The 72,089-nt window shown below is 37.2% G+C and overlaps 1 pseudogene; it reads left to right on the top strand.

The window, feature by feature from the left end:
* The first annotated feature begins 47,564 nt into the window (after window positions 1-47,564).
* Window positions 47,565-47,823, top strand: LOC101328618 (large ribosomal subunit protein eL43-like; annotated as a pseudogene).
* Window positions 47,824-72,089: the final 24,266 nt, after the last annotated feature.

Here is a 72,089-nt window from a genome sequence, read left to right as displayed (position 1 = left end):
TTTCCTTACTTTCTCTTTCTGATCTTCTATTGTTAGTGTATAGGAAAGAAAGAGTTTTCTGTGCATTAATTTTGTATCCTGCAACCTTACCAAATTCATTAGTTCTAATAGTTTTCTGGTGGCATCTTTAGGATCTTCTATGTATAATATCATGTCACCTGCAAACAGTGACAGTTTTACTTCTCTTCCAATGTGTATTCCTTTAATTTCTTTTTCTTCTCTGATTGTTATGGCTAGGAATTCCAATACTATGTTGAATAATAGTGGTGAGAGTGGACATCCTTGTCTTATTCCTAATCTTAGAGGATATGATTTCAGTTTTTCTCCATTGAGAATGTTGTTTGCTGTGGGTTTGTCATATATGGCCCTTATTATGTTGAGGTAGGTTCCCTCTATGCTCACTTTCTGGAGAGTTTTTATCATAAACTGGTGTTGAATCTTCTCAAAAGCTTTTGCTGCATCTATTGAGATGATCATATGGTTTTTATTTTTTAATTTGTTAATATGGTGTATCACATTGATTGATTTGTGCATATTGAAGAATCTTTGCATCTCTGGGATAAACCTCACTTGATCATGGTGTATGATCCTTTGTGCAGTTGGATTCTGTTTGCTAGTATTTTCTTGAGGACTCCTGTGTCTATGTTCATGAGTGATATTGGTCTGATTTTCTTTTTTTGTGATGTCTTTGTCTGGTTTTTGTATCAGGGTGATGGTGGCCTTGTAGAATGAATTTGAGAGTGTTTCCCCCTCCACAATTTTTTGGAAGAGTTTGAGAAGGATAGGTGTTAACTCTTCTCTAAATGTTTGATAGAATTCACCTATGAAGCCATCTGGTCCTGGACTTTTGTGTTGTGGAAGATTTTTAATTACAGTTTCAATTTCATTACCTATTATTGGTCTGTTTATAATTTCTAATTCTTCCTGGTTCAGTCTTGGAAGGTTGTACTTTTCTAAGAATTTGTCCGTTTCTTTCAGGTTGTCCATTTTATTGGCATACAGTTGCTTGTAGTAGTCTCTTATGATCTTTTGTATTTCTGTGGTGTCAGTTGTAATCTCTCCTTTTTCATTTCTAATTTTATTGATTTGAGTCCTCTCCCTCTTTTTCTTGATGAGTCTGGGTAAAGGTTTATCAATTTTGTTTATCTCAAAGAACCAGCTTTTAGTTTTATTGATCTTTGCTACTGTTTTCTTTTTTTCTATTTCATTTATTTCTGCTCTGATCTTTATGATTTCTTTCCTTCTACTACTTTTGCATTTTCTTTGTTCTTCATTTTCTAGTTGCTTTAGTTGTAAGGTTAGATTGTTTATTTGAGATTTTTCTTGTTTCTTGAGGTAGGCTTGAATTGCTATGAACTTCCCTCTTAGAAATGTTTTTGCTGCGTCCCATATGTTTTGGACCATAATGTGTTCACCGTCATTTTTTTCTAGGTATTTCTTGATTTCCTCTTTGATTTCTTCAGTGATCTCTTGGTTATTTAGCAGCACACAGTTTAGCCTCCATATACTTCTGTTTTTCACTGTTTTTTTTTTTTTCCTGTAATTGATTTCTAATCTCATAGTGTTGTGGTCATAAAAGATGCTTGATATGATTTCAATTTTCTTAAATTTTTCAAGGTTTGATCTGTGACCCAAAATGTGATCTATTCTGGAGAATGTTCCATGTGCACATGAGAAGAAAGTGTATTCTTCCACTTTTGGGTTGAATGTCCTAAAAATATCAATTAAGTCTATCTGGTCTATTGTGTCATTTAAAGCTTGTGTTTCTTTATTTTCTGTCTGGAAGATATTTCTATTGGTGTAAGTGGGGTGTTAAAGTCCCCCCACTATTATTGTGTTACTGTCAATTTCTCCTTTTATGGCTGTTAGCATTTGCCTTATGTATTGAGGTGCTCCTATCTTGGGTGCATAAATATTTATAATTGTTATGTTTCTCTTGGATTGATCCCTTGATCATTATGTGGTGTCCTTCCTTATCTCTTGTAAGAGTCTTTATTTTAAAGTCTTTTTTTATCTGATATGAGCATTGCTACTCCAGCTTTCTTTTGATTTCCATTTGCATGGAATATCTTTTTCCATCCCCTCACTTTCAATCTGTATGTGTTCCTAGGTCTGAAGTGGGTTTCTTGTAGGCAACATATATAAGGGTCTTGTTTATGTATCCATTCAGCCAGTCTGTGTCTTTTGGTTGGAGCATTTAAAACATTTGCATTCAAGGTTATTATCAATATGTATGTTCCTATTTCCATTTTCTTAATTGATCTGGGTTTGATTTTGTGGGTCTTTTTCTTCTCTTGCATTTCCCACTTAGAGAAGTTCCTTTAGCATTTGTTGTAAAGCTGGTTTGGTGGTGCTGAATTCTCATAGCTTTTGCTTGTCTGTAAAGCTTTTGATTTCTCCATAGAATCTGAATGAGATCCTTGTTGGGTAATCTTGGTTGTAGGTTTTTCCCTTTCATCACTCTAAATGTGTCCTGCCATTCCCTTTTGACTTGCAGAGTTTCTGCTGAAATATCAGCTGTTAACCATATGGAGATTTCCCTTGTATGTTATTTATTGCTTTTCCCTGGCTGTTTTAATAGTTTTTCTTTGTATTTAATTTTTGATAGTTTGATTAATATGTGTCTTGTCATGTTTCTCTTTGGGTTCATCCTGTATGGGACTCTCTGTGCTTCCTGGACTTCATTGACTATTTCCTTTCCCATGTTAGGGAAGTTTTTGACTATAATCTCTTCAAATATTTTCTCAGTCCCTTTCTTTTTCTCAACTTCTTCTTGGACACCTATAATTCGAATGTTGGTGCCTTTAATGTTGTCCCAGAGGTCTCTGAGACTGTTCTCAATTCTTTTTATTCTTTTTTCTTTATTCTGCTCCCCGGCAGTTATTTCCACCATCCTGTCTTCTAGGTCACTTATCCGTTCTTCTGCCTCAGTTATTCTGCTATTGATTCCTTCTAGAGTATTTTTAATTTCAATTATTGTGTTGTTCATCACTCTTTGTTTGCTGTTTAGTTCTTCTAGATCCTCATTAAATGTTTCCTGTATTTTCTCCATTCTGGTCCGAGATTTTGGATCATCTTTCCTATCATTACTCTGAATTCTTTTTCAAGTAGGTTGTCTATTTCATCTTCACTTATTTGGTCTTGTAGGTTTTTACCTTGCTCCTTCATCTGTAACATATTATTTTTGTCATTTCTTTTTTTTTTTTTTTTTGGATGGGTGGGGCTGTATTCCTGTCTTACTGGTTGCATCCAGCACTGGAGTTTGCAGGTAGCTGGATAGAGCTCGGTCTTGGTGCTGAGATGAGGACCTCCAGGAGACCTCACGCTGATTAATATTCCCTGGGGTCTGAGGTTCTCTGTTAGTCCAGCAGTTTGGACTCAAAGCTCCCACCACAGGAGCTCAGGCCCAACCTCCAGTCTGGGAACCAAGATCCCTCAAGCCATTTGGCATGGCAAAAACAAATAAAAAAGAAAGAAAAGAAAAAAGGAGCAATACAATAACAAAGAATAAAAAACAAAATAAAATTAGAAAGATACAAAATATATTGGAAAAATAAAATTGAAACAACTGCAACAAGGTAAAATAAAGCCACAACAGAAAAAAGAAAAAAAAGGGGAGGGAGGGAACAAGCCAAAAGGAGCAGAACAATAACAAGGTATAAAAAATAAAATAGAATTAGAAAAATAAAAGATTTATTAGAAAAAATAAAAATATAAATGAATCAACAACAATGAATCAACAAGGTAAAACAGAACCCCAATCTAAAAGAGGAAAAAAAATAAAAAAGCCTTGGCTATGGGGGGGTGGAGTTTAGGCGGGGTTTAGGGTGGAGTGGGACCTACATGGGTGTGGGGTGATATTTGAGTGTGGCGCGGGGCCTAGGCTCAGGACACATGCAGCCAGAAAAGGCCTTGTGGGGGTGGGGCCTAGGTGGGGCGACGTTCAAGCATGGGGTGGGGTCTCTGCTCAGGACGTGTGCGTAAGGGGAGAGGCAGCACGTGGAAAGGAGGGCCTCTGGAGCGTGGAGTTCTTGGAGGTAAGGCCCTGGGTGAGGGTGTGTGGGTGGATTTTAGGCCCGGTGCAATTGGAGGGGGTTTCGGAGGGGGTCTCTGAGTGTAGAGGTAGGGCCCTCTACACTGGGTGGGGGTGTAGGCGCAGGGCTTGGGCTCTGCACAGCAGGAGGGAGGCTCCAAGAGAAGAGGATTAGGTCTGGAAGTCCAATAGACTCCCCGGTGCCTACATTGACAGGGAAACTGCTGGCTGCTTTCCCTTCCGTTCCTCCACTCCCCTCCCCCACCATCTCCCCCATGGTCTCCCCCATCCCCGCTGGACCCCTAACGTGGGTGGGTCCCGCTGGGTGTAGGAACTCCTCCCCTCCCTGAGCCACACCTCAGGGGTGCCGGTCCCAGAGGTCCAGCCTTTACTTTTGCCTCCCCTACCCTCCCTCCCACTCCCTCAGGACCCGCAGGGCTGGAGGGTGCCTCGGTGGGCAGAGGATCAGGTCCGGGATCTCAACAGGCTGCTGGAGGCCGAAGTGGGCAGGGGAAGCCTGGCCATGCTCCCTTTTGATCCTCTGCCCTCCCAGTGGTTCCCCAATTTCCCCCTTCAGGTGTGGGATCCCTTACCCTCCCCCCAGCTGCCTATCAGGGACGCTGGTCCCATCCCGCCTCCATTTCTCCTCCCCCCTCACTCCCCCCCCACACCCCACGTCCTACCCAGTCACTGGGGGTTCTTCCCGTCCCCTTAGGTGTCCATGGTCCCCCACCGGTGCCTGGTAGGTGCCCTAGTTGTGCAAGGAGGCAAATTCCATATCCTCCTAGACTACCATCTTGACTCCACCTCCCAAAATTTGGAAGACTTAATCATCAGAATAATGTTAAATTTCATTTCGGCAATTTATATACCAAGCATCAGTTAAATGTGAAGAATTGTTAATGAGTAAATTTACTTGGCCCTGATACAACAGAGCACTGTTATTAGTTTTAGAGAATATCAATTTTCATACAGATTTTTAGTGAACTGAAATACACACATCGGTTTTTAATTTATTTCTCCCTGCTTCCCCTCCCTTCTTTGCTAGGGATATGACATTATGGATAAAATTGGCTAGAATCTAATGATAGACATGTACAAATATTTTAGATTTTTCTTATTCTCTGGTTTTTCCAGGATAGCGTCTTAAAATACCACTGCTTTTTCTCCCTTCCCCATGCCTCTGAAAATAACACAGATTTCTTGATATCTAACATTTATGAAATTTGGAATCATCAAAAGTACATCTTAAATTTTTGCTGGGAGGTGTCAGTTTTGTATTAGAAGTCATGAACTAACTAAAGATAAGACTGAGCCCAGAATGTTATACAATCTTATGATGCCTCTCACTCTGCCTCTTTGTTATGTATAGAGTGACCTGAGAGAGTCCTGGTTATGTCTGCTTTCACAGCATAATGATGCCCCTTTTCATTCTTAAATGTGTCCCAGTTCAGAAGGTATATTATATGGTCACTCTATGTATATGAAATGTAATAGGGATGGGTATGGAAGCAACTCAGAGGACCCTGGAAAAAGTATTTAATATTAGACCATAGGAACTCTTTCAAAAGTATACCTCTTAGAGTTATGCTTCAACAGGTCGTACTTTGATTTCCCATGCACAGTGAAAGCTGTGTAGTCAGTATTTACTACCAGGATGTTATCAGCAAAAAAAAAAACTATAGTTCTTTATTATCTTATGACTCTAGAGAGTCACCCTGGTAACTTGGCTCCTGAAACAGCTACACAGGAATTTGAAATTTTTCTTTTGTACAGTCAAGTCACATTTACATTTATATATTTAAATTAAATTGAAGAATGTTGTTAGTCTACAATCACTTTAAGATAACCAATATAGGCAATATTTCAATAACTACAAACAGGTAGATTGGCATAGTCACATATATATTAGAATCAGTGGATGAAGATGGATTCTTTCAAAAGTGGAGAGAGAACTGAGATTCTGATTTAATAGGTATAGAAGGGAGCTTTAGAATTTGTACTGAGCAGATCAAAATTTTTTTTAATTTTCCACAGATAATGATAAATTTTTATCAGGTTAAGAAACACCACCCTGACTACAATTCACTCTGTACTATTATTTATTTAGAACCTTTTGTACCAGAGATATTCTGCAGGACACGAGGTAGATTGGTGAACACAAATACTATTGTTATTATTTTGAAGATCCTGGTATAGCAATAAATGAGTAAGCACACTGCTAGTTATATACTGGGAAACTGATAAATGTTATCAAGGAAAAGAGCAGGAAGCTAGCTATAAAGGATAACAGGAAAATAAGTGCTTTTGACTGGTAGTAGATGGCTCAAATCTGATGGGGTTGTCATTATTATAATGCCACCTCACCAGCCACATGCATAGGCCTGTGACTTAGTGTTAGCAATTAGATTTCTATCCTTTAACAACAATTTTTTTTCAAAAAGGGGCACATGACCTAAGGAAGAAAAATTACTACTCTGTCTGGGAAAGTTACTACTTATTGGAAGAGAGGTGACTGACTTTACTTTGGAATCACTAGCTGAAAGGATGTGTAGGCCTAGATCTACCAGTGGGCATATTTTCCACTACATAGGAAAAGTTTTCCCAAGAAAGTTGTCAGCACATACGAGACGGAGAGACAGAGGTCTGATGACACAGTTGTTAGCATGCTTTTTCTCTCTGAATACAGCTGGACTTGAACTCAGCTTCACTCCTTGGATTTCCCAATTATGTGATTCATGAATCCTCATTTGGTTTACACTAGTTGGACAGCTGAGTTTCTCTCACTTGCAACTGAAGAATAGTGATATTTTTGTGAGATATAGCAAAACAGATAACAGATTTGTGCTTAATCTCAGAAAGTAGCCCTACATTTTTTTTCATTTTAAATAATTACATGTTCATATTTCCATATTTTTAGGGTTTTGGGGAGAGATGCCTTTTTTTCCATTTGGGGACCACTTCAAAACCTGAATTCCACCTAAGAAAAGCAGCATGAATTGAATTTTTTTTAAAAAAAGCAAAAAATCTGTAGGTTTCTTTGTCTGAGGAACTTGTAATGATCTCTGAAATTGCACCATAGTACCGAGATAATTACTAAACCAGAAATGAAAAGGTCTCATAATTCTCAAGGAGTCAGAGTATTTCTTTGTGTGAAGGACACCTAAACTTCTTCCATGGCAAATAAAGGGCACCTATATTAGGGAACGTGGATCCCTAAATGTCCAGATGGTGAGAATAGGTTTAACTTTCAGTAAAGGACGAGTCATAGAGGGCTTCCCTGGTGGCGCAGTGGTTGAGAGTCCGCCTGCCGATGCAGGGGACACGGGTTCGTGCCCCGGTCCGGGAGGATCCCACATGCCGTGGAGTGGCTGGGCCCGTGAGCCATGGCCGCTGAGCCTGTGCATCCGGAGCCTGTGCTCCGCAATGGGAATGGGAGAGGCCACAACAGTGAGAGGCCTGCGTACCGCAAAAAAAAAAAAAAAAAAAAAAAAGGAAGAGTCATAGAATAGAAAGTTTCCAGATAGATGAGCAGGAGCCTCTGGAGTAAAAGGTATTACTGACTTAGGTGCTGATCACTTTAAAAGGAGCTCCTTCTCCATAAGTAAATAAGGGAGCTTCAAATAAACAGAACAAAAAAACATCAAGAGGTCAGTGCACACATTATTACTGGAGCTTGGGTGGTGGCATACCAATGGGGAGATGTGGGAAATGGTCTATGCAGACAGGGAGGAGTATTTCATCACTGACCAATCATGCTGAGCATTGTTGGGCATCATGATAATCAAAGTATGCTTATTTTCAGTATGTTTTATTGCTATTTTAAAAAATTCTCTTTAGACGATGCAGCCCATTTTGCCTGCACTGGAAACAGACTGCTCCAACTGTCCCACACCATTGTACACTGTCACCTTTGCTAATGTTCAGAGAACTGTGATTATTGATCAGGTGGAAAGAGATTTCCAGTCTTCACTAGTACAGACAGCCCTAGAAAAATGGCTGCCCTGGATGACAAGGAAAGGAGATAATTGCCAACAGATGATGGCAAAACAGTTGGCCATCAGAGAGAAAGCATAACTACAAAATATCATCATAGACTTGTGTGCAATTCCTCTCTGTTCATTACCAGAATAGCACAGGGGAAAACAGTCCTTAACACCAAGGAATAGTAATAGACTGAGGAGTGCTTCCTGAGATACAAAGACTATGGGGGCATTGTGGTACTGTTGCTACTCCAATCTGCATATGTAAATCCCTCAAATCTGCTTTCTTCATCTTGCATTCTTAAATAAGGCGTCTACACATGAGGTTCCAGGTGGAGTCTAGCTGCCTAGCACTAGAGCTTGTCTTTCAATTACAATATTTATTTGATGTTTAAAATCTTATGCTGAAGCTTTTTGCATGGTCTCTAATGGAATAGTACATTGGATTCCATAAAGCTCTTTTGCAGACTATCTCTGCAAGCTAAAGGTATGACAACAAAACTCAGGAAAGCAATTTTGCAGGTACAAGACTATAGGGCCCAGGTATACAGCTATTTGATCCTTTGACATAAACTAAAGGGAAGAGACAGTAAGTCTCTGGGAGTGGATTATTTATATGTTCTTCAAACAATAGTTCATAATCATTACTTCTCTCACATAGAATGAGTTCAAGAATGCATTTATGTGTCAGCTGTTTATATTTTATCTTAGCGAAATGTTAATTTTGTAACATTTGTTTTCTTTTTAAGTTATACCATTTCTTTCTAATGCCTTTGTGTAATTAATTTAAATATTATGGAAGTTAACCCAGTACAAAATATCTTCAATCTTTTGCCTTTTAAATTTATTATGATAGCTGAAAATTTCCCTTTCAATTGGATCTTGCTACTTTTTAAAATCTTTTTCATCAGGGTCCTAATTAGATAGATGTATATTTTCTTTCAATACTTCTATGTTTTTTGGTTTACATTTAAGTATTTATACACAGCTTGTGAGAATCTAAATTTGTCTGTCTTTTTTATGTTGCCAAAAATCTTTAAGTGAATAATTATTCTTTTCCAATGAGTTAAATTTCTGCTCAGTTTACAGGAAAGATATATCTTTCATTCACTATTATATTCCCAGCAGTTAGCAGAGTCCCTGACACACAGTAGGAGCTTAACCTATTTTTGCTGATTAGATAAAGAAACTGAAGATGCCTGATTCCAGCTTCTTGTCAAATTCTGAGAACACTCAGATATTATTTCAAAACAGTTTTAAGATAATTCCTATATAACTAAATAATTTGTTATTTTATTTCAAAACTCACATTTTCCCTTCCTAGTCAGAATCACTTTCCACATGTCAGCTTTGTTAGTGAAGAAAGCAGACAGCAAATACTTTTTTTCCACCTCTCACATATCCAGTTTTCTAATTTGGGCCAGCAGTTTGTTGTTGATAATCATTTATAAAGATTATATGTTTGCATATTTTCAACATGTATATGTGATTTTATAACCACTCATAAGTTTCTTAGATTTAATTTTATATCAAAATGATGTTAATGCTCATTTATAAGATACATTTATAAGTATATGATTTTAACGGCTACTTTTATTTAACTTTGTTTTTCATAAACATACTATGAAGAAATTTTCCTTGTTTATTGTTATATCATTTCAAATTGTTCTCTTCTATGTGGTTGTTTTTTTTTTTTTTTTTTTTTTTTTTTTGCGGTATGCGGGCCTCTCACTGTTGTGGCCTCTCCCGTCGTGGAGCACAGGCTCCGGACGCGCAGGTTCAGCGGCCATGGCTCACGGGTCCAGCCACTCCGCGGCATGTGGGATCTTCCCGGACCGGGGCATGAACCCGTGTCCCCTGCATCGGCAGGCGGACTCTCAACCACTGCGCCACCAGGGAAGCCCTTCTATGTGTTTTATTTTCTTCTTCGGATATATTAATTATCTGTATAATATCAATGTTGTCTAGACTCAGGAGCTATCAACTTTCTGTCTTTATTTCCAATTTTTTTTCAGCATCCTATAAGATTTTCTTGAGATTACTCTTTACAACCCTGATCTGATGTTTAACAGAATTAATTATGGTTTTGGTGAATATAATTTTATCATATTATTGTTTCCTAACACTCTTTGAAAAATTATTTTTCATCTAATTTTGTATTGGTCTATGCAAGAAATTGGTCGATCTTTTCATTTTCCACTCTCTTCCCCATATCTCAGTTAACTCACTTAACATTTCCCAAAATAAACACATAATAGTGCCTTTCACTTTCCTAAAGAAATATTTTTTTTACCAATTACTTAAAAGCTATGGCCTTCTCAGATTATCTTTTGTTTTCCAACCCTTAGTAGAGACATGAGTATAGCCTCTTTTATAAGACATACCTCAGTGAAAGAGCTGTCATAAATGACCAGTGATAGTCACTCTTAGCATAAGGAGGCAATAAGTATGTAAATCAGAAAATTAATATTTAGTAAAAAGGGCTCAAGCCTGATCTTACTTCTCAAGAGAAGAACTAAATTTACATGTGTATGTTAATTTCATAATTCTTTAGCATTTGTTCGATTTCTTTAGTAAAAAATTACAGCTTAACATTTGTCCATTGTGCCATAAATTTGTGAGCTTTCCATTAAGACACAAGTAAAGAATATTTCTATACAGTTAAGGGTTTCTGTAAAGGAGGATCAGGGATTGAGATTATAACTCAATATTTCTCTTATTTATAAGAGTGAACACATCCACTTTAAACACACATATAACTTTTTATTTTGGAATTGTTCAAGAGAAACATGAACCTTCTTTGTTGAGCCCTGTATGTCATCAACTATGTCCAAAATATTAGCATTTAAAATTCCATTAACATAACACACTTGGATTTAATTTAGTAACCATCCTGGTTCTATAGACAGAATATTGCTGCACTTAATCACATGAAAACACCTGAAGACAGAAGTTCTATCTAAACATTCTTTGTGCTTCTATTGCATGAAGCATGGAATATTTCATTAAAAATTTGAATGCAATTTTAATGAGTATATTTGAAATATACAATTGACTATTTCCATAATATTTTATAAGATGTAAGCAAAACATTTCATTAATTTATACCTCAATAATTTTGTCAGTACACATGTATGGGTAGGCCTTCTTAGAGCTCAGATATCATGATGACTAATAGCGTTGTAATCAGATATCATGATTACTAATAGCATTGGGCACTCCTTAGAAAATGCACTCTGTAAATATATAAACATCATTTTGACTAATAGGAAATTAGTTGTCATGGTAGCTCTTTAGGAAATATAGTCTTTGTCTTCAAAGCATGTTACTCACTGGGGTGTTTTTGAAATGTAGGTCACGTGAAATTGGTTATGTTAGACCTCATTATATCTACTTGCTTTTATATAAGATTTATTTGAGGTATGGAATTCACTCAGGTATGGTGACTAATTTTGTGAGTTGAATCTCTTAAAGCCTCCCTATGTGCCTTTTACTGTTAAAACCTACACTGTAAAATGTACACATCAGACTAAGAATTCTTATAATAAAAGTAGTAAATGCCCATTCTAAATAGCTTTTGAAATGACAAAAGCAATAAACTAACCACTAGATATTTGTCGGATAAGCTATGCTTTTCTCAACCTTTGGATCCAATTCAAATGTGTATGTACATAATATTTTTATTTCTATACACCAGTCAGAGATTCAACAGAGCAATAGCCATGGTTTTCTCTGATTAAAAAGTAAATCACCTCTTCTACATTGACAGCATAGCTGGTAGTGACTACACATTAAAAGTATATCAAAGACCTTTAGTTTTTCAAAGTGGCAGTTATTTCACAACGAATAATGTAGCCTTCTTACTTTGTATTTCTCTTCTATAGTTAAGGGTAGGAAGCAATTGACATATTTTTATTCAAAAATCATCAAAGACACAAAATTGTTGCTATTTAGCATAACATATTTGCTCATTTGAAAAAAAAAGTTATTCAGTACCTGTGTATATGTGACAGGTACTAAGAATACAGGAAAATCATGTGGTTGAATCATGGATAGATGTTATCTAGTAATGCTTCCCTGATGTAACTTGTAACTGACATAATTGAGGGATTAGAGGTATTGCTTATCGGAATTAGGGATAGAGGAAGTAGGGAGAGACATACAGCTTGTAGGGAGAAGTCATTGCAGAAAGAAGGAAGAACATGTGGAAAGGCTGAGTGGTAATGGAAGTGAGAAAAAAATAGCATATATAATGGAATGTTCATGGTGCAGTTTAGCAAGTACTAGAATATTTTCTTTGGGAAAGGAGGTCAGAGGCCAAACACTAACACAGATAATAATCTTTTTATTTCCCTTGCCAAAGTATTAATTTGAAATGTCTTTATTGGTTCTGTGAATCTTTTACTTTATCTCTGGAGTTTTTGAATTATATGTTTTGATTGTAGAATGATTCCTTTGTTTCTGCTTATTTGACTCAAGTCTGACCAAAGTCTAAGTGGTGATGGTGTTCTTAGGTCTGAGACTACAGATCTAAGACAACACTGCCTTTATCATTCCATGTATGTTCTTGCCTAAAATGAGGTATTTACCTATTTGGATCACTGCGGAAAATAACAGATTGAAAACAATATTGCCAGAAAGCAATGCCAAGGCAATTAGGAAGAGAAGTATTCAACTCTTCTTTCCAAACAGAGAGTTAGGAGGGGCATACAGAAAGAGATGAAAGAAATGGGTAATTAGTGGCTACCTATAAGAACGTGGAATATTAATAGTTCCATAATGATTACCAAAAACTAAAAATGCTGACTGTAACTTGCATTAAGCCAAACATCTTTCATTTAATAGATATTTAATAATTAGACCCTGAAATAGATGTATCCAGATCAGCTTAATATTTATGATATTTGGAAGAGGGATCAGCTTTGCTCAGCAAAGTTATTGTTTACAGAGTGTTTGTGTTAATTTTAAATATGTAAAAAAATCACCTATTCTCTTTCTTCCCTTCATACCTTGTGATGTTACTGTGCCAATAATTCAATGTTATGCATATTTTGCTTACTTTATTAACTTGTTTGAAAGTGAAACGTGATAAGAATAAGCCTATATCTGTCACTGAAGGTATTGACTATATGAGTTATTAAATTTTCCTAAATTTGAACAATTTAGAATCCTTAAAATTTGGCTATCATTTCATGTACTCCTGCTAATATCTTTGAATAACAATTATTTCTGAATATCAATGGACCTTATGAATATGATAAATAATATTTAAACTATTTTTCTGTGCTTTTAAAAATATCAAAATAATAGTGTGCATATGCTCACTAAATTTATATGAAAGTTTATATGAAATAATATTGTATTTATTTATCAAATAGATGAAAAACATTTCCATCATAAAATAAACATTTTTCTAACCATAAAATATTTCCAGATAACCAACAGGGATTGAGCACCGTGTTGGAACAAAAATAATCCAGAGCTACACTTTCAAAGTTGAGCACCTGCTGTAAAATAACCACCTGTGATTAACTGTAATTTAATTATAGATTCATTTATTTTGTGTACACCTATGGGAAGCATCTCATAGGTCTTTCCCAGTTGGTCGACAATCAACTTTTGGCATTTTGTTAAAGAAACTTGCATATTCTCTTAATAACGCCAGCTAACTCTATCTCATAGCAAATTTTGTAAAGAGCTTCTGGGACTTTATAGTGGCATTGATAGTCAAATAAATTATTAAACCTGGAAACAAAAGCTGCATTAATTAATCATCTGCCTTAGAAAGCTTATGCCCTCAGCTTTAGGATAAGTTGTTGTTTACCTGTAAAAAGTCATATGGTAACTTTATTTACTGGGACAATTCAAGTAGCCAAATATTTGTGACCCATTTTAATATTTTATAAAGAGGATTTTAATCATTTAATTCACAACTATTTATCTAGTTGTTCTCTTCTTCTGTGATAATTAGATTTTGATAAAATTAAAGGTGTTACATATTTTATCTTTGCATTGATGACTATCTGATTGCTCTCTTTATTTAAATATCATATGCACCTGCTATAAAACTGATTCAATAAAATATTACTGGCTCAAAGTTTTCCATCTTTATAATAGCCATGAGGTAGAACCAACTTTCCCCTGACCCAGATTACCTTCTGGAATGGCAGAGTGAGGAATTGTGTGAACTCCCTCTAAAACTAGAAAATATGGTAAAACAACTAAAATTACCATTTCAGAAATCCTGTATTTAGCTAAAGCCACAGAACAAATAAAAGTCATCTGTCAAAGAGAAACTATTGAACTTTAAGACAGCATTCTGTAACACTTTTTTGGGGCTAGTCAAATCTCTCCATCTCTAGATAATCTGAATAGATCTATAACAAGCAAAGAGATTCGATTAGTTAAAAAAGAGGGAGAGAGAGATGGAGAGAAATGCCCAGGCCCAGAGGACTTTACTGATAAATTCTTCCAAAAGTTCACAAAAGATTTAATACCAATCCTTCACAAACTCTTCCAAAAAATAGATAACACTTCCCAACTCATTCTATGAGGCCACTACTACTGTGATGCCAAAACCAAAGACACATAAGAAAAGAAAACTTCAGAGCAATTTCTCTTATGATTAGAAACGCAGCATATCCTCAGTGAAATACTGACAAACTGAATCCAGTAACATATAAGAAGGATTATACACCATGGTCAAGTGGAGTGTATCCCAGAAATGCAAGGTAGATTTAAGATTAAAAAATCAATCAGTGTAATACTATATGTTAATAGCATACATGATAAAAGCCACATCATCATCCCAAAATGTGGGAAAAGCATCTGAAAAATCCTACACCCTGGGCTTCCCTGGCGGCGCAGTGGTTGAGAGTCCGCCTGCTGATGCAGGGGACACGGGTTCATGCCCCGGTCTGGGAAGATCCCACATGCCGTGGAGCAGCTGGGCCCGTGAGCAATGGCTGCTGAGCCTGCACGTCCGGAGCCTATGCTCCGCAACGGGAGAGGCCACAACACTGAGAGGCCCGCGTATCGCAAAAAAAAAAAAAAAAAAAGTCCTACACCCTTTCATGAAAAAACTACTTAACTAGAAATAGAAGGGAATGCCCTTAGCCTGAGAAGGTGTATCCATAAAACACCCACAGCTAACATATTTAATAAAGACTGAATGTTTTCTCCTAAAATCAGAAATAAGAAAAGAATATCCATTCTTGTCACTTCTAATTAACATTGTACTGAAGATTCTAGCTACTGCTAGAATCTAAATTTTCTTATATTTACCAAGGCTTGATTTGTGACCCAAGATATGATCTCTCCTGGAGAATGTACCATGAGCACTTGAGAAGAAAGTGTATTCTCTTGTTTTTGGATGGAATGTCCTATAAATATCAGTTAAGTCCATCTTGTCCAATGTGCCATTTAAAGCTTGTGTTTCCTTATTTATTTTCATTTTGGATGATCTGTCCATTGGTGAAAGTGGGGTGTAAAGTCCCCTATTATGATTGTGTTACCGTCAATTTCCCCTTTTATGGGTATTAGCATTTGCCTTATATATTGAGGTGCTCCTATATCAGTTGCATAAATATTTACAATTGTTATATCTTCCTGTTGGATTGATCCCTTGATCATTATGTAGTGTCCTTCTTTGTCTCTTGTAATAGTCTTTATTTTAAAGTCAATTTTGTCTGATATGGGAATTGCTACTCCAGCTTTCTTTTGATTTCCATTTGCATGAAATATGTTTTTCCATCCCCTCACTTTCAGTCTGTATGTGTCCCTAGGTCTGAAGTGGGTCTCTTGTAGACAGCATATATACAGGTCTTGTTTTTATATCCATTCAGCCAGTCTATGTCTTTTGTTGGGAGCGTTTAATCTATTTACATTTAAGGTAATTATCGATATGTATGCTCCTATTACCATTTTCTTAATTGTTTGGGGTTTGTTATTGTAGGTCTTTTCCTTCTCTTGTGTTTCCTGCCTAGAGAAGTTCCTTTAGCATTTGTTGTAAAGGTGGTTTGGTGGTGCTGAATTCTCTTAGCTTTTGCTTATCTGTAAAGCTTTTATTTCTCTGTCAAATGTGAATGAGATCCTTACTGGGTAGCATAATCTTGGTGTAGGTTTTTGCCTTTCATCACTTTAAAAATGTCCTGCCACTCCCTTCTGGCTTGCAGAGTTTCTGCTGAAAGATCAGCTGTTAACCTTATGAGGATTCCCTTGTATATTAATTGTTGCTTTTCCCTTGCTGTTTTAATATTTTTTCTTTGAATTTAATTTTTGATAGTTTGATTAATATGTGTCTTGGCCTGTTTCTCCTTGGATTTATCCTGTATGGGACTCTCTGTGCTTCCCGGACTTGCTTAACTATTTCCTTTCCCATATTAGGGACGTTTTCAACTGTAATCTCTTCAATCAGTCCCTTTCTTTTTCTCTTCTTCTGGAACCCATATAATTCGAATGTTGATGAATTTAATGTTGTCCCAGAAGTCTCTGAGACTGTCCTCAATTCTTTTCATTCTTTTTTCTTTATTCTGCTCTGCAGTAGTTATTTCCACTATTTTATCTTCCAGCTCACTTATCCATTCTTCTGCCTCAGTTATTCTGCTATTGACTCCTAGAGAATTTTTAATTTCATTTATTTTGTTGTTCATCATTGTTTGTTTGCTCTTTAGTTCTTCTAGGTCCTTGTTAAACATTTCTTGTATTTTCTGCATTCTATTTCCAGGATTTGGATTATCTTTACTATCATTACTCTGAATTCTTTTTCAGGTAGACTATTTCCTCTTCATTTGTTTGGTCTGGTCGGTTTTTACCTTGGTCCTTCATCTGCTGTATGATTCTCTGTCTTTGCATTTTGCTTAACTTACCGTATTTGGGGTCTCCTTTTCGTGGGCTGTAGGTTTGTAGTTCCCATTGTTTTTGGTGTCTGCCCTCAGGGGCTAAGTTTGGTTCAGTGCCTTGTGTAGGCTTCCCAGTTGAGGGGACTAGTGCCTGTGTTCTGGTGGATGAGGCTGGATCTTGTGTTTCTGGTGGGCAGGACTGCATCCGATGGTGTGTTTTGGGGTGTCTGTGAACTTATGATTTTAGGCAGCCTCTCTTCTAATGGGTGGGTTTCTGTTCCTGTCTTGCTAGTTGTTTGCCATAGGGTGTCCAGCACTGTAGCTTTCTGGTGTTTGAGTGGCGCTGGGTCTTAGCATTGAGATGGAGATCTCTGGGAGAGCTTTCACCGTTTGATATTACATGGAGCTGGGATGTTTCTGGTGGACCAATGTCTTGAATTCGGCTCTCCCACCTTATCGGCACAGACCTGACACCTGGCCAGAGCACCAAGACCCTGTCAGCCACCCAGCTCAGAAGAAAAGGGAGAAAAAAAGAAAGAAAGAAAAAAATAAAATAAGAAAGCTATTAAAATAAAAACTAATAAAAATTTAAAGTTATTTAATAAAAGAAAAAACGAAAGGAGCAAGCAAACCAAAACACAAATCCACCAATGATAACAAGTGCTGAAAACTATATTAAAAAAGGAAAAAAAAAAAAAAAGGACAGACTGAAGCCTAGGAAAATGGTAAAAGCAAAGCTATACAGACAAAATCACACAAAGAAGCATACACATACACACTCACAAAAAGAGAAAAAGGAAAAAATATATATATCGTTGCTCCCAAAGTCCACCGCCTCAATTTTGGGATGATTCGTTTTCTATTCAGGTATTCCACAGATGCAGGGTACATCAAGTTGATTGTGCAGATTTAATCCACTGCTCCTGAGGCTGCTGGGAGAGATTTTCCTTTCTCTTCTTTGTTCACACAGCTCCTGGGGTTCAGCTTTGGCTGTGGCCCCGCCTCTGTGTGTAGGTCATCTGAGGGCGTCTGTTCTTTGCTCAGACAGGATGGGGTTAAAGTAGCAGCTGATTAGGGGGCTCTGGCTCACTCTGGCTGGGGGAGTAGGGAGGGGTACAGAATGTGGAGTGGGCCTGCGGTGCCAGAGGCCGGTATGATGTTGCACCAGCGTGAGGCACGCCGTGTGTTCTCCCAGGGAAGTTGTCCCTGGATCACGGGACCCTGGCAGTGGCGGGCTGCACAGGCTCCCGGGAGTGGAGGTGTGGATAGTGCCCTGTGCTTGCACAGAGGCTTCTTGGTGTCTGCAGCAGTATCCTTAGCATTTCATGCCCGTCTCTGGGGTCTGCACTGATAGCCGCGGCTCGTGCCCATCTCTGGATCTCGTTTAGTCAGTGCCCTGAATCCCCTCTCCTCGTACACCCCAAAACAATGGGCTCTTGCCTCTTGAATATAGTCAATTCACTGACAACCAATGAAGCAGCTTTAATATTTGCAATCCTACAAAAATTTAACTAAATCCCATCCAATAGTATATTAAAGAAAAGAGACGAAGATATATTTTGGAGATTAGTTAAAATTGGAAGTTGCTACTAGACCTTGCTAGAGATTGAATACTTGATCATGACACATTATATGTTTTTATGCTTTGAACTTCCTATAATGAGCTAGATACTATAGGGGCAACCAAGATATTGAGGTACATATGCAAGGTACATCATGTGGAAGTGGTAGATATTAGATAGGACTTGGAAGGTGTTGAAGGCACAGGTGTTGTGAATCAATTGCTTATATAGTGTATTTGCTCCAAGTGCATTGCTAACTCTCCCTCACCTAAGCAAGCAAGAAAAAATATTTGAACCTAGTCCCATAGATTACAATATCATATACCAGGAATGTATTGTTTCATCATTATATCTCCAATCAAGGTAACAAGAAGCTTCCTACAGGAGAAAACTTCAAATGGTATATCTAAACACCTAGTCTGATGAGAAGGAGAAATGATCTCAGGACGGTGATGCTTGCGTTCATTGTGGCCAGATGTTCAGGCATTTAGAAATAATCAAGTTGGAAGAGTGGCGAAAAGTAAATTTACCAAATAGCTCATAGGGATGAGCCTCTCGAAAAATGCTTTGAATTTAAGGAGCTTTAAATCTAAAACAAACAAAACCAAACAAAAAGCAACTAATCAAACAAACAAAAAACCTGTCATAGCATAGGATACTCTCACTACAGTATTCAGGTAAACAAGATTACCATTACATGCAACTTTTTATTGCAGCTGAAGTGCAACTGATGGCAAAGAGAATATGGAAGGATAATGGAAACTTTGTAAATACCAGCAATGATTCTGAGATAGCTATCCATAGTTTTAATATATATGCATTTTTGCCAATTTCATTTTCTCCCTCTCTGACTCCACTCTCACTTTATATAAAAGTTATGTTGGTGGTAGCTTTATAATATAGGCTTGAGATTGCAGATCATCAAAGAGGAATTGTAACTAAATGAAAAAAGAATGAACCTCACCCAGAAACAAAATTATTAGTTGATATCTTTGAAGGTCTCTCCATTTGGTAAGAGGGTGATGATAATCTTTTCATATTTAAGAGATGCATTTGCTCATATTAGTTAAAGCATGCTATTGTCTGGAAATGTATGGACAGATGTTGAGTAGTTGAACAGGTCGAATATGTTGTGTATGATGAACTGGCACTAAGCACCTGTCTAGTGGACTTTCTGCAAAGAACAGACTGGAAAGTTGGAAACTACTTCCTAACTTCCTTTTCATTGGGGTTCACTGATGAGAATTGTGTTTTGTCAATTAAATTGTCAGGTATTTCCAAGCTGGATTTCAGTTGGCTTCCCCAAATTTTGACCAATGAAAGCCAAAGTCAGAATGTTGAACGGCATGAGGAAGAAAGAACCAGAGTATTTTTCCCTCTCTCTGTGCCTCAGGCTATATCTTTAGCAGCAATGCAACTTTTCCATGGCTACTACTCCAAAATGGAATGCCCACTATGCTTGCTGTTTCTTGGATAGCTATAGTCTCTGGACTCTGATGATGTTTTCTCTTTATTTTCTCTTTTCTTAGGAGAAATAACAGTGGTTTCTTGCCCTTTAATCTTGGAAGTTGGGGAGGGGAATCACTATTCACCACTGGCTTCTCAAAATATAAATTTCCTTCATTAAATTCCCTCTCTTTTAAGTTCTGAGATTGGATTTTGTGTTCCTGGTAACTCTAACTGAAATATTATGGACATTTCAAACAAGGTCCTTGAGTTATAGACAGAAGTTGCTACACTAGACACAGTGCTCAATGTCTAGGCAAAGCTTCATTTGTATCAAGAGTCTGTTGAACTAACTTAACTCAGCATTTCAGAGGTCCACTCACTGTTTTGTTGATGTTGAGCTACAGTTGTGGCAGTGGCTTCTTGATTCTAATTTTCAAATATACAGATGGCAGCTAAGGCAATATGTTCTCAAACTCACTGTTTCCAGTGGTGACCTCTGATTTTGTAAACACTTTCACTTGCTGCTTAAAAAAAAAAAAAAAATTAAAGCCTAAAATGGACTGTCTCCCTGTACTGAACCCTAATTAATACAAACTGAGTGTTTAAAAATATACAGGGCTTCCCTGGTGGCGCAGTGGTTGAGAGTCCGCCTGCCGATGCAGGGGACACGGGTTCGTGCCCCGGTCCGGGAAGACCCCACATGCCGCGGAGCGGCTGGGCCCGTGAACCATGGCCACTGAGACTGCGTGTCCGGAGCCTGTGCTCCGCAACGGGAGAGGCCACAACAGTGAGAGGCCCGCGTACCGCAAAAAAATAATAATAATAATAAAATAAAATAATAAAAAAATAATAAAAATATACAATTAAGCTCAGGTTAAGATACATTTTATATTACATTTTAAAACAGTTTATATTTTTATCTGCTCCATTTTGAACTACAATTTTTAAGGAAACTATTGTTTAAATTTTAGAAAATTTATGAAAAATATTTTTCTTACAATATAAATTTTCTTCTCTTAAAAATAGTTTCTAGCTATTTATAGCCCTTCAAGAGTTTCATAAAGCTTGGATTGATTAAACAGATAAAAACTAAACCCTTACTTAAAAGGCAATTTCAAGCAGTTATGTTGTCATGAATTTAAAATTATATTGTTAAAACAGCTTTTCTCAAGGGTATCCAAAAACCTGAAATATCAAACAACATGAAGGGTTTAAAGTTTAAATAAAATCCAATTTCACTTAGAAAGTTTTTTTTCCTCCGTTCTATGGGATCCCAGAATTAACATGTTCATACATATTATTATATTTTTATTTGTATTTTAATCCAGCAAACATTTCTTTTAATCACAGTAGTGTTACCAGTAGTACTATGTGATCTGGAAAGCTGAGCTGTCTTGTTGATCTGAATCAGTAAAATTTCTTAATGCTAATTATTATTGTACCCAGCAGATTGTAAACACCACATAGTATATATTACTAACCAAAAAATAGTGAAGGACAAAGTTACAATGTGTAGAAAATAAAAATGAGACATGGTAATTTTGAAGGAGATTGATTTAGCTTCTAAGTTTCTTTATATGAACATATAAAGAAATATATAAGTATATATATGAGAGAGAAAGAGGCACTATCTACCTATCTAGAGAGAGAGGTCTATATATATGGATAGATATAGGTACAAATAATAGATATATGGAGAGAGATTCTTTAGTATTCTTGAATGTGTATTTTATGTAAATTTAATAATGCAAAGCATATATTCACTCCATTGTAATAAGTCACTTGCATCTTCACAAAAATTGGTAAAGTTTAATTACTACAGCAATTAAGAGGATCTTAGAAAATACTTATAATGAGCTGAAGTCATATGTTTTGTTGTCACCCTAGAGCTTTAAGGCACCTGCCATATGTTGTCTTTAATAATTGCTACAGTTGCCTTCTGTATGCAACACAAATACTTATTAAGTTATAGTGGTTTACACGATACATTCAATTGTAACTAATATATGTTTGAAAAATGCCTGTTTTTCTTTTCTCATTTTATTTAAAAATACGCTCCTCTTCCCTCCAAAAAACAAGGATCAAAGGAACATTCAAAGAAAATCATATGGGAAATAATGTAAGCAAAAAAAAGCAACCATACTGAAGTGAGGATCAGAAAACCTGGAAATTAAAAAGCTTGGATTGTTTCTTCCTTTAGTTCACGTAGACTAATAGAGATGAATTCTTCTTAAATACATCATAAGCATGAGTTGTAGTGGAAAAATGAAATGAAAAGAAGACTACATACACAAATATAAAGTATAAAATGAAATACAAGTTTAAACTTGTTCTTCTTTCAAGATAGTTTTGAAAGCAAAGTGACATTAATAAATTGCATGATGTCTCTGACGGTCAAGAGAAATACAATGAACATTTCTTGTAACAGAGTTTCAGAAGCTGTGGAGAAAAAGGATGACACATCCTAGTTCTTTTGCTCTCAGATTCTTCTGCCTAGGACATCCATCCTCTCTCCTTGCAAAGCACTTATCCTAGGACCTAGATACTAACAAAAGGAAGGGGTAAGTGGTGAATTCCTTTGGAACCATTCTTGATAGAGATGAGTTTAGGGGTAACCTTTAGCTTTCTCTAGGTATTAGTGATCCTTTTATATGTGAACTGACTTGCTCAAGATCCTATTTTCTAAGATTCTCTGAATTCTGTGGGAGCAGAAGCTCCCTTCTAGTCAGGTTGAATGGAACTTCTTTAAAAGAATAAAGAAAAATGGAATTACATTTAAATTAATTTGAGCCATGTCCTCTAACTAACTCTCTCCCCACTGCCGCCACAACAAAGCATGAGTAAACCAGAATTTTCTTCTGAAATTTTATGCAATTTTGTAGCTTTTCTTTAAAAACTGTGAAGATGAACTGCATCTTGAATTATCTCCTTTTGCTTTTCCTTAAGGCTCTTATGCATTGAAAATATCCCTCTACCTTTCAGAGGAGATTTTGATTGGCTAGTTACAATTTTTTGCATTTCCAAGGCGTATTACACATTAGCTCGGAGAGAACATACACACTGTAAGCTTGGATTACATTTCAATTTGGTTATAAATTAATTATTGGGTAAAATTTTTATAAAGATGGTCATCTAGAGCAAAGGCAGATGCTTAGAGCCTTACTACTAATGCCCTTATCCACCAGAATTGTTATGGGGCCCACGATCTATCTGTGACACTGCACTCATAAAATAAGGATGTGCTGTGTCTAACGACTTATTTTCTAGCTATGCCACTGCCCTATATATACTCACTACTTACATATTTCTGGGCATTGACTTTCTCATGTTTCTGAATTGTGATCAGCATCTGTATGATCATATTTTTATCTGGGGTGGAGCAGAGGAACAGAGTCTATGCCTAGAAAGTTATGTATCAGTCTGCAAAACCCCAAAATGCAGGACAGTCTCTTTCCCCCGAGAGCACCTCCCAACTGTGAGGTAAAACCCTTTTATCTAGGCATTTTTGATGCCTAGTTTTATCTGAAGAAGACAATCACAAAACTATTTCCCCAGAATTCAAGCCTTGGCTTTGGTGGGCAGTCTTATATTCCAGCAATGTGGTCTGTATCATAATTTATTTTTTAATAATCAGGCATCAATTATTTGATTTATATTGAAATAAATGACTTTTCTCTAACAGGTTTTGTATTGTCTGTTCCTTTTGAACACCATCTGGGACTTAATAGGTTTTGAAAAACAACTGGTTTTAACAGTATAAAATCATACTTTTTAGATAATATAATTACCAAATTGTATTTAAAAACATTACAAATATTTTGTACATCTGAAATTAACAGTGAATTCCCATATATTATAAACTTCTAAATAGTAATTTCCTAGACAATTATCTTTCAATTTTAACAGATTATTTGTCTTTGATGAGAAAATTAAAGCATTTTTCCCTATGCTCATTGTTATCCAGAAGGAATATCTATATATGACTAAATATTCTCATAAAATGCTATCATTCTCTAAGAAACTGTTTTATATACAAAACTGCTCTCATCTACTCAAATTTTTTTTAAATTATACTAACATTCATCAGAATGTATCTTTAGAAATATAATTTGATAAACCTTAATATACTTTTAAAACAGAAGCAAATCTTCACAATCTTTCTAGATAATATAATTTCATTTGATAGGCTTTATCTTAAGGAGAGTTGAGCCTTGAGGAAAGAATTTAGCTGTGACTATTTCAAGATCAATGATACATTCGTAGGAGAGAGCTATTGTTAATTTTCACTTTCAGCACTCCTCAGACGTGGCAATAGATGGTTGCCAATTATACCCATGAGGTGTATTAAACCCAAAACTAATTTAGGAAATGACCAATTAAAAAAACCTAAAGCTAACAACAATTATAGAAGTGTGACCCTGGAATAGAACTAACAGTTCAGATAAGGATTCATGCCTATACCTATTTCTAAAGTATTGAAGATGGATTGTTTAACCTGTAGAAAAGACTGGCTAAAATTCTAGAAAAAAAATTATAAATTTATATCCCAATTGGAATTCATGCACCGGTATTCATTCTAACTGTATTAAAATTTTTAATGTAAAAATAAAACCATAAAAGAACTAGATGTAAAATGAATATATATTAATTAATCTTGTATGGTAAATTTGTAAAAATAATATAAAAGATAAAACTCTTGAAAGTTAACAACTTTATTATTACATGGAAGTTAAATTCTAAAATCATATTTTGCCCAGTTTTGCTCAGAGTAAAATATGATTTTAGAATTTAACTTCCATACCCTGATCAAACCATAATTCAAAAAGAGTCATGTACCAATATGTTCATTGCAGCTCTATTTACAATAGCCAGGACATGGAAGCAACCTAAGTGTCCATCAACAGATGAATGGATAAAGAAGATGTGGCACATATATACAATGGAATATTACTCAGCCATAAAAAGAAACGAAACTGAGTTATTTGTAGTGAGGTGGATGGACTTAGAGTCTGTCATACAGAGTGAAGTTAAGTCAGAAAGAGAAAAACAAATACCGTATGCTAACACATATATACGGAATCTAAGAAAAACAAAATGGTCATGAAGAACCTAGGGGTAAGACAGGAATAAAGACACAGACCTACTAGAGAATGGACTTTAGGATATGGGGAGGGGGAAGGGTAAGCTGTGACAAAGTGAGAGAGTGGCATGGACACATATACAGTACCAAACGTAAAATAGCTAGCTAGTGGGAAGCAGCCTCATAGCACAGGGAGATCAGCTCGATGGTTTGTGACCACCTAGAGGGGTGGGATAGTGAGGGTGGGAGGGAGGGAGACACAAGAGGTAAGAGATATGGGAACATATGTATATGTATAACTGATTCACTTTGTTATAAAGCAGAAAGTAACACACCATTGTAAAGCAATTATACTCCAATAAAGATGTTAAAAATAAATTAATAAAATAAAATCATATTTTGCAAGACTAAAAACACTATAAATTAAAATCAAACTACAAAGCAAAAACTTTCACCATGGACTTCCCTGGTGGTGCAGTGATTAAGAATCCACCTGCCAATGCAAGGGACACGGGTTCGAGCCCTAGTCCAGGAAGATCCCACATGCTGCAGAGCAACTAAGCCCGTGCGCCACAACTACTGAGCCTGCACTCTAGAGCCCATAAACCACAAGTGCTGAGCCCACGCACCACAACTACTGAAACCCGTGGGCCTAGAGCTCATGCTCCACAGCAAGAGAAGCCACCACAATGAGAAGCCCACGTACTGCAATGAAGAGTAGCCCCCTCTCGCTGCAACTAGAGAAAGCCCACGCACAGCAATGAAGACCCAACACAGCCAAAAATAAATAAATAATAAAATAAAAAAATAAAGAACTTTCACCATGCCCTAGAGACAAAGTTTTCATATACATATTTAACATGTAAAGATAATGGTAATATAAATTAGAAAATAAAAATGTTATTGATCCAATAAAATAATATAATAATAATATAATATAATAATATAATATAATTTCAAGTTATGAAATAAACTTTTAATATAATCTTTTATAAATTTGCCAATAATAAAACAATTGCAAATTAAAAAGCAAGAGCAAAAAGGTTCTCACTTTTCAGAAAGTGAGACAATGGTGTTTCAAGAAATCAGAACAACCAAGGAACTCTATCTTATCCTTCTTACTAGTGCTAAATACAGAAAGTCTAGAAGCAGCACCTGTTTATTTCAGAGTTTATACCTTCTATTCATGCAGTGCATTAGTAAGGATACAACCTGAATGAAACTACCAGGAAAAACAATCCAGTCTATGCCTGTTAGCTCCATAGCAGGTGAGACATGCACTCTGGGTTGCAGTAGAAAGGCAGGCCAGGGCCCTCCTCCTGGGGCCAGAGGGCAGTTCTGAGGATTCCATTCCTTCCCATAACTGGGGCTTGTGTTACTGGTGCAGCCAGGTGCCCACCACCCAGCCGTGGCCTGGGGCCCAGGGGACAGGTAGCGCCCCACAGACGCCATCTTGCCCCCCAGCTCTTTTCTTCCCTGCGCTTTCACGACAGTCCCAACCTGGGCTCTGAGCCCCCATCCAGCCACCAGACAGCTCCCCCGGGGCCAGTCACATCGGTCATCCGTCGGCAGACCCTCAAGGACTACCAACGGTCGAAGACCCCTCCCCAGCCGGCAGCCATGCCCACTGACTTGTGACCTCATCCCTGCTCCCCGCCTTTGTCACCGTCCCCCACGTTCAGGGGCCCTCGCTGCCCCTCCCCACAACCCCCATTTCATTTCTCTGAAGCCTCCCGTTCTCCATGGTCTCAGGCTGGGTGGCACCGCCCGCTCTGCCTTGCCCTGGGAGGCCCGTCCATCTGACCTTCCCGAGGGCTTCTCATCCCCTCTGCAGCCCGAGGCTCCCAGCGAGCCAGGCGTTTCCTCTACCACGCGCAATACAGCCAAAGTGACAGATGACCGAAAACGTTTTTTTCTACAAACCGAGCATACACAGTATGTAGCGGAAAGCACTGAGGGACGTGCAAAAATGAGTGGGTAGATGGGAGCAGAGCCCTGGACTTACCTGGGACCACCTCCAGGGCACTGCTGGTGGATTGGGGTGGGGCAGGCGACACAGCACTGGGGGACCAGCCGCCTGCGCCAATACTAGAGGTCACACCGGAACTCAAATCACTGCCAACACCCTCTCCACCCCCGCGCCCCCCAGGTGGCTCTGTGCAAAGACACACAAAAGAAAAAAAAGAAAGCAATCACTTCTAGAGTAGTTCACTCACGGAGCAGGACCCTGTGGGGCTCCCGGGCACAAAAGCCTTCCTGTGTACCCCATTTCTTTGATTATAGGAAATAGGCTTCACTCAGCCTCCATGACCTTCCCTGAGTTCCAAGGGGCAGGTTCAAACAGTTGTTAATTGGGGAAGGCAGGGGATGTGAGGCAAGGGAGGAACAGTAAAGAGAAACAATAGTGCAGGCTTGGGGCAGGGTCCTGGTTTCCCATCAAGGGGTACACACAGCAATATCTTTGTGCTGTTTTGCAGCTACTGAAAGCCCCACAGCTGATAGAAGTTAATGGTTAACCACGGTGTGCTGCCCACAAGCCTCCCACAGGCACGGAGACCCCAGACCTGTTGAAACCAGAAGCCTGGTGGTACTGACTCCCCCTTACCTCACCACCAACCCGTCAGAAGAATGTCAGGAGCTGATCACACCCTCTTCGAACCTTTACCATAAAACTTCTCACTCCCCTCCCAGATGGTACACACAGTCTTGAGGGCATTAGCCTGCTATGGCCCCCTTTGCCTGGCAAAGCAATAAAGCTATTGTTTTATACTTGACCCAAAACTCTGTCTCCAAGATTTAATTCCGTGTCAGGGTACAGAGTCCAGATTCGGCTTCAGTCATTAAAAAGAGAGTGGTAAATTCATTCCAAAAAGTCATATGCTCTCCACAAGATTCCTCTTTTAATTTTCTCTGAAAATATAGAATATTAAAATTTAATAATTGGACAGAGTAGTGATTCCCTCAGTTCTTAGGATCTTTATCACAATACTACCATGTTAATATATCCTGTTTCCTCTTCCACAGGAAATGGCAGCAGAAGCAGGATATTGTAAACCCCCAGGCAAGTGAGATACATAGGGAATAGTTGGACTTCCACACATATTATGTCATGAGTGCAGTTTTGTGTATAGGCTGTATAATGGAGTAACTCAGTAGCTGCATCATTCAAACTAAACACTAAAGACTTTTTCTAATCCACACCCTCCTTCCTAAATCAAGTATCAGAGTCATCCTAAATCAAGTGTCAGGCTTCCCTTCATCTTTTTTATTTTCCTTAAAAAAGAATCAGTTTTCACACATATAAAAATTCCCAGAAATTCACCGGGTTTTTACTCTCAGTTGCTATTTTCCAGGTGTCTCAGGTTTTAAACAAAGTTAATCTCAACTAAAAAAAAAAAAAAAAGAAGAAAAGAAAGAAGGAAATACATACATGGAATGGCAAACAAAACGTTCAAAGAAATGAGTATCCTATACAAGTATTCACATACACACACATGTATTAGGTGCAAAAATTTCACACTTTTGAAAGAATGCAGAATTTTTAGCTTCTTTATTTTATAGTGTAATTTAAATTATTCTTTTAGCCTGATATCATAAGAGACATTCCAATTCCCAAAGCTTTGACATCTGTGCTCTTTGCAAACCTTTGCCCAATGTTTTTATTAACTCAATTTAATGGAATCTTTTTTATGGTGACCTTAAGAATTTAATAACTCCTCAATGCGAGGACAATACCACCTGCAGGCTCCACTAGGATTAAACCGTGGTAGTTCAATATGTCTGCTGGAACACATTAAAGACAAAAAGGGGCGGGGGGAAGCAGCCACACAAACCAGTCATTTCCCTCTGACTGACAAGTACCGCTACTGTTCATGTTGGTCAGTCCCAGACACATGTAGAAAATGTCTGTGGTTGTTAAGGGAATAGGCAGCTCACTTGCAGCTCCTTAATAATATTAATCTAACTTTGATCATGTCAGATAGGCTAGCGATCTTCAATTCCAAAGTGTCTCTCTTCCTGACAGATGCTCTGCATATCTTATAGATACGATCAATATGTTATTAGTCAACAACCTGACGCTAGTCCATGAATTAATCCCTTTCTGTCAACCTAGCAGTTTCTAGTCTTTTATAACCTCATCCTCTCGGTATGGATGGGACCCAGCTTAAACCAATTAAGGTAAAATTAACTTTTTTCCTTGTGGTAATCTCTATCTATGTTAATTTGAATCTCTGAGGACAGCTGCTCCAAGCAAATAATTTTATGCTTGACCTTTTTATGTGCAAGATTAAAGTGGTATAGATGTATGCATGGGACGTCAATGAGCTGTCTCTATTTTCACCCTCCCTTAACATCCTTGTAGTGCTAGAAAAAAATTCGACTGAATACAGAGGATTGCTAAATGACAGTGATATATTTATTTGGGTTGCAAAAAGGACTCTGTCACTTTAGCTTTGTGTTTAGTATATGCAGTACCTTTGTCTTTTTGAAAGGTAAATTAATAATAAGTGGTGACAGTACTATGGGCAGCACTGTAGTTTTGACAAGCAAAGGATGTTAACAGTTATAATACGCAAAACCAATCATTTATATTCCTGGTTCTTATGTGATACAGTGACACTATCTGCTAAGAAATAAAGCACTGATTGGAAAGATTAGCTTTTTCTGAGTCAAGACATTAAAGTTAGGCTTTCTCTATCACTTGACCAATGCAAAGATTATATTAGGATAGTATAGCAAGCTTTATTCTTAAGAACCTAGCAAGCTCAGCTTTGAGCATCAGTGACTATCCTGTTTTAAAGATTGCAGATCTACTAATCCCCAGGCCAACATTTGAAAGAAGTTTGTCTCCTGGGCAATATTGTTTCCATTTAATATCCTTTCCTTCCTCTTCTAGCACACCACACTCTCACCCCTTAGCTGGCTTTGGTCGCTACCTAACCTCTTTTAAGGCATTTAGGGAAATCTTGCTTTCCTCTCCAAATAAAACCTGTTCTGAGGAAAAGATAAATGACAAGTCATTTCCACTTCTGTGTGAATTTAAAAAAAAAATACATTTCTTCCTCCAGCTCTGTGAGAATAAAGTCTTTGACCCTGCTACCGAGAAGTGGAATATTGATAAGGAAGCAATTGAAATATTTTTACTTCAACAAACTGTGGATATTGGTTTTTGTTCACAAGTTATTATTGCATAGGAAGCAAAGAGTCTACAAATTGAAAAAAGGTCAGCTAAGACTAATGAAATAGTAATTCATTTTATATTTTCTATCATTTGCAGAATCCAGATGTATATATATAACCTATATGTTAGTAGAAAGTGTTCTAATAAAATAGCAAACATCTATATACTTTGGCTATCTACATTTTTATAAGTGACATTTGCTTTTATTCATTCTGCTTGGAATTCATTGGGATGCCCAAATATTAAACATTTTCTCATCAGTTCTGGACTTTTCTGTCATTTTCCCTGTAAATAGAGAGTTTCCCCATCCTCTAGCTCTTTCCTTCTAAAATTCCATATAGGTGTGTTGAGTAGTTTCACTCTTCTAAGCCCCTTAATTTATTTTTCACTTTTTTCTGTCTCCTTTTCCTCTAAACCCTCTGTATGTTCTTCTGCTATGTGGCAGAGGATCTCTACAAGAAAATGCACTCTGTGGTAGGGCTCAGAGACCCCAGGTTCAGCCTCTGTGGGGACCCTGTGGGGCTGAGCTACACTGAGGGAAGCAGGTCCAGGCCACCAGCTCCCCTCCTAGCTGCCCACAGAGGTGGACAATTTTTTATGACACTTTGTTTCTTTCTCATATTGTATCTTTAAAGTAACAGCTACATTGTTTCTTCAAACAAAATAAACATATTTATTTTATGTCCTGTGTCTAATAAACTGCAATATGTTAAGTATATGTGTATTTGCTGCCTACTATTTCTGCTGGCTAACATTCATTGTTCTTTGCTTCCTTGTATGCTTTGTGATTCTAGAGCTCATGGGACTATGAGATTTAATTTGGTTTTTGTATGAAGGAATGAATCTTGTATAAAGAATTATTTTGGTTCCTCCAGAAATAATTTTTTGTTTCACCAAGTTTAGACCACAAATTCAAATGAGGGTCATAAAATTATGAATCCCCAGCAAAGACGTTCTCCCTTCCTCCAAGGGCCCAGTTGAGACACATTTTTTTTTTAATTCTTTCTTTACATATGTCCAATGTATTTCTATTTCATCCTTACAACGAGAATGTAATATGTGGGTTCCAGCTACATGTAAATTGTTTCCTATTAGATTCCCCACAAGTTTGCCTAACCCAAGACTTTACCTTCTGTCCTTTGATTCCCATAGAGTCCTCAAAAATTGTAACTATTGTAAGTATAGAATTAATCTCAGCTAATCTGTAGCAAACTCATGCTTACTTCCAGAAGTGCCTGGAGGCTTGGTGTGACCCTAGGCCAAACTTAACTACTTTGTACCAACTAATGATTAGTGTAGTTCTGTGCTGGGATTTGAGACAAACCAGGAGGCAAGTTGCACCAGCTTATCAGCATTGTTTATAGAAAATGAACATATTGATGGCTTGCACCTCGTTTCTGTCTGTTTCTCTTGGATTTTGCTGTTACATTAACAGAGGAGTGTAAAAGCCCTCCTCCTTCAATGAAGCAAAGATGCCCCTGAGACCTAGGTACAGTCTCCCTCCCCACCATGTAGTGATTAACAATCTGATGACAAAGTGTGAGTTGTATAATTAAGAAAGGACTCTGGGAGCTGTATATATGTCTTGGACCAGTCTGACGTTTGCCTGTGCTTTTCTTTCCCCTGCTGTACCATATATTTTACCTTAGTGAGTATGTACCCCATGGAGTATTATGAATCCTTTCAATTATCTGACCCTCTGTAATTGCTGCTCAAGCATTTGGCAGATGCCCTCAAGGCAAAGCCACCTTCAGAACATTCTGGCCTCCTGCTCAGGTCCCAGGTTTCCTGATCTCTTTGTTTTTAGCCTCCTGGAATTTCTTATTTTCTTGCCAGAACAGCTTTCCATTTTCAAATGTTTTCAAAATATTTTACTGAGTGGTTTTAGTCGCTTTCAGTGAGAAGGTCATTTAGGATGTCTGATATGTCATACTGACTGAAATGAAAGTCAGTGAAAATTAATATAGAAAGAGAGAAACTCTAACTAAAGGAGACATCACTTAGTATTTTCTCTTCAGAATATTAAGAGTTGTTTTTACTGAAATAAATTGCCAAATGCTCATTTTGCATACCACCATTACCATCACTACCGTACACATACATGCACACACACACAACTACTTAGCATTATGTATGTGTGTATACAATTTATGTATAGAATAAATTAATAATTTTAAATGTTGGGGAATTTACAATGTTCCCAAAATAGTTTTTCAACTTTGTTGATGTTGCCAGATAGTCCATTATTAGTATGCTTTACTTTGGCCTTAAATATTATCCCATACAAAATGACAAATTACCATAAAAGAGATTAAACCTTATGCATAATTTTCATCCTAAAGTGAATGAATATATCATCATTTTTTACTGATTAACAGGTTGTAATGAGAAAAGAAGGGGGAAATGATGAGTTCATTGGTAAGCCAGAAGTAGTCCTATGGGAACAGAGAAGTATGCTAGTGCAGAAAAGGGGAAATAAGAAGAATCTAGGAGACCAAAGGCAAAGATGATCATATGTGTTTAGTTCTGGCCCCATATCCCCTGATAACCTGTGAAGAGTGTCATCGTTCCACCTAACACTCTTTCGTTGGTCAGGTTGTATCTATTTGGCAAAGTAAAGGGAAGAGGTACCTTGTTGCCTATGTGTGTCCTACCTGCTTGGCTTCCTTTTAATTGGCACCTGCCCCTTGTCTGAGTGGTGGGTGCCGGAGCCTCAGTGAGTGCTCTACAACTGAGCAGCTATGATGAGGCAGCCTCCTTCAAAAAGATTCTAAGCTTCATTTCTGAGCTTAGGAGATTTTAGCTGGTTTCATTTGTAGAAAATCTACAAATAAACCTTTCACCTGAAAAAAGATGAAAGACATTTCACATAGAGAAATCATCCAGGGATCCAAACAAGGAGACAGCTGGAGATAGACTATTTAAAAATCTGTTCCGCTGGTTCTGATAACTTAAAAGAAGGATAAAAATGTCTGTGTAGAGCTGAGAGAGGGTGAAATAAGGCACACAGTTTAGTGACTTCTTTCCATTAGCTTTTTGCCCTTCTAGTTAGCTGAAGAGGCTATTTTGTTCTGTGAGAAATACATTGCTGTGAACTAAAAAAAATAACGATAATGATTCAAGAGCAATATTCAATCCTTAATTGAATGTCTGGTAAAATACTAAGTCTGCCAAAATATTTTGAGGGTTCAGACAAAACTAGCTAATATCTTAATTTAAAATAGAAAATAATTAACACACTTGTTTCCAGTTTAAGTTTAGTGGTAAAATGGGAATGAATGTTGTCTATCAGTGGAGATTTACAAATAACAGCTACTTTACACTATTCTTATAATCTCAGTAAACAAGTGTCAGTAGTTATAACAATAATAGTAACTCTCTTAACCTCATTTTCTGGGCGGTGGGCAGTGGAAGGCTTAGGAGCATCAGAAGATTATTATTTCATGTTCAGATACATTCCCATTCCCCCCATAAGAGTTCCATATCTCAACAAAGTGCACACTCTCTGGAGGCACTTTTCAGTGAGTGCTCAGGTATCTAGAGTTCTCTCCAAGTACAAAGACACCAGGCCTATATAAATTCAACTAATTTTGAATCCCCTGGAAATCTAATATCCTGATTGCTTCATTCATGTCACTCAAGACTTCACTGATGTTAACCTTGTGGGAGATACCTCTAGAAATTAAAAATGAGCAGAACTTGAAATAGCAGGGATTAGTACAACCATAGGTGACTAAGACTCATGAACAGTATTACATGTCTTAGAAGGAAAGAGTGTAGCAATCAGGCTCTTAATGGTAAAAATCAGTATGAGCTGTCAGGTTCTGACTTTTTAAAGTTGAGCTAAAATCACAATTGTAATTTGCAGGAGTTGTAGCAGGCAAATATCAAAAGGGGTCAGCAAAGAGCTGTCTGGTGAAAGCATTCAATTTGAAAAGTGGAGAAAGAGGAGGAAATTAATTTAATGTGGATTAACTTACATGGAAAATGCTATTCCAAACGGGTATCAAATCACACCCAAGGTGACCTCTGACCTTTTGGATGTTATTTTCTCCTTATTTTCTCCCTATCTCTCTGAACATTTCTCCTCAGTTTTCTTGTCTGGATCTTTTATTTCTATATGTGCCCCTTAAATATTTCTTTTCCAGAGTTCTGGCCTTGGCCTGATTTATTCTTGCTTTTCATATTCTCCATCTCTTTATTTTAATCTATATCCTTTCATCCACTCCCACAGTGATAATTACAAACAATATGCCAACAGACCCCCTGTTAGCATATAAGACAGCTTTAGTGCCAATTAGAAAATGGTGCCATTTCTTGGCAGATGGATTTCAAATAGCTATCCCTGCCTTCAGCATAAAAAGTCTCCTTTTCCTCCAGGCTGATGCAGTCCCTAGTAGGGTTGAGAATGTCTTGGTCAAACCAATGGCTGATTTTTACTATCTTTCAACAAGACATTTCCAAGGAAAATACAGTTTCTTCTCTTTGCCATGTCTGGTGCACACTTTCCAGTCCTTACCCTGTCTTTTCAGTATTTGAAAATACTTACCTCTTCTTCCTCAAAATGTTCTATGTCAGCTTTAGGGCAGTGTTCTGTCCAGTTTGTTTCTTTTACTACTTTTCAGCTCTGTGTGTGTGTGTGTGTGTGTGTGTGTGTGTGTGTGTGTAGTTTCAATATTCTTTCTATGATAAATAAATATTGGCATTAGGGAGGGGGTCAGCTCTCAGTCTTCCTACTTTTCTCTCTACATCTTCTACACAGATGCTGTCACATCCATGGCTTTAAGAGATTTCTATATGTTGAAGACTCCCCAAATTTGTACTTATATCCACATAGATGATATCTTCCCTTAGAAGTTACTTGGGAACTTAAAAATAAGCATGATCAAAATATAATGTACACCTTCTTCCCTAACCATGATAATTCTTGGGCTGTATCCATAACTATAAGTAACAGAATCATCTACCCACTTACACAAGCCAGAATATTGGAACTCATTCATAATTCCTTTCTCTACCTCTCCTTCTTTCATCCCTCACAAAAAGCTAATCCCCTTCCTTCATTTATCTTCCAAAATACTAATACCTTCTCCAATCCTCCCTATTGCTGTTAGAATTACTGTCTTATTAGATCACTACAATAAAACTTATAATAATCAGTTCTACTCTACTTTTGTCTATTCCACCACAGCCTTCTACAGTGTGTCTGGTCAGTTCACTATCCTATGCATTTCTTTTTAGCTGCTCTACAATTTCTATGTAGAAATGTATAATAGTCTTAAAGTCTGTTATTTGCTCTTCAGCTATTGTTCTAGCTAGATCTCTAACTTCTCTGTCTCCCATACACTCTCTCCAGCTGTAGTAATAAAAAAAATTTCAATAAAAATAAAACCATAATAACAGCAAATATTTACTAAGCATTTACTATGTGCCAAATATTGCAGTTTCCTAAATAAAGGAAAATCTCTCATCTCTTGTCTTTGTGCTGGCTACACTTTCTCTCTAGAATGACTTTGCATTCTGTTTCTTTACCAAAACCTGTCCTTCAAACAAGGTGCCAGCTCTCCCTAAATTAGGTGCATCTTGTCTGTACTCTCAAGGTATGCTATTCATAATGTCTTAAAATCACAAAGATATACAGACAAAACCATTATATAGAATTCAAAATGGTTAAAAAAGTTTTTTAAATGTTTTTGTTTTTGAGCACACAGGGTGCACATTGTACCTTCATGTATGGTGGGAAGTGGGGAGAGTAAGTGTGAGTCCGGATGGAGGGGCAGGGAGAGATTGCGCTAGGATGCACTGAGCATTCAGGGGCAGCTCAGAGGAAGGCAGAATCAGGCTCAAGGCACCGATGCCCTGACCACTTTTCCTAGAACAAGCCAGATCTGGAGAGAACTTGGAAGTTGTACGGACCAGCAAAGGAGTCCTGGAATGAGAAACACCTGGGTCCCCTGAGTGCCAGAGACCCCTCATCCCAGAGGGGGAGTCTGGCTCACATCACCTATCAAACCAACCCCAATTCGATGCCTCAGTCAAGTCACAGTGCAGCAGTGCCTCACCCAGTAATCAAGCCAGGTATGGGGGATCAGGCTCTGGCCCAAGGGCTATGCAGGGACAGGACCTCCCAAGGTCAGAAACAGTGAACTTTGCATTCTTGGGAAGGAAGTCAAATGCCTTCCAGGAGACCAAAGGCCTAGTGCAGCAACACAGGCTTTTGGAGTGGCCCCAAAGTGGGTTAAAGATTTAAAGTTAAACCATCTATTTACAATTTATGCAGCCAAAGCATTTGATATACAGAATTATATCATTCACATTTGGCACACACATTTAAAGACCTCTAAATATAATTGAGACTAAAATATCTATAGATAATCAAAGAGAAATGGAGGGGTTATTTTTTGTTTCTTTGTTTATTTATTTATTTATTTTTTGCCTTTAGAGACTTGTCCTTAATTATCTTTATGGTTCTTTTAACAATGTAGTGATAAATACTATATTTAACATTTTGATAATATTAATTATGTATTCACTCTATTATCTTTGGGGAGATTACTGACATCTTGGAACCAGGCATTATTGGAATCAAAATAGCAGTTTTGAGTCTATAGTTTTCCTGACTACATATTTTCACTAAGGATTTTTAAAATGAAATGTAAATCCTAGCTTTTTCTCTAGTCAGCTCCATTTTAACTGTCAAATTATATTTAGAACAATAAGCCTAGCTCTCAAGCATGTGATTCAGATATCCTCCTAGCATCAATACCATAGGCAGATTTTCTCAGCTTCATATGGAGAAGAGATGTGACACCTTAAGATCTTGTCTTGAATTTCTATAACATTGAAACATACAACAATCAAAGCAAAGGAGAGAAGTTATTAATCATATTCATTTTGAGGGGAAAGCTTTGAATATGGAAGAGTCTCTAACTTTTCTTTATATGGTTTAAACCTTTAATACTGTGTAACCCAATTTTGAGCAGGTGCAAGCCACTCTGGAACATGGTTTCAACATTGCTTTTCTTTTGTGGAAAGGTAATCTAAGTATCTGACTATAGTAGGACAAAGTATATCAACATTCATCCAAAGGAACTTAAAAAGAAACCCACCTTCTATTCCATCAATAGTATTTAAGTTCCTACTTCTTAAATCCTGGCTTTAGGTTTATTATTTTTTAAACTGGATGCCTTTTCCTATGTATACTTTTGGCAGATATTTATTTGCCTGCTTTTCCTTCCATGTTTCAGTTCAACTTCCAGGTATTATCCTTGGCCTTCAGTCATACCATCTTGTGTCAAATTTCTAAGAGACCTTTTACTTATAATCCAGAAATTAAAGGAATTTGCTTTCAATCACACATACCTAAACTAGGAATAAAGACATCAACTTTGTTAACAAAATTTGTTGGGACTATATCTGCTTTTATTTTGTAAAAGATAATATTGAAAATTTTTAAATCATATTAAAAGCAAATAGATTAAATCCATTTATTCCAATAGCAAGAACTAATGAGTTACTTGAGAAGAGATTTTAAATCATCTTTCCTTTAAAAAAGAGATTTGAGTCAAGAAGAGGAGGAACTCAGAATGATCTGTGAGTCCATGAACTCAGAGTACGTGTGCAGGGAAGCCAAGTTGAGCAAAGCGGAGGGTCCTTTTTCAGAAAAACTGGAGCCAATCATGGGGCAATGCAGAAGCAAGGCCAGTTTGGTTCAGAAAAGAATTTGAGGACCCTTTACTTTCAAAACATATTTCATTTTCATTCATTTCAAATTTTATATTGAAGTTATATGTCGAAATGACTGTAACCGCCACTAGTCTACTCTACAAGCATAGGAAATATGTTTTTTTGTTTATTTTCAATTATTGTATCACCAACATCTAGCTAATGGTTTGGCAGGTGGTAGGTTCTAAAGACAGGTTGAAGAATGAATGGTAGAGAAGAGGCATGGAAAGCATTTAGTGAGTCCAACTATGGGCAGTCTGTATTAGATAGAATATATGTCAGCCTGACAACTGAGTCAGCAAAGATTTGGCACCATGAGGTTACATGACATTTAATAATCAGAGTCCTGGTTTCATCTGACATTAGCCTACATAAACGGTGACAAAGACAGTTCACCTTATTTTATATGTGCCTTGAAACTTTATTTGGTTTGTAATAAATTATAAAAAAAATCATTTTTACTGCACCACCCTGCTAAACACATAAATAAAACTTTTATGAAATTCCATACTATGATCTTTTATATATATTCTTTGATGTAGACATGAGATCATTAAAAGAAAGGAATAAGCAATAGGATTTAAAATCACCTAAATGCTAATAATAGTAAATTCCCCTATGAACTCACTGAATCTACCCCATTTGTGCACTTAGTATCTGTACAAAATAGTTGACACTCCTTATTCATTTATTCACTCATTAATTCACTGATTCATTTATTCAATGAAAAATGTTTATTATTATTATATATCATTGCAGCAATTGCATTATATTCATTTTGGGTTGAATTATTGAAAGGGCTCATGTGATTACTGAAAAGGCTCATGTGACCACACAAAATGGCTTTTATTAAAGCTTCCAATGAGGCTTTACTAAAGGCAATATGTACGATAGATCAGGAGAAACAAAACACAGGCAAACATCAAGGAGGTCCCAGACATTCAGGCAAAGATTTTCAGGGTATTCTCGCATTCTCTCAGCACATGCTTCATCTCAACATCACAAACCTTGAAGATATCTGTAACATATCTTGGCATCAGGGAAGCTGAGGCTAAACCTTACTGAGGGCTGTATGTTTTGTTTTTGTTTTTGTTTTAATACTCCATTAGTCACATAGCAAAACTAGATTGTGTAACTGGTTAAATCAGTTACACATTGTCGAGCTACACATTTCTATAAACAACGTTGTAATGGCTCCAGGGGAGTTTTAGGGCTTTAAGGAGCACAAAATAAATCACTAATATAACATTTCATTCCTATCTTGGTCAAGAGTTAGTAAGCTCTTTGGTGGCACAGAGCCACCACAGATCAGTTGCAAGTTAACAGTATCTTAGACACTCTTCTTTCCCTGGAAATTGGAGGTTGAATTGCACTTTTTTCTCTGCGTAAGCACCAGAGTACTGACTAGGGTAAAAGAAAAGACTCTTCTTTGATTCCCGAGGGAAAAGAGTGCCAATAGAGTCAAGGTAAGCAGTCTGACGCATGTTACTTTTATCTGGGTAGTATGATTTTTATCCTTTCAAAGCCACTTTTCGCCATTGTCCACCCTGCTCTGTCTGCTTAAGGCTGCTCTCTGTGGACTGCAGCTCTGGGGTCCCATGGCTTCTAGTGGAGTTTGGCCAATGAGAGCCAAATCATTCCTCTCATATAGGATACTCTTCCCACACTACATTGACTTTTTCCATGATTTCCTTTAACCAAAATAGTTTATAATTTCTCCTTAGAAATGACTTCTTCTAGGAAGCATATCCTGTCCTCCAATAATTACATGGTCTTCCTTATCTGTGTGATGACACTATACTTTATACATCCCCATCACAATATTTAAAACATTATACATTTTTTGTTTTTGTTTTTTGTCCTAATTCCCCATTAAACTTTTCAATAGAAGAAAATATATGTTTTACATATTTATTATTTTTTCAAAAACTTATTTCTGTGTCTAAAGCATAATGGACACTAAATAAATATTTATTGAACCGAATAGTTAACTAAAGGATAAATAAAATTGTTAAAGACATTCATTTGAGTTCCAAGTCCACTGGCTTAAATACTTAAGGAAAACTTTAAGGGGCTGAGATATAGGAATGTATTCTCTTAGGTACTGATTATATACAAATTTGAGGCTATCACACTTTCTTTATGCTCTCCATTAGTCCATTAACATGGACTTATGTGTTTTTTACATTGCATTATAATATGATTTAAGGTTAAGTTTTTTTCTATTCTTATTTGATTTTCTCCCAATAGTTTATCACTTCCATAACTTGAATTACCAATCACAAGCTCACTTCCACTGTTATGAGCTTAATACTTAATACCTGCACCCTTGACTTTTCCTTTCATGTGAAGGAACTTTCAGTTGATCAATGCTTGGTCTCTTTCTGCCTAAAATAGGAGGAGTAACTTATATGATTGATGTTTTGGGAAAACAACTGGGTTTGCATTGCTTCCTTCATTTTGGGATTTGTTTACTCAAAGAAGAAATACATTCTCGTATCCTTTTAGCCATGTGATAAGCTTAGCAGGGTAGACATTCATGGGGGAAACCCATGGACTTCAACTACTGACAAATAATGGGAGGCTATCTGGTTCTACTTTTTTTTAAATTATTATTCAAATAACCATTGTACTTGTACAATTAGGTTATATCCTTACATTTTGAAATCAAAAGGTGACTCCTATTTCAACTGGTTTCAAATTTAGGCAGAAAATATAGGGTTTATTTATTCAGACTCCTAGACGCTCCAAGAATTTCCACCATTTTACTACCAGCCCAGACATCTCTTCTGAGATTCATGCACAAACGTACAACTGAGAACTGAATAACTACATTTTGATATTTCAAAGACGCATCAAACTCAACACTTTAAAAATGTTGTGCCTCTATACCTCATAGTGCATACAGAATCCATTAAAAAGAGGTTAACTGAACATTTGATATGTAAGAAAAGAAACCAACCACTGATTATTAAATCAAGTGTGGTCTTTGTGCCTGCTGATTCTCTTTCCACTACACTGAGGTACTCTGAATTATAGGTGGCAAAATTAACATCATTAGTCTGACTGTTCCTTCATTTGGACAATCTTAAAAGATAGTCAGACTTTAAATGGTTTAAAATATCCTTCATGGTCGGACTCCTTTTTCTCTCCTATGTCTCCTCTCAGCTCTTCTGCTTACCAGTCTGCATTCCAACCACACAGGTCTTTGTGTTCCAGACGAACTGTGTCATCCACAGGACTTTGCCTCTGATATTTCCAGGTTCTTCTCCCCACTTTTATGCCTGACTAAATGCCATTTACCCATTTAGAATTATCATATTTGCTGTGTTCCTTTTAGAATTAAGAGGTTTAGAATTATCATATTTGCTGTGTTCCTCTTGGAATCTTCCTTTATCTCTGCTTTGGATAGGAACTGCACCTACACCCATACATTTAATAAACTGTTTTAAACTTCTTGACGCACTAATTTTAGTAAATGTAGTTTTCTGATTTTTAAATCTGTGTGAAGATAATGATGGGGTCTATGTCTTCTTTAATATTATATTCCCAGCCCTAACATTACTTTAATCATATATAAAGGTAAATAGAGTAAGGAGTGACCAAATAATTTTTAAAAGTCTCTCTTAAATTTCTCAACGTAAAGCTAACTAATAATTACCATAAAAAGTTGGAATCAAGAGACATAAATTTTATTATCCCTCTAATTATATTTTATTTTTCTTTTGGTAATTTCTTTGCTTATTCTAAAAATAAAGATCATTGGTCTGGTCTCATTGAAAAACACTACTGGGTAAACAAAATAAATAACCACAACTAGTATAATTTCACACGTGACAAAATAATCTCTTTATTATCAATATATTTTAAAGGGAATATTTATATTAAGAATAATACAGAGATGGACCTTAAATTCCTGAAGAGTGAAGAAAACACTATTTAAAACATAATATAGAGGTTATGATGCCTTCCTAGAAAAAGGATTATTAAGTTAATATATAAATGATAGAAAAAAATAAGATGCAGTGAAATATTAATTGTTGTCCAAAGGAAGTGTCAAATGATAGGAAATTTTTATCTTATTGATGGATATAGGGCTTTGTAAAAGCTTAATCAAATAATTTGTGAGTAGGTATACACAATGATGGAAAATAAATATTCTCTACAGTGATATGAGTGCCCCGGTCACTTATTTTCTCATATATTAGGGATAATATAGCAGGATCTACACATGGCATAGAGAGAAAATTTCACAAGATCAACCAATTCCTCTGCTTCATTCTCATGCTCACTGAATCCTGTGAATTACTAATTGGGTTCTTAAGCCAGTAAATATTGAAGCAGATGTGGTCCAATTTGAGTCTATGGAAAGAAATATATCTAACAAAATTAATCTTAATACTCAAATACTCTTCTGGATTACAGATCAACCTGATTATTCCTAGGTGAACTGTTAAACTTGAGTCTGTGACCTACCTCCTGCTGCCTCCCCAAAAATCTGCCTGAGCTGCTGAAAACCCACTTTTACATATCAGAATTCTAACAACACTGCATATGAACAGAAATAATGTTATCTTAACTCACAATGCGTTTCAATATACAAGCTGATAGTGTAGCTCATACTTTAATTCTTCTTATGAGAAAGTAAAAATATGAAATTCACTTGAAATAATATGTGTTTGCAAATTTCAAATAAATGTATTTTTTGAAAAACCCACAGAAAACAAATTTAGAAGACCTAATGCATATGTCCCACAAACAAAGTAAAGTAAAAAGGATATTGCATGGTAGATGCATTAGGCCATTTTTGTATTTTTAGAGCATAGTTATATACATTAAAAAAAAGCATTAATTTTCTGTCTAGTGTTCTTTAGTGTAAAATATGTTGTGACCCCTTGTAGTTTTGTAACTGGAATGACTTCTCTATGAAGCAATATATATTTCTTCATTCGAATTCAACTAAAGTATTTTATGACAACTACAAGCTGAAATAACATAATCGAAATTAATCATAGTAATGATAGAAAGTAAATGCATTGGTGGCAGTTGTTCATATGAAATAATTTTGGGTACTGGTATCTTGTAGAATATTAAGCAAAATGCAATGTTATAATAAGATAATTTCCAGTATGTACTGAATTTCACAAAATAAAGCATTTTATATAGTTTCTATTCTATATTTTGTACTTCTTAAATTTGGAACTTTTATAAGATGATAAATCTGCTTAACCAAGTAAAATTTTTGCCACATTCCCTTTAATTTTATAGTCATAGCTCTCCTCACTATGCTTTTTCCTGTCCATCAGGAAATAACCCATTGTTCTCTATGAGCTACTAAAATGGGACTTTTGTTAGCAGGGTACAATTTCTCCATAAATAAGATCACTTTATGAGGTGAGAAGCATGTAAAATTCTGTTGGTATCTTAGTGTGGAGAGAGACTGAAATGCATAAAAACATCAGTAAAGGCAGGAATCCTTCATGTAGTACTGAAGACCCTACTTTGTCTGCAGTAATCAAATTACTGAGATATGTGAGATAGAATATTACCTGCTTTAAGAAAATTGAAAAATTTTCCTACTCTTTCAAAGCTATATTTATTCAAGTCATATAACTGACTTCATGATACAGTTATATTCTTGCAATATAGATGCTGAAAAGTATGTGATCGTGACTGATATTTGTGTTCTAAATTCTTTGAGAACAATTTGTCCCATAAACCTTTTTGCCCTTATAATATCTCCTATAGTTTTTGTCTCTGTCGATGTTCACAGAGGTTTGATGATGGTGAGATATTTATTTTTTAAGGTCCTTTTGACATATGAGGATGCAAAGGGAATGAGGAAGAATGCTACTTTGTTCCACAAGGGACACAAGGCTGAAAGGTTCAAATTGTATTGATATTCATGAAGCAAAACAACCAACTCTTATTTTTGAAATATTGAACATAAATGTACAGATTGCCAACAAACACATGAAAAGATGCTCAACATCACTAATCATTAGAGAAATGTAAATCAAAACCACAATTAGGTATCACCTCACACTGGTCAGAATGGCCATTATCAAAAAATCTACAAACAATAAATGAGGGTGTGGAGAAAAGGTTACCCTCTTGCACTGTTGGTGGGAATGTAAATTGATACAGCCACTATGGAAAACAGTATGGAGGTTCCTTAAAAAACCAAAAATAGAACTATCAGATGACCGAGCAATCCCACTACTGGGCATATACCCTGAGAAAACCATAATTCAAAGAGAGACATGTACCACAATGGTCACCGCAGCACTATTTACAATAGCCAGGACATGGAAGCAACCTAAATGTCCATCAACAGATGAATGGATAAAGAAAATTTGGCACATATATACAATGGAATATTACTCAGCCATAAAAAGTAACAAAATTGAGTTATTTGTAATGAGGTGGATGGACCTAGAGTCTGTCATACAGAGTAAAGTTAGTCAGAAAGAGAAAAACAAATACCATATGCTAACGCACATATATGGAATCTAAGAAAACAGTACTGATGAACCTAGTGGCAGGGCAGGAATAAAGACACAGATGTACAGAACAGACTTGAGGACACAGTGAGGGGGTGGGGAGGGGAAGCTGGGACGAAGTGAGAGAGTAGCACTGACATATATACACTATCAAATGTAAAATGGATGGCTAGTGGGAAGCTGCTGCATAGCACAGAGAGATCAGCTAGGTGCTTTGCGATGACCTAGAGGGATGGGATAGGGAGGGTGAGAGGGAGGCTCAAGAGGGAGTGGATATATGTATACATATAGCTGATTCACTTTGTTGTGCAACAGAAACTAACACAACATTGTAAAGCAATTATACTCCAATAAAGACATAAAAAAAGATTTTAAAAGATGTTCCATTTTACATTTCAAAGACATTATTAGCTAAGTGATTAATTCACTAAAATGCATTCAGACTGTAGAACAATGGCCAGGAGAAGGTTGTTATTTGACTTAAGAAAATACCTATTGGTACTTTAACATAGGCCAGTGTTGCTGAAAACGTCAAGCTCCCTAGATGCATGTGACTTCCAGATGTCTTCTCTCGGAGGGTGTAGCAAAGCTACAGAGCTGCATAATAGGCTTTCCTTTCCCTTTGGGAGCTAATTTGATAAGAATTTTTTAAATTGTAGATGTTTGTAGTGTAATGTTCAGATAAAAATTTTTAGTCCCGTTGACACTCCAGTGTCTATACTCTCTTTTTCACATTTCAGGTCATGCACAAACTACATCTATCAAACGAAATTCTTTGTGAAACAAATCTTCTGCTTTAATTCCAGTTATTTTGGACTCCTCAGTTTCATCTGTTCATCACATGATTGTTTTCTCTTCCTGAATGTAAACTCATCCATCCCTCTTGCTTCTTTCAGTGTTCCCTGGCCAGCCACCTGAATAGTGACACACTTTATCTGTGCTCCTATAGTACCTGAATATACTCTATGCATTTTAATTCTTGATTCATTTATGTCATTCTATCCCAGATTATAAATTCCTTGATAATAAAATGATCATGCATCATTGTACTTGGATTTTCTCAGGAATTAACATAATGCCTGGCATGTAGTATGTGCTCACAAAATGAGTAACTCTTCAATAGAGTGCATCTACCTATCTGCTTACTCAAGTCTTATCTGTCCTACAAGAAACATATAACCACCATTGCCAAGAAAAGCCTTCATACAGAGTTATCTTCTTTAACTCATTCAACTCCTGAATAGATTAACATACCAAAACAGAAAATAATACTAATTATAATACTAACATTAACAAAACTATTCTAAAAGAGACAATAGCACTAACAGTCATACAGTTTTTGGCATGTATTGATTAACATGTATTATTCAGTGTTCTAAGTGCGAGAAAATAAGTGATCCATCCAAGGCAATACAGCTTGGGCTGAGGCGCATCAGCAAGTGAATCTGAGGACTGTTTGAACTGAAAGCCCGCTGTAATTTTTGAATACTTTATGATATAGCTTTTATAAAGCATTTCATATTTGAACAATATAAATATTTCAATAAATATCGGTTACTATTTTGTTTTCAATTTTATCTTGTATTGCTCTCCAGTTGGTTTATTTTATGCAAAACTTTGTCTCAATTCCATGAAGCAGAGCACATACTTTCTCTCATAACCTTAACATATCTAAGTTAGAAGTGATATTTTAACACTTATCAAATAGCTGTGGAATTGAACTGGCCCCAAAACACAACAAAGCCATAGACATCAGTCCCGGTGAAAAAGATATGGAGGCCGTAGAGCATTGAATGCTAATTATTTGTAATATTACATTAAGTCCCCTACATAAAATCCTTCAAGTTGCGAACTTTCAAAGATGTGAATGTGCATTCGCATGTCCAGTCACGTAAGTTAGTTCACATGTCTGGTGCACATTCTCATGTGCGCACATCCTCTACATGTGGTCGTGCTTTTGTGCACTTTACTATACAGCACTGTATAGAGTATGGTAGTATAGCATTTTTATTTCAAGCCCAGGATGTCCAGAAGCAAGAGTAAAAGCAGTGGGATGTAGCTGGTACTGTACTGTACTTTTCAAGGTACTGTACTGTAAGATTAAGAATGTTTTCTTTATTTTTTGTGTTTGTTTTCATGTATTATTTGTGTGAAAAGTATTATAAACCTATTACAGTACAGTACTATATAGCCAATTGTGTTAGTTGGGTACATAGGCTAACTTTGTTGGACTCACAAATGCACTCTCAGAATGGAACTCATTTGTATGTAAGGGACTTATTGTATTTTAAGATTATTATGACCCTCGATTATCTAATTAGTTAAAATGTTAAAACACAAGTTTAGACTGAATTTTTAAGCAGATACAAAATGATATATATTCTGTAATATAATTCTCTGCAATAATTTTAAAAGTCAAAATTTGTGTCTAAAAGATGTGAATATTTTAATTATTTGGGGTTTAAATTTCATTATGTTTCTTGTTTTTTCAAGTTTCTTGCCTAGAAACTTTGAAGATACGTGTTCTAAAAGTTATTTATAGAACCACTCCATTTAATATAAAATAAGGAAAATTATGTTTCTTCATTGACAGTAAGAATATGGCAAGTGTATATGCATTTATTTTAGTTTAGGTCTATGTTTCCAGCATTTTCCCAGTGCCTAGAAGTCTAAACTTTCTCCTAATCACACTGTAGAAATTAAGTCTTTTTTTTTCCTGACATGGCTTTTAAATATTACCAGTTTCAACTCTTTAACCTCAAATTTAATCAAAAAGTTAGAAAAAAAGAAAACCCAAATATTTCTAGTGTGCATAAGTTAGTTTATGAGTCAAAAAAACTAAAACTATAAACATGAACATATTATGAAAGTTCACCAAATTTCTGGATCTATCTTTCACTTTAGGATCAAAATCGAACGTATTAACAATATCAATATATCAGACAATCCATTAAACCGTATGCCTCTCACCTAGCAGTATATTTTGCATACATCACTGCAGCATTATCATAAGGATAATGTGGTCTTCTCTGGGTCACTCACATGGAGAATCTATTATCTTTACTTTAATGGTGCAGAATAGAGAATGATTATAAAAAGTACTGCTTATATTTTGGAAACTCCTTTAAAATGGATTCTCCATTTCTTTGGGTGTTGTTTCACCTTCTTTTCAAAAATTTACTATTTGTTGAGAGACATGATTAACGCACAAAGAAGTCCGGAATTTTCAGTAAATATGGGACCCATTATAGTAACCCCCTCAGGAAAATACTGAAGAAATCAGCCAGCATGCCAAGTACACTTGCTCCTTCTGTGGCAAAATCAAGATGAAGAGACAAGCTGTGGGCATCTGGCATCGTGATTCCTGCATGAAATGGTAGCTGGTGGTGCCCGGACCTATAACACCACTTCTGCTGTCACAGTAAAGTCGTCCATCAGAAGACTGAAGGAACTGAAGGACCAGTAGAAGTGCCACCATTTAAATTTTGCTAGCCTATAATAATGGGTTAATTTATGTAACAAAAAAATAATATTTGTAACACAAAAATTAAAATAAAAAAGCACTAAGAACTGGGTGATTATAGGAAAAGGTAAACTTGCAAAAAAAAATTCAAACTACCCCCAAATTCACTTCTACTTAACTAATTCTGTTTAACTCTAATGTTTAACTAATATATCTGTTTCATAATCTACTCTATTTTACAGAAAGAACAAGGGTTTTATGAACCACACACAAGAAAAGAGACACAAGTGTAATAAGAAAAAGTAATTTAAGTACAAATTAGCTACTTGTTATTTATGAAAAAATTTTAAAATTTAAGATATTATTGTATAAGTTCAAAAATAAAAGAAGTTTCACAACAAATGTGATGTGAAAATCATATCTCATTATGAAACATTTTCAGAAACTGTAATGATTAAATATAAACATTGCAGTGCTAAAACGGTAATAAGTATCACCAGTTTAAAGAACTGTGTGTCATTAAACCACATTTTGAGGTTCATTATTATTTCACCTGTAAGGAAATTGTGCTGTTTCAGAAACCATCCACTTTGTTCCTCATCATGCCTTACTAGGAATGTCAAAGAAAATATCATTAATTACCAACAGTTTCATGTGTTATGTATTGAGATATCACAGAGGGTGGACTGTGAAATGTTGAATAATGGCCCATCAAAGATGTCCACATCCTAATCCCCCAAACCTTAAATACCTTACCTTCCATGGCAAAAACAACTTTGTGGATATGATAAGGTTAAGGATCTTGACATGGGAACATTGCTCTGGATTATATGAATGAGGCCAATTTAATCACAAGGGTCTTTATAAGAAGGCAATAAGAAGTTCAGACACAGATGGCATTGTGATGACAGAAGAGTAAAGATTTGAAGATGTTATATTTCTGGCATTGAAGGTGGAGAAAGAGGCCATGAACCAAGGAATACAGGTTCCCTTTAGAGCTAGAAAAGGCAAGAAAATCAATTCTCCCCTAGACCCTTCAGAAGGAATGTAGCCCTTCTGACCGATTTTAGGACTTCTCATCTTGAGAACTGTAAAAGAACTATAAAAGAATAAACTTGTGTTGTTTTAAACCACTAAGTTTATAGTAATTTGTTACAGCAGCAATAGGAAACCTGTACATTTCCCTTCTGCTAAAGACTACTTCCAACAATCTTGATGCTAAAGGCATTCCAACTATGTTCCTGATTCAAAATTAGTTTCCTAGGAAACCTGAAGATTAGTAGTGCTCTGAGGAAGCAAAATCTAACGTGGAACCTTTCCAGGAGTAACACACAACAAATGTGCAAAGTGATGTTTTCCCCATTACTGCTCCAATGATAACTACAACCTTATATTTAGTTAATTATGCACTTCAGAAAGGAGCATTTTCAAGTATTTCAAAGACATAGGATCCAACTCGACATTGATACCCATAGACACAAAGTGTTTTCAAGTCCTTTTATATAGATGGGGGATGCATAGGGACCAGGTAATTAAAGGAGACTTGGTTCAGTTAAAACTCACAGTGGGTTCACTTGAGACATAAACTCTAAATGTATAATTGGAAGAGACATATTTGATAATTATTATAACCCCTACATTGGGTCCTTGGCCAGGGGAAAAAGAACTAGTACAATAGAAATTGGCAGGTAAAAGCTTTTGCTACTGAAATTTTGACCAAGAGAATGTAATAAAACCTATTTTGTGTCTGATGGGAAACAATTCTCCATAACTCTCTCATCTTTCTTTATGCCCACATATTAGCACTCAATTCTCAGGTTCATTGATATTCCAGAAGATAGAGACTGTCTCTTCCCCTCCCAGGGATCTGCTTACTTACATTACAGGATAGTAAGAATGAAGTCTCACTCTAGAAGGAAATATAGGCAGGTTTGTCAGTACCCCTCTTATAGGAATGGGTAATTTCTAAGCTCACTGTTCCTCAGCTATGACACAGTCCTGCTATGTGCGCAGCATCCACCTGGACTCCCATCCACATCGCCCCAATGGAATTTGTGGGTCAAAGGGAACCTATGTCACCTGCTACACCATGAGTAGTAAAATGTTTAAATTTATCTGACTTGTCTCCTTACTAGTTGAATCTATGGAAGTGTGACTAACCCTACTAGCAACTACTACCACACTTTTATCAGGGAATGTATGATTATTTTACAGTAGTCTAACACACATTCCAATGATGGTTTGCCTTTCTTGCCTACAAGAACTTAACCAGCACCATCAACCAAAGACTTATAGAAAGTTATATCCAATGACACAGACTCCTTCATAATATTCCCTGTTATACAAAGTCCCTCATAATGTAAAAGACCTATTTTCCAGCAAAAAAAAAAAAAAAGGTGCCACAGTGAACACATGAATCTGAGATTTGTTGGCTCTATCACATTCAGTGCCACCCAGAGCATTGTGCTGATAGAATGCAAAAATGATCTCTTGAAGGTTCAGCTGAGCTATCCTTTTGGAGATCATGCCATGCAAAGATAGAGTGCTATTCTCCAGGACACGGTATGCATCCTGTATTAATGATAATGATATGATGCTCTTTCCCCAGGAAGCAGGAAGTAAGGGTTGGGGTAGGGGTGTCTCTGTTTACTATCATACTCAGTGATCCATTTCAGGGAATGTGTGCTGTATATCACCAGAACACTGAACTCTGGTGATTTAGAGAGTCCAGTCCCAGATAGAGAATTCCTCCACCAGGGGCACAGCAAGGGTCCCTCTAAATTTTAAGCTGCCATTTGATCATTTAAAGCAAGGGGAAAAAATTACCATCCTGGCAGTCAGGCTGTTAGTACACAATAGGGGCAGGGAAAACTTTGGTATTCTGATGATGTATTGGGTTGGCTGGTCAAAAATTTTGTTCAGTTTTTTCCATTAGATGGTTGAAAAACCCGAACGAACTTTTTGGCCAGTATTATCTCTTGGAACTCCTTTGTCTTATTTTCATGGTAAATGGGCAAGCATTTCAGCTATGGACTGAGAAGGACCTAATGATCAGAGATTCAGAGCACTCAGGGGTGAGGTTCTGGATCATGCCATCAGGGAAGTCACCTAAACCAGCAGCAATGTTGGCCTAGGGTTTAAAGATTTTAGAATGGATAATACAAGAAGCAAAGAATCTCAAGTGTGACCTTGAGTACAGGTTTAGGGGCCCAGGTCTCACTAACTTTCTCCTTGTACGTTTATTCAAGAAAAGAGACTGACCAGAGCATTGGAGGCGATATTTCTAGGACTTCTTGTATGAAGCAAATGAATTCATGAATCATGAAACGTGGACTGAAGTTGATGCATTGGTGCACCACAAAGAACTCCCCTTTGGCACTGAGATATTCATTTCCCCAGCTATTGTGAGTAAGTGATGTTAACATCCTTAGCTGAATCCCTCTCCGGACACTGTCTTCAGTAGAAGAGAGCTGCTTTACTCAAGGCCACACTCCTATTTCAGAAGCTGCCACATCCAAAGACTAGTTCACGTAGCGTAGAAATCTTGAAAATGATTCCTTCAGAGATGGATAAAGATGAAAGGCCATACCAGCTCTAGAACTCCCAGTGCTATCGTGAGGTCAAATCTGCCCACTTTAGTGACTCCACATGGGTTGATCCCAAGGGTACTTCCAATAGACTTTCTACATAAAAATCTCTATCTCTGGACATTCTCTAAAGAATCTGACATAAGACAAGTATGGGATAATTTGTCAGAATATCAAATGATACTTATTACAGACTCTATTGTATGTGCCCTAATACATACTCCATTGGACGTTCTCTATTTCCTAATGATGATGTATTTATATATCAGAGACTCTTGTCTGAAGCACCAGTGGTTTTCTGAATTACCCATTAGTATGACAACTACTGCCACAGACTCCACTCTTCCCCTGAGCAAATTACCTGTCCTTTTATAGCAGCAACCCAAAGAATTGAAGTGTAAAACTGACAAACCAATTTTTCACATGAATTTGCAGAGACTCCAGCCAAAAGTAAGAAAGAGGTAGAAGAAATATTGTTCACACAAGAGAGAAATGGATTTTCTGCTTTGTCTGCTTACAAGAACTTGAGGTGATAAATGAACTGATAACAATAGCGTCTTATTTTCAGGAAAAATGTCTTTATGCTTCATTTATCTGGTTATCAAAATACAGAGAATATTTGAATAGTATTCAAGAATCCACTTGTAAAAAATTGGTAATGTTTCCTCCATCCTACCTATATTCCACAAATAATATGATATAATAAAGAATCTCATAGATACATTTTTAGTGTTTAATTAAAGGATATTATGTTATCCTTCATTCTTGACATATTTGTATCTTTATAGGATTTTTCCTTGATATATTACCTTGATATATTTTCCTTATAGGAGTACTCATTTTTATTATCTGATTTTCATTTGCCTTTATGTTAATTGTTTGCACGTGCATTTAGTTGTTTGTAATTATAAGTTTCATAATATATTTTTTTTGTGGTACTATTACTTTAACAAAGAAGACAAGAATCTTTTAAATTGGGCCCTGGCATTTCCTTTGACACTGATGACTTGGTGGCCTGGATTATTATTATTTCCTATTTACTTCACACATCTACACAGTATTGAAGTTCTGTGCTTTTGCTCACTTACATCTTCCATTTGAAACTTTTCTTCACTAGCCCGTAAATTCATGTCTGCTTTTCTGGTAAAGTATCTTGTCAAGAACTTACTGACACATCTACATTGTATACTTTATTATTTATAAATAAAATAAATCCTCTTTCTGCAACTTTCCACCATGTTTGCAATTATACATTTTTACTCTATGTAATTTTTTTCTTTAAAAAAACGTAAAAAATAAATAATAAAAACAATCTGGACAAATTGTTTATATTTTTCTTAATAATTTCTATCACTTTCAGTTTTTAATACCTTCTCACCCAAACATTTGAGACATAGAGATTTTCTTTTAATTCCATTTGCTGATTTTAAAATGTAATCTTCAATCAAATTAAAATTTATTTTAAAAGTTGTGAAATTGTTTAAATTAATTTGTTTTTTTCAAATTTCAAGCCAATATTTTCAATGTTATTTAATAAATATTATCACTCACTCCCATTAACTTGACATTCCTACTTTATTATTTGTTAAATTCTTTTATATTTTAAAATCTGTTTGAGGGAGGTTATCTGTTCAATTCCTCTGTTTGTTCATGTTATTAAGGATTTTTAAAAATCATGTGGTTAAACTTCAAAACACCATGAGGTTGAAACTCAAATGACTTTAAGCAGCTAATTATTTTTTTTTTTTTTTCAGCAACCAATTGAAGACTTTTATTTTTTATTTTTTTTTTTTTTAACATCTTTATTGGGGTATAATTACTTTACAATGGTGTGTTAGTTTCTGCTTTATAACAAAGTGAATCAGTTATACATATACATATGTTCCCATATCTCTTCCCTCTTGCGTCTCCCTCCCTCCCACCCTCCCTATCCCACCCCTCCAGGCTGTCACAGAGCACCGAGCCAATATCCCTGTGCCATGCGGCTGCTTCCCACTAGCTATCTACCTTACTACGTTTGTTAGTGTGTATATGTCCATGACTCTCTCTCGCCCCGTCACAGCTCACCCTTCCCCCTCCCCATAACCTCAAGTCCGTTCTCTAGGAGGTCTGCGTCTTTATTCCTGCCTTACCCCTAGGTTCTTCATGACATTTTTTTTTCTTAAATTCCATATATATGTGTTAGCATACTGTATTTGTCTTTTTCTTTCTGACTTACTTCACTGTGTATGACAGACTCTAGGTCTATCCACCTCATTACAAATAGCTCAATTTCGTTTCTTTTTATGGCTGAGTAATATTCCATTGTATATATGTGCCACATCTTTTTTATCCATTCATCCGATGATGGGCACTTAGGTTGTTTCCATCTCCGGGCTATTGTAAATAGAGCTGCGATGAACATTTTGGTACATGACTCTTTTTGAATTTCGGTTTTCTCAGGGTATATGCCCAGTAGTGGGATTGCTGGGTCATATGGTAGTTCTATTTGTAGTTTTTTAAGGAACCTCCATACTGTTCTCCATAGTGGCTGAACCAATTCACATTCCCACCAGCAGTGCAAGAGGGTTCCCTTTTCTCCACACCCTCTCCAGCATTTATTGTTTCTAGATTTATTGATGATGGCCATTCTGACTGGTGTGAGATGATATCTCATTGTAGTTTTGATTTGCATTTCTCTAATGATTAATGATGTTGAGCATTCTTTCATGTGTTTGTTGGCAGTCTGTATATCTTCTTTGGAGAAATGTCTATTTAGGTCTTCTGCCCATTTTTGGATTGGGTTGTTTGTTTTTTTGTTGTTGAGCTGCATGAGCTGCTTGTAAATTTTGGAGATTAATCCTTTGTCAGTTGCTTCATTTGCAAATATTTTCTCCCATTCTGAGGGTTGTCTTTTGGTCTTGTTTATGGTTTCCTTTGCTGTGCAAAAGCTTTGAAGTTTCATTAAGTCCCATTTGTTTATTTTTGTTTTTATTTCCATTACTCTAGGGGGTGGGTCAGAAAGAATCTTGCTGTGATTTATGTCATAGAGTGTTCTGCCTATGTTTTCCTCTAATAGTTTGATAGTTTCTGGCCTTATATTTAGGTCTTTAATCCATTTTGAGCTTATTTTTGTGTATGGTGTTAGGGAGTGTTCTAATTTCATTCTTTTACATGTACCTGTCCAGTTTTCCCAGCACCATTTATTGAAGAGGCTGTCCTTTTTCCACTGTACATTCCTGCCACCTTTATCAAAGATAAGGTGTCCATATGTGCATGGGTTTATCTCTGGGCTTTCTATACTGTTCCATTGATCTATCTTTCTGTTTTTGTGCCAGTACCATACTGTCTTGATAACTGTAGCTTTGTAGTATAGTCTGAAGTCAGGGAGCCTGATTCCTCCAGTTCCTTTTTTTGTTCTCAAGATTGCTTTGGCTATTCGGGGTCTTTTGTGTTTCCATACAAATTGCGAAATTTTTTGTTCTAGTTCTGTGAAAAATGCCAATGGTAGTTTGATAGGGATTGCATTGAATCTATAGATTGCTTTGGGTAGTAGAGTCATTTTCACAATGTTGATTCTTCCAATCCAAGAACATGGTATATGTCTCCATCTATTTGTATCATCTTTAATTTCTTTCATCAGTGTCTTATAGTTTTCTGCATACAGGTCTTTTGTCTCCTTAGGTAGGTTTATTCCTAGATATTTTATTCTTTTTGTTGCAATGGTAAATGGGAGTGTTTTCTTGATTTCACTTTCAGATTTTTCATCATTAGTATATAGGAATGCCAGAGATTTCTGTGCATTAATTTTGTATCCTGCTACTTTACCAAATTCATTGATTAGCTCTAGTAGTTTTCTGGTAGCATCTTTAGGATTCTCTATGTATAGGATCATGTCATCTGCAAACAGTGACAGCTTTACTTCTTCTTTTCCGATTTGGATTCCTTTTATTTCCTTCTCTTCTCTGATTGCTGTGGCTAAAACTTCCAAAACTATGTTGAATAAGAGTGGTGAGAGTGGGCACCCTTGTCTTGTTCCTGATCTTAGTGGAAATGCTTTCAGTTTTTCACCATTGAGGATGATGTTTGCTGTGGGCTTGTCGTATATGGCCTTTATTATGTTGAGGAAAGTTCCCTCTATGCCTACTTTCTGCAGGGTTTTTATCATAAATGGGTGTTGAATTTTGTCAAAAGCTTTCTCTGCATCTATTGAGATGATCATATGGTTTTTCTCCTTCAGTTTGTTAATATGGTTTATCACATTGATAGATTTGCGTATATTGAAGAATCCTTGCATTCCTGGAACAAACCCCACCTGATCATGGTGTATGATCCTTTTAATGTGCTGTTGGATTCTGTTTGCTAGTATTTTGTTGAGGATTTTTGCATCTATGTTCATCAGTGATATTGGTCTGTAGTTTTCTTTCTTTGTGACATCCTTGCCTGGTTTTGGTATCAAGGTGATGGTGGCCTCGTAGAATGAGTTTGGGAGTGTTCCTCCCTCTGCTATATTTTGGAAGAGTTTGAGAAGGATAGGTGTTAGCTCTTCTCTAAATGTTTGATAGAATTCGCCTGTGAAGCCATCTGGTCCTGGGCTTTTGTTTGTTGGAAGATTTTTAATCACAGTTTCAATTTCAGTGCTTGTGATTGGTCTGTTCATATTTTCTATTTCTTCCTGATTCAGTCTTGGCAGGTTGTGCATTTCTAAGAATTTGTCCATTTCTTCCAGATTGTCCATTTTATTGGCATAGAGTTGCTTGTAGTAATCTCTCATGATCTCTTTTATTTCTGCAGTGTCAGTTGTTACCTCTCCTTTTTCATTTCTAATTCTATTGATTTGAGTCTTCTCCCTTTTTTTCTTGATAAGTCTGGCTAGTGGTTTATCTATTTTGTTTATCTTCTCAAAGAACCAGCTTTTAGTTTCATTGATCTTTGCTATTGTTTCCTTCATTTCTTTTTCATTTATTTCTGATCTGATTTTTATGATTTCTTTCCTTCTGCTAGCTTTGGGGTTTTTTTGTTCTTCTTTCTCTAATTGCTTGAGGTGCAAGGTTAGGTTGTTTATTCGAGATATTTCCTGCTTCTTAAGGTGGGCTTGTATTGCTATAAACTTCCCCCTTAGAACTGCTTTTGCTGCATCCCACAGGTTTTGGGTCGTTGTGTCTCCATTGTCATTTGTTTCTAGGTATTTTTTGATTTCCTCTTTGATTTCTTCAGTGATCATTTCATTATTAAGTAGTGTATTGTTTAGCCTCCATGTGTTTGTATTTTTTACAGATCTTTTCCTGTAATTGATATCTAGTCTCATGGCGTTGTGGTCAGAAAAGATACTTGATACAATTTCAATTTTCTTAAATTTGCCAAGGCTTGATTTGTGACCCAAGATATGATCTATCCTGGAGAATGTTCCGTGAGCACTTGAGAAAAATGTGTATTCTGTTGTTTTTGGATGGAGTGTCCTATAAATATCAATTAAGTCCATCTTGTTTAATGTATCATTTAAAGCTTGTGTTTCCTTATTTATTTTCATTTTGGATGATCTGTCCATGGGTGAAAGTGGGGTGTTTAAGTCCCCTACTATGAATGTGTTACTGTCAATTTCCCCTTTTATGGCTGTTAGTATTTGCCTTATGTATTGAGGTGCTCCTATGTTGGGTGCATAAATATTTACAATTGTTATATCTTCTTCTTGGATCGATCCCTTGATCATTATGTAGTGTCCTTCTTTGTCTCTTTTAATAGTCCTTATTTTAAAGTCTATTTTGTCTGATATGAGAATTGCTACTCCAGCTTTCTTTTGGTTTCCATTTGCATGGAATATCTTTTTCCATCCCCTTACTTTTAGTCTGTATGTGTCTCTAGGTCTGAAGTGGGTCTCTTGTAGACAGCATATGTAAGGGTCTTGTTTTTGTATCCATTCAGCTAGTCTGTGTCTTTTGGTGGGAGCATTTAGTCCATTTACATTTAAGGTAATTATCGATATGTATGTTCCTATTCCCATTTTCTATATTGTTTTGGGTTCGTTATTATAGGTCTTTTCCTTCTCTTGTGTTTCTTGCCTAGAGAAGATCCTTTAGCATTTGTTGTAAAGCTGGTTTGGTGGTGCTGAACTCTCTCAGCTTTTGCTTGTCTGTAAAGGTTTTAATTTCTCCATCAAATCTGAATGAGATCCTTGCTGGGTAGAGTACTCTTGGTTGCAGGTTTTTCTCCTTCATCACTTTCAGTATGTCCTGCCACTCCCTTCTGGCTTGTAGGGTTTCTGCTGAAAGATCAGCTGTTAACCTTATGGGGATTCCCTTATGTGTTATTTGTTGTTTTTCCCTTGCTGCTTTTAATATGCTTTCTTTGTATTTAATTTTTGACAGTTTGATTAATATGTGTCTTGGCGTATTTCTCCTTGTATTTATCCTGTATGGGACTCTCTGTGCTTCCTGGACTTGATTAACTATTTCCTTTCCCATATTAGGGAAGTTTTCAACTATAATCTCTTCAAATATTTTCTCAGTCCCTTTCTTTTTCTCTTCTTCTTCTGGAACCCCTATAATTCGAATGTTGGTGCGTTTAATGTTGTCCCAGAGGTCTCTGAGACTGTCCTCAGTTCTTTTCATTCTTTTTTCTTTATTCTGCTCTGCAGTAGTTATTTCCACTATTTTATCTTCCAGGTCACTTATCCGTTCTTCTGCCTCAGTTATTCTGCTATTGATCCCATCTAGAGTATTTTTAATTTCATTTATTGTGTTGTTCATCGTTGCTTGTTTCATCTTTAGTTCTTCTAGGTCCTTGTTAACTGATTCTTGCATTTTGTCCATTCTATTGTCCATTCTATCTCCAAGATTTCGGATCAACCTTACTATCATTATTCTGAATTCTTTTTCAGGTAGACTGCCTATTTCCTCTTCATTTGTTAGGTCTGGTGCATTTTTATCTTGCTCCTTTATCTGCTGTGTGTTTTTCTGTTTTCTCATTTTGCTTATCTTACTGTGTTTGGGGTCTCCTTTTTGCAGGCGGCAGGTTCGTAGTTCCTCCTGTTTTTGATGTCTGTCTCCAGTGGCTAAGGTTGGTTCAGTGGGTTGTGTAGGCTTCCTGGTGGAGGGGACTAGTGCCTGTGTTGTGGTGGAAGAGGCTGGATCTTGTCTCTCTAGTGGGCAGGTTCACGTCTGGTGGTGTGTTTTGGGGTGTCTGTGGCCTTATTATGATTTTAGGCAGCCTCTCTGCTAATGGGTGGGGTTGTGTTCCTGCTAATGGGTGCTAATGCTAATGGGTGGGGTTGTGTTCCTGTTTTGCTAGTTGTTTGGCACAGGTTGTCCAGCACTGTGGCTTGCTGGTCGTTGAGTGAAGCTGGGTGCTGGTGTTAAGATGGAGGTCTCTGGGAGATTTTCGCCGTTTGATATTATCTGGAGCTGGGAGGTCTCTTGTGAACCAGTGTCTTGAAGTTGGCTCTCCTACCTCAGAGGCAGAGCCCTGCCTCCTGGCTGGAGCACCAAGAGCCTTTCATCCACACGGCTCAGAATAAAAGGGAGAAAAAGTAGAGGGAATTAGTAGACGTATGAGGAAAGAAAGAAGGAAAGGAGGGAAGGAAGGAGGGAAGGAAGGAAGGAAGGAAGGAAGAAAGAAAGAAAGAAGCAAAGAAGGAAAAAAGGCAAGAAGGAACGAAAGGAGGGAGGGAGGGAGGAAGGAAGGAGGGAAAGAAGGAAAAACAAAAAGAAAAAAGATACAGTAAAAATAAAATAAAGTATAATAAAGTTATTGAATTAAAAAATTCTTAATTAGAAAAAAAAAAAGGACGGATAGAACCTTAGGACAAATGTTGGAAGCAAAGCTGTACAGACAAAGTCTTACACAGAAGCGTACACATACACCCTCACAAAAAGAGGTAAAGGGGGAAAAATCATAAATCTTGCTGTCAGAGACCACCTCCTCAATTTGGGATGATTCGTTGTCTAAAGGAGGAAGGAAGGAGGGAAGGAAGGAAGGAAGGAAGGAAGAAAGAAAGAAGCAAGGAAGGAAAGAAGGCAAGAAGGAACGAAAGGAGGGAGGGAGGAAGGAAGGAAGGAGGGAAAGAAGGGAAAACAGAAAGAAGATACAGTAAAAATAAAATAGAGTATAATAAAGTTATTGAATTAAAAAAATTCTTAATTAGAAAAAAAAAAAAAAAGGGACGGATAGAACCTTAGGACAAATGTTGGAAGCAAAGCTATACAGACAAAGTCTTACACAGAAGCGTACACATACACCCTCACAAAAAGAGGTAAAGGGGGAAAAATCATAAATCTTGCTGTCAGAGACCACCTACTCAATTTGGGATGATTCGTTGTCTAAAGGAGGGAAGGAAGGAAGGAAAGAAAGAAAGAAAGAAAGGACGAAGGTAAAGTATAATAACGTTCTTAAAATTAAAATTGATTATTAAGAAAAAAAATTTTAAGAAAAAACCATGGACGGATAGAACCTAGGACAAATGGTGGAAGCAAGACTATACAGACAAGATCTCACACAGAAGCATACACATACACATTCACAAAAAGAGGAATAGGGAGAAAAATCATAGATCTTGCTCCCAAAGTCCACCTCCTTAATTTGGGATGATTGGCTGTCTATTCATGTATTCCACAGATGCAGGGTACATCAAGTTGATTGTGGAGCTTTACTCCGCTGCTTCTGAGGCTGCTGGGAGAGATTTCCCTTTCTCTTCTTTGTTCTCACAGCTCACAGGGGCTCAGCTTTGGATTTGGCCCTGCCTCTGCGTGTAGGTCGCTGGAGGGCGTCTGTTTTTTGCTCAGACAGGACGGGGTTAAAGGAGCCGCTGATTCGGGGGTTCTGGCGTACGGAGGCCGGCGGCGGGGAGGGAGGGGCACGGAATGCGGGGCGGGCCTGCGGCGGCAAAGTCCGGCCACCAGCCCGAGGCCCGCCGTGCGCTCTCCCGGGGAAGTCGTCCCCGGATCCCGGGAACCCGGCAGTGGCGGGCTGCACAGGCTCCGCGGAAGAGGGGAGTGGAGAGCGACCTGCGCTCGCACACAGGCCCCTTGGTGGCGGCGGCAGCAGCCCCAACGTCTCCCGCCCGCCTTGGGGTCCGCGCCTCCAGCCGCGGCTTGCGCCCGTCTCTGGAGTCAGCGCCCTCAGCCGCGGCTCGCGCCCGTCTCTGGGGTCCGCGCCCTCAGCCGCGGCTCGCGCCCGTCTCTGGGGTCCGCGCTTTCAGCCGCGGCTCGCGCCCGTCTCTGGGGTCCGCGCTTTCAGCCGCGGCTCGCGCCCGTCTCTGGGGTCCGCGCTTTCAGCCGCGGCTCGCGCCCGTCTCTGGGGTTCGCGCTTTTAGCCGCGGCTCGCGCCCGTCTCTGGAGTTCCTTTAAGCAGCGTTCTTAAGCCCCTCTCCTCACGCACCAGGAAACAAAGAGGGAAGAAAAAGTCTCTTGCCTCTTCGGCAGGTGCAGGCTTTTCCCCGGACTCCCTCCCGGCTAGCTGTGGTGCACTAACCCCTTCAGGCTATGTTCAAGCCGCCAACCCCAGTCCTCTCCCTGCGCTCCGTCCGCTCAGAGCCTCAGCTCGCAGCCCCGCCCGTACCGGCGGGTGAGCAGACAAGCCTCTCGGGCTGGTGAGTGCCGGTCGGCACCGATCCTCTGTGCGGGAATCTCCCCGCTTTGCCCTCCGCACCCGTTGCTGTGCACTCCTCCGCGGCTTCGAAGCTCCCCCCTCCGCCTCCCGCAGTCTCCGCCCGCGAAGGGGCTTCCTAGTGTGTGGAAACTTTTCCTCCTTCACAGCTCCCTCCCACTGGTGCAGGTGCCGTCCCTATTCTTTTGTCTCTGTTTATTCTTTTTTCCTTTTGCCCTACCCAGGTACGTGGGGAGTTTCTTGCCTTTTGGGAGGTCTGAGGTCTTCTGCCAGCCTTCAGTAGGTGTTCTGCAGGAGTTGTTCCACGTGTAGATGTATTTCTGGTGTATCTGTGGAGAGGAAGGTGATCTCCGCGTCTTACTCTTCCGCCATCTTCCCTTACTCTAAGCAGCTAATTATTGGCATAAGTTTTCTCTTCTATAAAATGTGATAACAATATTTATAATTAAATCTTACTGTGAGGATGAAATGTAAGCTTATATCATGCCCACCACTAGAAACTGGAAATGATAATTCCTTACTGTTTATCCATCCATGCGTTTGTTTAACAGAATATAAATTTATTTAGCTCCTATTTTATTTCAGACACTCTGCTGAGCATCAGAATATATTAATGAAAGCAATTTTTGAAAGAAATAATCTCTGCTCCCCAAGATGTCAGAGTGTCTTGACAGAGGAGGATAAACACACATGTTACTGGTTGATACATGCTAAGATAGGTGGATATTCATGTGCTAAATTAATGACAAGGAGTCCAAATAACCCAATTTGTGGATCTCCAAAAAGGTGTGACCTGAGAGAGGTGATGCTTGAGTTGAGACATGTGTATTCTGATCAGCAGTACACTGTTAACCTAGGGGGCCTAATTCTAAGGCATACTGTTAATGCGCTGATAGTAAATCCTAGGTGCATTCATATGAAAAAAAACTGAGATTTTTTACAAGCATCCTGGTTTTTGAAACATAGTTCACAATTGTCCTTAGATCTGGTGATTAATTAACATTATCCTTCTTTACTGCCATCAGTTACTCTTCAGGACTACCATTTTTACTAAATCTTTAAACAGCATCTCAGCCATTGCACTGACACTACCTGCTAGAAATAGCTAGAATGGCCAGTATTCTGTCAGGTTTTGACAGTTTGGTAGGAAATGGTAAGAATAATTTTTTATAAATTTCTTTGCTATCTTCTCCTATTCTGTTTTCTATTTGCATTCATTAATAGTTGTTTCAAGTAAAATTAATATTCAGCATCAGGTTTTATTGAAATTACATTCATCTCTAAATAATTTAATGTGAGGTGATATCTTTATAATATTCAATCTTCTCATTCTAGAAATCTCTTTATTGCTTTACTCAAGTCTTTTATATTTTTCAGGGAACATTTGTGGATTAACTATTTGAGTACCATATATTTTATATTATAATATTTTCTAAATATTTATGATTTTCATTGTTGTTATTGTGAGCAGTTTCTGCTTCAACATAACCTACTTGCTGATGAGGACTGGTTGTAAGTTGCAATGATACAAGAGGCTGAATTATCAGAGAAGACTCACAGAAATCATAGATCTTACCCCAAACCAAACTTTACTAATGATTAGTGAGAAATAAAAGTAAAAATCACCCAAAGGTGTATAAGCATCTGCTTTTGGAAGGCACCAAATTATCAGATGCAACTTCCAAAAAGCCCCTTCAATGCATTGGGACACATCTTGGTTTTGGAGTACAAGACATTCTAAGTGTAGGGCAAGCTCAGAGGACATACTTAAGGTTGGGGCTTCGTAGTTTATATTTTTGGTTTCCAAAAAACTCTATCCCATAAATCCACATATTCCAGGTTATTTAAGCTAAGCAACCCAAATGGATTAAATATGTCTCGCTAAAAATGTTTTCTTATAAAATTTCTTATAAAAATATAAGAACTCCCTCAAGTAAATTACTGCTATCATATCACACCCAAATGTTCATGGGGGAGTCTGAAAGGGGTGTTTCTTTTTTAGTTGAATTGTTAATAAGTATATACTTTCATCACTCAGAAAATAATATAATGGATACCCATATAATAATATGGAGGAGTAAGGCAAGCTTTATTGTTAACATTTTATTTCTTTAAAACAAATATGGCAATGTTTTAGTATCATTTAAATTTGAGGGCTGACTATATGATTATATGTTGCATTATGTTTTTTCCATACTAGCAAAATACTTTTATTATTTTATAATGATAAAACAGGAAAGTAAAGATTTCTTTTTGGTGTATACCAGAGTTAAGGGAAGTGGAAGAATAAGGGAATTAATAGGACATTTTTGTACTTTGATGACAGTAAAAAGTTAACAATACCAACTGTTTGACATAAAACTTATAGCCCCCCAAAACACAGATATAAAGGATCATAGTTTTAAAATCTATAAAAATAAAAAATATACAGTCAGAAGTTCTAACGCTTATTCCATCTTTAATATAAAGTTGTAAGCATTTATTTACACAAAGCAAGTGTGTATAACAAAAGTCCAAGCACCCTTTTCTTTTGAGTCATGGCTCCTGAAAGATGGAGATTTGCACTGAAGCAAAGTTGTCTCCTTCCCTGACTAGCCAAAAACCAGATTCATTAATAAAGCCACAGGCAGCTCTCTGGGGGGACTCCAAGCACCACATTTTATTGCTCTGACACTGCAGCAAGTGAGAAGCCTGCTGTCTGTCTAGGTGGCCGCAGGACTAAGGCAGGGGCAGCCCTCCCTACAAGGGGGAGGCTGAGACACCAGCGCCCGGGGATAGAGGTGAGCAGTAGCCAGAGGGAGACCAGGAGAGGAACAAGGACCCACCACTAGCCTTCGGCCCCCTATTTTTGGTAGAGAACCCGCTGAAGTCACCCTCTTCCCCTTCAGATCGGGGAACTCCACTAAGGGTGGAGTCTTCACTGGCTTTATGATTCATTCCCTTCTTTGAGAGTTATATTCAGTAACTGGGGAAGGCAGGGAGGGTGTTTAAAGGGAAAACGGCCCAAACACCACCCGTGGTGGCAAATGACTATTAGAGAAGAAGATCTGAGGGTCCAAGTACCCCCATGAAAGGCACTGCTGGTGAAAAATAGTTACCAATGTGTGTATAAGCTTTCATCCCCTCAAAGCCACTCAAGCTGGTTGTGTGAACATTTTTATTGGCTCAATTCTTTACATACGATACTCCTTGAATTATCCATTTTGAGGCTCCAGGGAAATAAAAATGGGGTTGTGGTTTTGCCAGAGACCACTCTGCATATACGCCACTCTTTTCAGTGTACTATTTTCTCTCTGGCACCCCGTTTAACAGGGTCTCACCTTGTGCTTACCATTTTGATTTCGTTACATCAAAGTGCTGTGTCTTCATTTCGCACTAACAGCCCACAAGTAATACTCTGTTGTGGACTCTTAGCTTAGTCAAGACCTAAAAAGTCATAGACCTTAAAAGAGAAATCCACTTGAATCTTTAGAAAGGATGTATCAGTGTTACAAAGCAATTCTCTTTAAAAAGTGCAAGTCATCTGACGAGGGAGTGGCAGAAGTAATAAAACAAAGTGGAATTCCTTCCTCTGGCCTGGCCTGCATCCTCCCTGCCAAACAGGGCACACCTATTTTTCTCCTTCCCACAACCTTTGCTTTCCGGGGAGGGGATACCCAGCTCCTTACTATGCTAGAGTTCCCTAGGGAATTCTAATGACTCTTTTCCTCTCCAATCTAGTAAATCAGTGACTTAAGGAGTTTTTGCATTTGGGCTGGAGAGAGAAAGAAGGGGAGGCAGAAAGAAAGGTTATGGGAAATGAGGACAGGGTGCAGGAGAGACATCTGTGCATTACTCAACAATGGTCACCTTCCTATCACATTAAATATGAGTTTTCAGGTAAACTGCAAAAGGCAGGAAGTTACAACAAAAGAGGACACAGGAATTCCAATTATTTCATTTCAGCATTTGGCCTGGGGGCCGCCTGGGGTCCTGCTACCAACACATGGGAGGAAGGGATTCCTCAGTCCATGTCCTCCTAAATGCCAACCTGGAAGAACAGCATTCTGGGAGGAGGAGGAGCTGCTGGAAAGACCACCTCTGTGCCATTAACTGTGCTGTCTCATGGCATCCTGTTCCTTTTTGGCACATGCAGTCACAGCCTGCACTTATGGAAATGATTTTCCAGTGAACCTCCCTTTGCCCTGAAAGCTGACAAAGAGCAGGAATAAAAAAGCTCTTAATCTAAAGGAAACCCTAAGTTTCCAATGCCACTTATCAATTTAAACCACCACCTACCCTAATCTGTTTTAAAACTTAAAAAAAAAATTAAAATCTTTTCTACGCTACAAATTGCAAACAGTTCTGCTATAAAGTTTCAACAAAAATTTGTCCCAAAATTGGGGCAAGTGGAGAAATCTTGGATTAAGTCAATATGATAGCACAGATTTTATAAGCCTGACATCGTGGGGTTTCACTGTTGGTTTTTTGGTCATTTGGGTAGAAAACGACCTGTAGAACCCTGTCCTGCTGTCCCAACATCAGATAACGATGCCAGCAGATGGGGTGGGGCCAGCCCAACATAGCACAACTGCTGGCTGGGAGCCCTGAGCCCCACAGAGCCTGGCAGGACCAGGCCTCAGCCCCACAGCTCTAGCTCTACCTGCCCAGCTCCCCGGGCTGTGGGCTTTTGGTCCAAAATAGTTGCTCTTTCTTGAATTTGAGAACAAAAATATAGGCTGTATGAACACTGAAAACACCACAAATCCTCCTGTTACTGAGGCCCTAGAAGGTCGTCATTCGACCTTCTAGGTCGTCATTCATCCACTCCTCCAAAGTTCTGTTCTTCAGCAGGGAGTCGATCAGGTTGGCATCTCCGGCCATGCTGGCCAACACGCTGCTACCTGGTTGCCCACTGTAGGCAAAGGGCAGTTCTTGGCCTGCGGTCCGCACAGGGTAGGCTTGGGTGCAGTGTAGCCCTGCCCGGCCACCCACTGTTGGGGCAGGGCTCTGGCTGAAGGCCCCCAGCTCAGGCCCAGCAAGCCCTGCTGTGGGACTCCCTGGGGAGGTGCTGGGGCAGGGACACTGGTCCTCTGCTGTGTGCTCACATGGACCCTGCTGCAGCTGCTGAGCTCATGGGGGCCATGGGCCTGCTGGGCATCGCCTGGGAGAACTGTGGGCTGGACATTTTCAGGTGGACCTGCTGCATGTGGAAACTGGAAGCTGCAGTGAAGGGGCTTACGGAGTTGTTCCTGGGGTCTGGCTACTCAGGTTCGGCATTCCCTGATGTTGCCATGTGGAATTCTGGCCTCCCGTGGTTGCCAATACCCTTGGGACCGGTGGCTTAGTTAAACCAGAGTTCAGGGTCCCCTTATTGTGCTGTTGGGAGAGACCAGAGTTCCCCAGAGAGTTCTGCCCATAGGCAGCTGAAACCGAGGTGTTCTGGCCCACACTGGTCTGTTGTATTATTTTTTGAGAGGTTAAAGTATATCAGTATTTACAATTCAAGTAAAAGTATTTTGTTTTTCCTCTCTTGCATGATACATTATTCTAACACATTCTTATATCCTACACAATCAATTGCAAATAAGATTAGTTGAAAAATAATCTTAACAATAACCATTCCTTAGTAAAATGAAGAGCGTCATGCAAATGAAACATTCTCAACTCCTGCATAAAGCGACAAAAACAGATTGCATGCTCTCTTGGTCCCATGAATCTGGTAAAAGAATATCCTCCATTGACACTAATATAAAAACATGGTATTTCTGATAGGTATATCTTGTCCAATGCTATCTTTTACCAGATTTGGTAAATGAAACTCTAACAGCCAAGACCAAGCAAAGATAGAACCAGAATTGTTGTACACTGTTTAGTTAACTGTAATTCATGCTATAGGGATAAAGTCTGAGACAGCCTTCATTCGATTCTTTGCCATTGTCTTGTTTCCTCCTTCAGTGTTTATAATTTTTTTCTTAATTTTTGTAATTTAAATTTAAAACAAATACATATGTCCATATGAGATTGCTTGCTGTTTTACATTTTCAAATCAAAGCAATCAGTGTTTTCTTTCAGCTCATGAAATTTGTCTTCTCTTATAAGTTTGCATGTTACTTCTGTTTCATTTATTCTGGTATATTCCTTAAGGACTAATTTTAATATTTGTTGCAATTTTTTCTCTATCTTTATTGATCATCGATTGTTATTCTATACAATTCTTTCTTTGTTTATAAAATGGAAATATCACCAGGTTTACATTATTCATTTGGTTTTCTATACTTTAAATTCTACTTCTCTGCCTCCCATTTGAATTTTAATTCTTAGGTGCAATTTCTTTACAATATTTAAAAAAATGGTTTCCGTTTTTATCTTGAATGTGTTCTTATCTCCTGAACATTTGTTTTGCTTTATTTTATATATAACATTTTAGGTCTCCAGTTTGAGAATGCATACTTTATATTTTCTAGAATACTTTATTTTACGTAAAATATTTGTAAAAAAAAAAAAAAAAAGCCTGCCTTTCCTTTCAGTTGTTCAAATTAATGATCCCTTTATTTTTGGGGGGAGAAAAAAAGAATACAACCTCATAATTGATTTCTATCAGTTTACTAATGATTTATTTATTTTTTTAAAAAAGCATGTATGCAGAACCAGTGTTTCCCAGACAGATTGCCGTGATTGTGCCTGTGCTCTCTCTTAATCCCTTTCATGTCCTCTAGGATGATAAGAGAGTCAGTTCCATAGGTGTCCTCAGACTATAGATGTCAGTTCCCAACATTGACAATAGGGTGTACAACACTGACATTAGCAAGTCCTGATTTCTGCTGCCATGATGGACTGAGATGGAAAGTTTTCCCTGCTCCCAGTCTCTATTTTTCTGCAAATGGGGAACCTAATTTTATTTTTTTTAATCTGAGACTGTCTCTTATTTAGGGACAAAACAAAAACAAAAAATCTTTGTTTCATTAATCATAATATATTCCACATAATGGAAAATATATAAAATAACAGTTACCATCCAGTGAAATTCAGCTCATGAAAATTGTGCCATGTTTCTTCAGATTTCTCTCTTTTAAAGGAAAAATATATTACAGATATATTAAACACTATCCTACAATTGTTGCATGTCATTCTCAATAATAATTTTCTACTTTCCCTACTTATTTTTTGCATCTTTGTAACAATTATTAGTGTAAAATACACCTTTTATTTGTCTTCAAAATTTTCACAAATACATCACACTGTGCGTTTTTTAACCTTCATAAAAAGGACACATTCAGGGCTTCCCTGGTGGCGCAGTGGTTGAGAGTCTGCCTGCCAATGCAGAAGCTTTCACTAGGCTTCTCTTGCATGCACCACATGCCTTGGAAGCCCTAAGACAACATCTAAGATATTCAGCTACCTTGAAGCCTCCCAGCAGATCCCATGTGCCACGGAGCGGCTAGGCCCGTGAGCCATGGCGTCCGGAGCCTGTGCTCCGCAACGGGAGAGGCCACAACAGTGAGAGGTCCACTTACCGCAAAAAAAAAAAAAAAGGACACATTCAGCTGGACTTGTTCAATCTTTTTTTAATTTATTTTAAAAATCGAAATGATAATTGGAGGTTTGGCAACAATGTTGCAATCATGAGTAAAAAAGTAAGATTCTCAGAGAGAGCAGCTTTGATAACACTGAGGTGCTGAATCTACTCCACACTTTTGAAAGAAAAGTAAACCTCTACTTGTTTAAGACACTATTAGTCAGGTTTTCTCTTACTTTGAGCCAAAAGTAAATGCTACCTAAAATGCTCTTTACTGTATAATTCCTGGTGCATTTTAAAATTCTCCACTCGATACTTGAGTCAGGATTTCTACACCTTACGTTCAGTGTGTGTGTGTGTGTGTGTGTGTATTCAGCCCACTCCATAACCTTTATAACCAACATGGTTGCCATAGCTACTAAAAGCTCCAAACTTTCAGTTCCACAACACCTTGACCTTTATTTGCATTCAGTCTCAAACCAGGATCAGCAATAATTTGCATAATGTGACGATATTATGTTCTATGAGCCACCTGTGTTTATTTATAATATTCAAGTAGAATATTGGTCTACTCAAAATATGTAAATGACCTGCAACAGTAAGAAGTGGTTATTGTCCTTAGAGTTAAAGGAGTAAGGGAAAATTAGTGTTAAGGAATCTAGAAAGAGCTACCTTTTTAGTAAAGAGGCCATCAAAGAACATATGGCAATAGAAGAACACAACTACTTCCAGAACGACAATCAGATAAGAAGGATCCAGGTATAAATAAATGCAGGACTTCATTCCTTTCACTGTGCTTTCCTCTTGGTGCCTCCCATGGGCAGAAACCAACTGGATGCCAACGGTAAGGTGTCCCTGGTGAAGCAATCAGTAGATACCAGTCCTTCATGACAAATATCCAGGGAGAGAAGCTCCCAATGAAGTGGAGTGCAGAGATTAATCAGTGTATCTGGCATATCTTTCTCCATATATATTGACTGCTTGTTTAGATTTTTATTTTAAACTTAATAATTTTGAACTCCACAACTCATTAGAAAATGCATACATTCAGATACATCGGATGCTGTCCTTCCTCAGTGTAATCCATTTATTTTTGCTGGCAAGCTTTTCCAGAATCCACAATGCTCTGAGTACTACCACAGTGATGTTTATTTCTAGGGAGATTGACTTAGAGAGTTGTGACAGAGAAGAAGAGTCTAGGTTACAATAGAAAAAAATAGCTTTCACCAGGCTTCTCTTGCATGCACCACATGCCTTGGAAGCCCTAAGACAACATCTAAGATATTCAGCTACCTTGAAGCCTCCCAGCAGGAAAGATCATATGGAGAGACTACAGGAATTCAGTGAAAGATGCCCAGGGCACATAGCTATTCCAGACCCTAGTTGGTCATGTCTTCCTGTCCAAACATGAGACATGTGATAACAAATAACTTGGAATGGCCAACATTCCACTAAACTAAATTGCAATAGTTTGAAGGGCCAGTAACGGACTACGAGACTTGTCAAAAGTTTCACAGGTAGATCTAGGGAATTTGAGAGACACAGTCAACCTTGATAAGCTTTTATATACTCACATATCTCTGGTAGTCTGGAAAGCTGTGCACATGCAGTAGGCTATGAGTACACTCAGGAGTCTCCAAAAAAGTCAGGAACTACCTATAGTTTTTGACTGAATGAGAGACACTGTACACATAGACAGTAAAAGCCAAGAAAAAATTGTAAATTCCTGGAATTTTTAAATACATTCCCTTTTTTCAAAAAGGTTTATTGGTAAAGGGTTGAATGCTTACTGGCTCAAGCTGTTTAAGCACAAGCTCTGGGCAATTATTGGCTGATGCATAAACTATTTTGACCTAGGGGAAGTACTTAGAAATCTAGGCTTAGTAAACAGAAATAAATAAAAATAAAAAAATTTTTTTAAAATGAGAATATCCCCAAAATACATGAAGAAAAATCTGGCATGATGGATAGGAGAAATAAGCATTTCAATAAAAATAAGAGGAAAATTCAAAGTGCCATTCATAATAACATATAGAACAACTAGACAGAAAGTCAGCAGTGATATAAAAGACTTGAACAACACTATCAACATAAAACATATCACACAACAACAGTAGCATACACATTTTGTTCTAGCATACATGAAACATTTTCTAGGATATATCATGTATTAAGCCATAAATTTAAAAGACCTTAATCCGTATAAAGAATTGTTTAAAACCCAAATAGAATCGAATTAGAAATTATCAAAAGATGAAAAAAAAGGACACTTATAAATATTCAGAAAATAAAAATACACTTCTAAATAATCCAAAGAAGAAATTGCAAGTGAATTTAGAAGATATTATGAACTAAATGAAAATGAAAACAAAACATTAAAACTTATAGATGCAGCTAAAAACTGTGCATATAAGAAAATTTATAGGGACAAATACATCTTTTGGCAAATAAAAATATATTTTGAATAAAAAACCTTAGCTTTCACCTTAAGAAATGAGAAAAAATAAAATAAATCCAAAGAAAACAGAAGGAAATCATAAAGATGAGAAGTCAGCAAAATAGAAAAAATTAAAACAATACTGAATGTCAATAAAACCAAAAGTTAGTATTTGAAAAGATAAAATCGACCAAGAAATTTTTTAGAAAAAGAAGGTACAAGTTGTCAAAATCAGCAAAGAAAAAGGGACATCACCACTGACCTCACAGAAATTTAAAATATGCTAAAGGGATAGTGTAAACGACTTTATACAAACAAATTACACAACTTAGATAAAATGGAAAAATTCTTCAAATGAAAAAATTAAAATTGATTCAAGAAGAAATAGAAAGTTCAATTGACATAAAGAAATTGAATTAATAATTGAAAATGTTCCTATAGAGAAAATTGTAGTCGCAAGAGGCTTTATTGTTGAATTTAATTTGATATTTAAAGTAGAAATATTACCAATCCTTCATAAATTCTATAAAATAGAAGAAAAGGGTATACAAGCCCACACATTTTATGAGACTAGTAATACCTTAATGTTAAAGCCAGGTGAAGATATCATAAGAAAAGAAAACAGTAGCCAATATCTATTATAAATATAGAAGCAAATGTTGTCAACAAAAATTTGCCACTCAAATCCAACAACATATAAAAAGGATTATGAATCCTAACAAAGTGGCATTTATTCTAGGAATAAGTGCAATAAACTATATTAATAGAATAAAGATAAGAAATACATGATGAACTCAATAGATGCAAAAAAAGCATCTGATAAAATCCAACACCAATTGGTAACACAACTTCTCAAAAACCACTAATAAAAGGATGCTTCCTCAACTTGACATTTACAATAAATCTACAGGTAAATTTTACTTAATGATGAAAGAAGTTTTTCAGAACTAGGAAGTGCAATCAAGAATAAATAAATAAAGTTAGCATTATAACTGGAAAAAAGAGGAGAAAAGCTCTATTTGCCAATAAAAATATTCTGTATGTAGAAAATCATAAAGAATCTGTAAGAAAATGACTATAATAATTGAATATAACAGGTGCAAGATGCATGACTAAGATACAAAAGTCTATTTTATTTATATACACCAGTAAAAAAACTGAAAATAAG

Source organism: Tursiops truncatus, chromosome 1 (genome assembly GCF_011762595.2).
Source record: "Tursiops truncatus isolate mTurTru1 chromosome 1, mTurTru1.mat.Y, whole genome shotgun sequence".
Taxonomy (NCBI): domain Eukaryota; kingdom Metazoa; phylum Chordata; class Mammalia; order Artiodactyla; family Delphinidae; genus Tursiops; species Tursiops truncatus.
This window is presented reverse-complemented; position numbering and strand designations above follow the sequence as displayed.